At 52.7% G+C, this 67,092-nt stretch overlaps 18 protein-coding genes across 18 annotated transcripts; 4 read left to right on the top strand and 14 right to left on the bottom strand.

Moving 5' to 3' along the window:
• Positions 1 to 809: 809 nt before the first annotated feature.
• Positions 810 to 1,396, bottom strand: LTHEOB_10018 (Secreted protein; the record flags this gene model as incomplete). The annotated part of the gene is made up of 5 exons (XM_035506617.1): positions 810 to 848; positions 902 to 997; positions 1,055 to 1,108; positions 1,164 to 1,199; positions 1,253 to 1,396. The coding sequence occupies 5 exons, from the start codon at positions 1,394 to 1,396 to the stop codon at positions 810 to 812; spliced, it is 369 nt and encodes a 122-aa protein (XP_035368330.1).
• Positions 1,397 to 2,652: 1,256 nt separating this feature from the next.
• Positions 2,653 to 7,604, bottom strand: LTHEOB_10017 (ABC transporter-like protein; the record flags this gene model as incomplete). Its single annotated transcript, XM_035506616.1, has 11 exons — positions 2,653 to 3,067; positions 3,139 to 3,412; positions 3,460 to 3,649; positions 3,698 to 4,065; positions 4,120 to 4,690; positions 4,747 to 5,089; positions 5,150 to 5,745; positions 5,793 to 6,283; positions 6,334 to 6,430; positions 6,482 to 6,933; positions 7,061 to 7,604. 11 exons carry the CDS (start codon positions 7,602 to 7,604, stop codon positions 2,653 to 2,655), a joined length of 4,341 nt encoding a protein of 1,446 aa, XP_035368329.1.
• A 1,098-nt stretch (positions 7,605 to 8,702) lies between these two features.
• Positions 8,703 to 9,929, bottom strand: LTHEOB_10016 (uncharacterized protein; the record flags this gene model as incomplete). The annotated part of the gene is made up of 5 exons (XM_035506615.1): positions 8,703 to 9,039; positions 9,092 to 9,197; positions 9,269 to 9,623; positions 9,674 to 9,865; positions 9,927 to 9,929. 5 exons carry the CDS (start codon positions 9,927 to 9,929, stop codon positions 8,703 to 8,705), a joined length of 993 nt encoding a protein of 330 aa, XP_035368328.1.
• A 1,814-nt stretch (positions 9,930 to 11,743) lies between these two features.
• Positions 11,744 to 13,551, top strand: LTHEOB_10015 (Cytochrome P450; the record flags this gene model as incomplete). The annotated part of the gene is made up of 5 exons (XM_035506614.1): positions 11,744 to 11,858; positions 11,910 to 12,953; positions 13,005 to 13,087; positions 13,138 to 13,316; positions 13,371 to 13,551. 5 exons carry the CDS (start codon positions 11,744 to 11,746, stop codon positions 13,549 to 13,551), a joined length of 1,602 nt encoding a protein of 533 aa, XP_035368327.1.
• Positions 13,552 to 14,056: 505 nt separating this feature from the next.
• Positions 14,057 to 14,317, bottom strand: LTHEOB_10014 (Fungal Zn binuclear cluster domain containing protein; the record flags this gene model as incomplete). Its single annotated transcript, XM_035506613.1, has 1 exon — positions 14,057 to 14,317. The coding sequence occupies one exon, from the start codon at positions 14,315 to 14,317 to the stop codon at positions 14,057 to 14,059; it is 261 nt and encodes an 86-aa protein (XP_035368326.1).
• Positions 14,318 to 18,682: 4,365 nt separating this feature from the next.
• LTHEOB_10013 (Lon protease like peroxisomal) lies at positions 18,683 to 20,759 on the top strand (the record flags this gene model as incomplete). The annotated part of the gene is made up of 3 exons (XM_035506612.1): positions 18,683 to 19,093; positions 19,154 to 19,542; positions 20,141 to 20,759. The coding sequence occupies 3 exons, from the start codon at positions 18,683 to 18,685 to the stop codon at positions 20,757 to 20,759; spliced, it is 1,419 nt and encodes a 472-aa protein (XP_035368325.1).
• A 3,730-nt stretch (positions 20,760 to 24,489) lies between these two features.
• Positions 24,490 to 26,227, bottom strand: LTHEOB_10012 (Cytochrome P450; the record flags this gene model as incomplete). The annotated part of the gene is made up of 3 exons (XM_035506611.1): positions 24,490 to 25,248; positions 25,302 to 25,840; positions 25,999 to 26,227. The coding sequence occupies 3 exons, from the start codon at positions 26,225 to 26,227 to the stop codon at positions 24,490 to 24,492; spliced, it is 1,527 nt and encodes a 508-aa protein (XP_035368324.1).
• Positions 26,228 to 27,523: 1,296 nt separating this feature from the next.
• Positions 27,524 to 29,196, bottom strand: LTHEOB_10011 (Sugar transporter; the record flags this gene model as incomplete). The annotated part of the gene is made up of 2 exons (XM_035506610.1): positions 27,524 to 28,903; positions 28,978 to 29,196. 2 exons carry the CDS (start codon positions 29,194 to 29,196, stop codon positions 27,524 to 27,526), a joined length of 1,599 nt encoding a protein of 532 aa, XP_035368323.1.
• A 692-nt stretch (positions 29,197 to 29,888) lies between these two features.
• LTHEOB_10010 (Glycosyl hydrolase family) lies at positions 29,889 to 31,769 on the bottom strand (the record flags this gene model as incomplete). Its single annotated transcript, XM_035506609.1, has 2 exons — positions 29,889 to 30,235; positions 30,305 to 31,769. The coding sequence occupies 2 exons, from the start codon at positions 31,767 to 31,769 to the stop codon at positions 29,889 to 29,891; spliced, it is 1,812 nt and encodes a 603-aa protein (XP_035368322.1).
• Positions 31,770 to 32,220: 451 nt separating this feature from the next.
• Positions 32,221 to 34,265, bottom strand: LTHEOB_10009 (C6 transcription factor; the record flags this gene model as incomplete). The annotated part of the gene is made up of 5 exons (XM_035506607.1): positions 32,221 to 32,472; positions 32,526 to 33,102; positions 33,152 to 34,009; positions 34,059 to 34,150; positions 34,203 to 34,265. 5 exons carry the CDS (start codon positions 34,263 to 34,265, stop codon positions 32,221 to 32,223), a joined length of 1,842 nt encoding a protein of 613 aa, XP_035368321.1.
• Positions 34,266 to 35,284: 1,019 nt separating this feature from the next.
• LTHEOB_10008 (Pantothenate transporter) lies at positions 35,285 to 37,416 on the bottom strand (the record flags this gene model as incomplete). Its single annotated transcript, XM_035506606.1, has 8 exons — positions 35,285 to 35,333; positions 35,384 to 35,911; positions 35,966 to 36,149; positions 36,212 to 36,314; positions 36,742 to 36,848; positions 36,922 to 36,968; positions 37,029 to 37,110; positions 37,164 to 37,416. 8 exons carry the CDS (start codon positions 37,414 to 37,416, stop codon positions 35,285 to 35,287), a joined length of 1,353 nt encoding a protein of 450 aa, XP_035368320.1.
• Positions 37,417 to 40,556: 3,140 nt separating this feature from the next.
• On the bottom strand, positions 40,557 to 42,364 carry LTHEOB_10007 (Glycoside hydrolase protein; the record flags this gene model as incomplete). The annotated part of the gene is made up of 5 exons (XM_035506605.1): positions 40,557 to 41,147; positions 41,225 to 41,392; positions 41,496 to 41,725; positions 41,804 to 42,159; positions 42,210 to 42,364. 5 exons carry the CDS (start codon positions 42,362 to 42,364, stop codon positions 40,557 to 40,559), a joined length of 1,500 nt encoding a protein of 499 aa, XP_035368319.1.
• A 2,770-nt stretch (positions 42,365 to 45,134) lies between these two features.
• On the bottom strand, positions 45,135 to 47,180 carry LTHEOB_10006 (Ankyrin repeat domain protein; the record flags this gene model as incomplete). The annotated part of the gene is made up of 5 exons (XM_035506604.1): positions 45,135 to 45,165; positions 45,224 to 46,098; positions 46,156 to 46,225; positions 46,277 to 46,406; positions 46,712 to 47,180. The coding sequence occupies 5 exons, from the start codon at positions 47,178 to 47,180 to the stop codon at positions 45,135 to 45,137; spliced, it is 1,575 nt and encodes a 524-aa protein (XP_035368318.1).
• Positions 47,181 to 47,746: 566 nt separating this feature from the next.
• Positions 47,747 to 48,689, top strand: LTHEOB_10005 (Protein kinase; the record flags this gene model as incomplete). Its single annotated transcript, XM_035506603.1, has 4 exons — positions 47,747 to 47,857; positions 47,921 to 48,004; positions 48,062 to 48,607; positions 48,681 to 48,689. The coding sequence occupies 4 exons, from the start codon at positions 47,747 to 47,749 to the stop codon at positions 48,687 to 48,689; spliced, it is 750 nt and encodes a 249-aa protein (XP_035368317.1).
• Positions 48,690 to 52,502: 3,813 nt separating this feature from the next.
• LTHEOB_10004 (MFS transporter) lies at positions 52,503 to 53,801 on the bottom strand (the record flags this gene model as incomplete). The annotated part of the gene is made up of 3 exons (XM_035506602.1): positions 52,503 to 52,592; positions 52,640 to 53,518; positions 53,568 to 53,801. 3 exons carry the CDS (start codon positions 53,799 to 53,801, stop codon positions 52,503 to 52,505), a joined length of 1,203 nt encoding a protein of 400 aa, XP_035368316.1.
• Positions 53,802 to 54,718: 917 nt separating this feature from the next.
• Positions 54,719 to 56,404, bottom strand: LTHEOB_10003 (Tetratricopeptide repeat domain protein; the record flags this gene model as incomplete). The annotated part of the gene is made up of 1 exon (XM_035506601.1): positions 54,719 to 56,404. One exon carries the CDS (start codon positions 56,402 to 56,404, stop codon positions 54,719 to 54,721), a length of 1,686 nt encoding a protein of 561 aa, XP_035368315.1.
• Positions 56,405 to 61,293: 4,889 nt separating this feature from the next.
• On the bottom strand, positions 61,294 to 62,247 carry LTHEOB_10002 (uncharacterized protein; the record flags this gene model as incomplete). Its single annotated transcript, XM_035506600.1, has 1 exon — positions 61,294 to 62,247. The coding sequence occupies one exon, from the start codon at positions 62,245 to 62,247 to the stop codon at positions 61,294 to 61,296; it is 954 nt and encodes a 317-aa protein (XP_035368314.1).
• A 1,299-nt stretch (positions 62,248 to 63,546) lies between these two features.
• Positions 63,547 to 66,631, top strand: LTHEOB_10001 (Glucan endo-1,3-alpha-glucosidase agn1; the record flags this gene model as incomplete). Its single annotated transcript, XM_035506599.1, has 10 exons — positions 63,547 to 64,225; positions 64,278 to 64,306; positions 64,361 to 64,465; positions 64,520 to 65,169; positions 65,218 to 65,351; positions 65,405 to 65,505; positions 65,553 to 65,775; positions 65,825 to 65,941; positions 66,136 to 66,190; positions 66,337 to 66,631. The coding sequence occupies 10 exons, from the start codon at positions 63,547 to 63,549 to the stop codon at positions 66,629 to 66,631; spliced, it is 2,388 nt and encodes a 795-aa protein (XP_035368313.1).
• Between the last annotated feature and the right edge of the window lie 461 nt (positions 66,632 to 67,092).

The raw sequence follows: 67,092 nt of genomic DNA, 5'->3' as shown, positions 1-67,092 counted from the left end.
GCAGCCTTGCAATTCTGCCTGTCTTTCTGTATCCTTGCTTGCTACCCCATCAGCTCTGTACCACCGACGGGGGAATTACCCAATCATGCATGCGTCCTTCCAACGGAAATAGCCAAGGGTGAGAGTCGGGCCCTCCACATCACCAGCCATCGTCAAAAATCGCTTCATTTGTTAACGTCCAGCTTCATGACGGCAGACATCGATCAAAGCGGACTGTTTGAAAGGGTCGCACGAACGGCCAGCCCACCAAAGCACCCCAATCTACCCCTCCATAGATCTTTGAATCGAATTTTGACTACAAAACAATCCCTGTAAAGATGCCGGCCGTACTCTCAAAATTCTTAGAATGCGCAACTTACCTCGAACTTCTGCATTCCATCTGCTTCCTGCGTGCGGATGCTTCCTGCGTGGGGATGCTTTCTACGTTATATGTCCGTTTACACGGATAATCAGCGGACGGAGGTTACACTTTTAAGATTTGAGGCCCCAACGTCGGGATCTTTATCCTCACCTCGTTGTGTTAAGGGTTTGAGAGTGCATGCACATCTGAGCCTGTTTAGATATTAGGTAATATGTTTGATATCAAATGTAGCAGAATCACCATAGTAATCAGATACGGAAACAGTAGTGTTGCACAATGTGGAAGAAGGGTCTGATTGCGGATGCACTGAATGAGTGGTATGAAGACAGAGAGTGGCTAACCGGGAGGCGGCTAAAAACCCTGCTCAGCTGGCTTGACTATCTACATATTTCTACAGTACATATTGCAACAAGTAGAGGTAGTACTAGACATTAGAGGCACTTCCTATCTACAAAGGGGGCTTGCAGCCGCCGTTCTTGGCCCACTCCTGTATTTTTGTTAGTTTCCAGGCAGACCTTGGGAAAGGAATCGGAATCTTACATTGACCTTGTCAGAGGTGCAAGCAAGCGCAGCACTGGCAGTGCCCTTATCCGTGCACTGCTTGTCGGCAAGTTGGCGGGCGATAATGGACCAGGACTTCAACCACTGTTAGTATAGCCGAGCCAAAATGTGCAAATTAATTCCCATGCTTACCAGGATCCTAGTCGCAGTGCAGGCGTGAGCCTCGTCAGCTCCAGCGGAGGCGCACTAAGCAATGGTCAGTTGGAGAGCTTCCGGCGAAGGTTCGAAACAAGATCCTTACGCTCTCGGCCGCGATATCGTAGCAAGTTTTGCACACCTGAAAATATTAGTGATCGGAATTGATACTGTCCTCTGCAGATAATAGCTTACGTTGGAGAAGTCACTCGTCTGCGAAGGGAACTGGTAGGCCGCCATGGCGCTGCAGTTCGCATTGGGCTCCTGGCGGGAAACAAGGGGCGAGGCCAGGATGGGAGTGGCCACGGCGAGGGTGGCAGCAATGAGAGAGAAGCGCATTTTGGCTGGTAACGAATGTTGGAATTGGACTGGAAGTTGGAGTTTGAAGTGTTTGATGATAGCAGTGAGAGACACTTCTAGGCACTTTATACTGTCAACAGAGTAATCGGATGGCTTTTCATTGGCAGCTAAATTTAGCGATACGAGCTGTGCCAAGGCTGTTACAGTGGCTCGAGTGTCATAGTCTGCAACTTGACACGGGCTACTAGCTTTGTATATGATTGAGCACGGAGCATCTCTCGTATTAAAACCGGAAAGCGTGACTTGTACACCACACCATCGGCCCAAAGCCTCTTAAATGTCCTTTATGATCCCTTGCTAAGGCAGAATAGTGGAGGCGAGTTGTCTAGACCGACGCGCTGCTACCCATATGAAGTCCGCTTTACTCCCCACAAAGAGGTCGGTCCACTCGTATTCGTTAATCCACACTTCTCGATCGTTCTCTACTGTTACATCCGTAGTTGATGACGTCTGTGTAGTGGTGGTCCTTTTTTGAGGCAGAATGACTTTCGCGATGAATTTGCTCTGTTCATTCTAACCGTTATGCTCGTGATTCCTTACACAGTTCCTCGTAGGTCACTTGAATACTATTCTTTAAGACGCATCCGTACACCTTCTCCATTCTGTTCAGAGTTAAGTCTCATACTAAACGACTTACCGCGACGAATCAGCTGGATAAGCTTGCGGACTTTGCACAAAAGAAAATTTCCTTGATACACCACACCACCACGACGGGCTTAACATCAGCACATATCCTTTGCATCTGGTGCTTTTACGAAGGTAGGTCAGGGATGCCCCGCTCGCCGTGTTCGGATAGATCCCCAGGGGCTCGGCCGAGGCGGCAATATCTTTAGCCATCCCACAAGTTTTCGATTGCACCTTATGTGACATCTCCTTGACAGATATACGACTGCTGGTGGATCGAAGACTAAAGACCGATTGCCTATAGCCGATAACCGAGGACTCGGGACTGATAGAAGTCGTGAATGAGGACTAATATGCATGGTGAACTAGGTTTTCCTCGGCCTTTCTCGCCGCCGCAGTACACTTTCCCCACCGTACCTACCTCGTCATCGCCCTTGGTCCATAGCGGGCGCAAAGCCGGCTGAGACGACCTATGAATCCATCATCATCATCTTCATCGCTCTTTCAGCATCAGACTCACATGCCCAGCACCTATCCCTTCTCACATTTCAGGCTCATGGCTTAGCTTGTAAAGGAATTCAGCAGTCTACGACACGACAGATCTCTCGCCCCTACTCCTTCGTCCTCCCCCTCTTCGGCACCCGCATCACCCAGTACAGCGCCATCGCCCCAACAACATTAAACCCGACATACACCCACATCAACCCGAAATTCCACCACGCCTCGCCGTACGGCGCATCGACGTTCGCCAGGTACGCATCCGTGCTGCCCAGCCGACAGAAGCGGCACGCGTCGGTCGCGGCCGGGTCCAGCAGGTAGCCGCCGCTGCGAGCGATGTACGGCGCCATGTACGTGCCGCACGTCTGGCCCGCGGGCGGCGCGAAGCTGACGTACTCGTTGGCCGCGCACGATACGTCGGCGCGGGCGATGCCAGTCGATAGGATGCCGCTGACGAGGTAGGTGAAGGGGTTGACGCGGTAGAGGAAGTGCCAGAAGCCTGGCATGGCGTCTTTGCGGACCAGGACGCTGGTTGGGCGTGTGTCAGGTGGGTTGTGTTGAGGCTGGAGGGTAGGGGTAGGGGTGGTGGTGGTACTTACCCGCAGAAGATGAGGAGGAGGTTGAAGATCATGGAGGTGATGCTGCCGGCGGTGTCGACGGACTCGAGACCGGCGGTGATGAAGTAGGTGAAGGTGGTGGTGAAGAGGAGGTAGATCCAGATGAAGAGGAACATCTTGAAGCCGCGCAGCGTCGTGTCGTCGGATAGTTCGGCGTTGCGGTACAGGCCGATGGGATAGTACCAGCAGAAAAAGAAGAGGACAGCCATCAGGGAATTCCAGCAGACCTCGATGCCAATGTTGCTCAGTATGAAGACTGCTTGAAGGTTAGACTGATCTCATTTGCATCGAGGTGCGACTTACCTTTCCATCCGTACATCTTCGAGGGCCTTTCTCTGCTCTCAAAAATGGATCGATGCATGACGAATACCGGAGCAATCTGCTCGCTGAGCTGTATGAACAACAGCATACTCATAAGAACAGAGTACATCTGGTTTTGAAGCCCTTGGATGGTGTTTTCAGCCATGTAGAAACTGAAGCCAACAAAGAGACCCTTGGAAACCCATTAGCTTCTTCCTCTTGCAGGACGAGGGTGGCTTACACTCAAAACGACAAGACTCAGTTTCGAGTAGATGTAGACAGGACTTCTCCAGTACTGCTGAGCCACGCGCTTCTGAACCTGCCAGTACTGTGCCCAGAAGGACACTGCGTACTCCGAGTGCTGGTTGTCATCCACCTGCGCTGGAATTGAAACTGCAGCCAAGTCCTTGAGGCTCTGGAGTTCCTGTTTCACATGAAGGTATTCGTTTGAAGACCGCCAGACGCTCGGCCAGTCGACGGTTGTGTGCGCTCCGGGCGCCGCTCCAATGACATGCAGCATCCACTCGGCTGGATTTTCGCCCGGCGGGCACGGCGACGCGCCATTGCGCTCGAGATACTCGATCAGCGTAGATGCACCCTTGCCGACCTCTGCAGCATGAGCAGTTAGCACGAGTCGGGCCACACTGCAGCAGGACAACTCACCTCCGAAATACACCGTCCTGCCACCACGAGCCAGGAGCAGCAGCCGGTCGAATCTCTGGAAAAGCATGGCCGATGGCTGGTGGATGGTGCAAAGGATCGCTTGGCCGTTGTTGGTCAGCTTTTGCATCAGGTCGCAGATAGCCCAGGACGTCTGTGAATCCAGGCCAGAAGTCGGTTCGTCTAGGAATAGCAGCAATTGCGGTCGCGCGGCCAGCTCGATGCCGATCGTCAGCCTCTTCCGTTGCTCGATGTTCAAACCCTCGCCTGGCACGCCGATAATAGCGTCAGCGTATTCTTCCATATCCAGTAACTTGAGGACTTCGTCGACGTAGGCCAGCTTTTCCGCGCGCGGGATATGTTGCCCTTGTCTCAGCAATGCACTGAACTCCAACGCCTCGCGGATCGTCGACGAAGCCAAGTGAATGTCTTGCTGCTGTACGTATCCAGTCTTCCGCTGGAAAGATGCGTCTCTGGGTTGTCCATTCACGAGCATGTCACCAGTGACGACACCCATGGTCACCCTAGTTGCAAGAACGTCCAGGAGCGTTGTTTTGCCCGCGCCGGATGCGCCCTTGTTCACTCATTAGCCAGACTACTCGGGAAGGACGGCGCCATCGTAGCACTCACCATCAAGGCAGTAAGCGTGCCCGGTTTGACCCAGCCGTCAACATGGTCCAGTATCCTGCGCTCTTCGTTCTTGATCTTGATATCGTAGCAGACGTCCTCCCAATGGAAAACGTCCTGGTGCTTCTCGATCGACGGAGGCGCGTCCGACGGACGTACGGCAGCGGCTAAGGGCTTCTCCGCCGCACCAGCGCCCTCGACGTCGCGACCGCTCGACCGTGCCGGGACCTTGGAACGCAGGAAGAGGAGCACTTCGCCTTTGCCTTTCTTCTCCGAGACCAGCTCCGCGGCGATGAGGTAGAGTATCGTCAGCCCGACCAAGAAGCCGAACATGATGCCGACGTTCCTGTGGCAAAGATTTTAGCCGCTTGCCCGCCATCGACAGAAAGGGGCGGTTGGGACTTACCTCCATTTGTGACCGTTCTGGTACTGGAAACTGGATACGGTGTATGCATCTCCGTTCACCGTCTGAGACATCGGCACGCTCCCGATGGCGGAGCAGACTTGTTGGTCTGGCGCTAGGCCCGAGTAACCCGGTCCGGACGGTACGAATGCCGCACAGCTGAAGTTCCTGCCGTGGAACTCGTTGACCATGAGTGCTTCGAACGAATAGGCGATGGGGTTGACGTAGTTGATCCATCGGGACCAGCCGCGCATGTAGGAGATAGGGATGCTGAACCCTGTGTACATGACGAGACCGTAGATCAAGACCGCGGTGGGCACCATTGCCTGGGGCAGAGTGCGCGAGAGGGATGCGATAAGCCGGAAGATGCTCGACATGGCGAGGGTGCTGACGAATGAGACAAAGAGGAAGAAGAAGAACGCCCCAGGTTCTCTCCGCAGGTTTGGGAGGAAGTAGATGATGAGGTTGAAAAGGATGCTGTTGACCACTTTGTACGGTAGGTCCATCAACATACTTGAGATGGCTTCGGCTGAGGGATGGTAGTATGCGTATCGGGCATGCTTCTCAACGATGGGTCGTTGCTCGTAAAGAGTGAGAATCTGTCGCTTGTCAGTCTCTGTAGCTGTGGCCATCATATTATGCTTACCTCAAGAGCACTTCCAAATGCGTTCAGGAGGAGAGCAAAGAAAATGACACCGCCTCTGCCATAGAAGCTGTTGGTGTCAGCCTTCATGTTGTAAAAAACCGATCCCAAACAGAGTGCAAGAGAGATGTTAGACACCAGCTGCGTCAGACTAAGTGACGGGTCACCCAAAAGCCTCCTGTAACCTCTCCAGAGACAAAGTCTGACTTGCTGCGAATACGAAAGTACGTAGGGAGAGTGCGATCGCTGGCCACGAGATTGCTGTGCCCGGAATGACTCCGAGAATTTCGCGCTGTCCTCACCGCCAATGGGGTACCTCTGATTGTAGTTCTCGATATCTTCGAGGAGATCCATGCGAGCCTGGCTGGCCTTCCATCGCCGCGCGAACTCATCCGCGGTACGAGGGGCCAAATTCTCATAGCCCGGCCTGATGATCCTCTCAGCTGGACTGGTCATCGACGTCAGGAAGTCGGGCGTAGTCTGGCGGTCAGGACCTAGGAAGTGTCAGTTGCGGCGGGTGGGTACCAGGGGGGGCAAGCCTTACACTCAAATCCAAGGTCTTGGAAATATTGCTTCGCTTCGTCTATTCTCCCGAAATAGATCTGCCTGCCCTCGTACAGAACCGTGACTTTGTCGAATAGCTGAATCAACGTGAGTTTGGCTCCTCATGAGAATTGGTAGAGGCTTCTTACATCGTAAGCTTTTTGCGGCGCTTGATAAATGGCGACCATAGCTGTAGACTCTGCTAGTTCTGTTGATTGCTTCAAGTTCTTACAGAACTCAATAGCATTGGCACTGTCCAAGCCGCGAGTGCTGTTGTCCCAGCACTGTAGTGGTGAGCGGCCCAGAGTCGCCTCGGCGATGCTCACTCTCTTCCGCTCTCCGCCGCTCACTCCACGTATGAAGTCATTACCTACGCGCGTGTTGACGGTATGAAGAATACCATACATGGCCATTGTTGCGTCGCGGATGTTTTGGGTGTAGACCGATGACGATATTCCACCTGGAAGTTTCGAGGGAGCACGAGCTCGGGCGGCAAACGACAATGTCTCGCCGACGGTGAGCATTGGAAAGTGGATGTCATTTTCGGCGGTGTATATGGCCTCGCCTCTGTACTGGTGATGCATGGCCTTGGCACTTATGCCTGTTGCTCGTTAGTGATAGCGCTTGTGTCTGATTCGGGCCATGCTTGCCTTGGTAGTTGAATTCTGACTGTTCGTCGACAGTGATGCCTTCAGTTTCTCCTGCAATGGTCTTCAATAATGTCGTACAGCCTGATCCCGGGGGACCCAGCACAACAAGCATTTCCCCGGCTTCGACAACGCCTTCAAAGTCGCGTAGAATGCTGACTCGTTCGCCAGTCTGGCCAAGGATTCTTCGTCCCGCTTGCAAGATCGAGAGTGCCACGTTGGCAACGGTCTTCTGATAGTCGGCCCCTTCTGCGTAGCCGTGAACGTTAAGATTCTTGAACGCGACCCCCACCTTGCGTCGGGGCCCGACGTTGGGGTCCAAGTCCTCTACCCTCAGAAGAGTTTTTACCCATTTGCGCGGACTAAAGGACGGCGAGTTGGGGTCCAAATCAGACCCGGACTCTGGATGGAAAAGACCGGCCGGCTCATGGGTAAGAAACATGGAATGTCTGCTCATCTCCCTAGCAAGGGATCTGATGTCTTCCGCTGTTCGGAACTCGGTGTCGTCAGACGATTCATCCGGTGACTCCGGAAATATCGCCCTGTGGTCAGTAGAGTCTCTACTCTGCCTCAAAGTCATTTCGTCTGCCGGCACATCCGTGTTCCTGATATCCGTGTCAAGCATGGTTGCGCAAGTCGGGATTGGCGTTGATCCTTTCGAATAGGAGAGATCCCGGGTACAGGTGAAAGAGGTGCATTTAGAAGAGCCACAGTCGTTCTTATATTCCGGCTGAAGAATACGCCAATATAACCTGGAAACTTGGCTCTGTATGGACGCAGGCACCTGCGGGCGCCATGATCGGGATTTACCGTCTTTGGAAAAGAGGAGTAGTCTCTACACCAAGCGCTGTAGTGACTAGGCCCGGGGGCTCATTACAAACAATGCAGGCAGTTCCCGTGAGATTAGGGCTTTTCCGAGAGATATAGTAGTAGAGACCAATCGGAGTTGACCCTGCCGACCACCTGAACTTGGAGAAGACCCGAGCTTGAACCCCCGAGCTTCCGAACCCCCGAACCCATGCACCAAATCCGATTCGTCTTCCAAGACAAGCTGTATTGAAACATCTCTGACTAACAATTTGTGGAGACAATCTACGGCTCCATTTGACCATCAATACCAGCAGCTAAATTTGTAAGCACTTTGCAAATCAGGAGAAAGGAATCAATTGAATTTTCAAAGTAGCCCCACTCGTTTCCCTTTCACGGGTCGACACTCCGACCTAGAGCACTCTGGCTGATATCTTGTTTACCCTCTCTATTTCCTTGACCGTGATTGGAGCTTCCAGCTTGATACATCCGAGTGATTGGAATCTGTTGGACCAGCCCTCTGTCTGTCATATTATTACTGCTCGAGTAGATCCGCCCCGCTCGGTTATTCCGCCGTCAGAAATTTTTTATGATTGTAATATAAGGTAGGTAGTTGAAGCTCTCGTCCGGACGAAAATAGAGAATCTTTAATTCTACATACACACCCGGACGATAGCTTCAGCTACCTACGTAACAGTTTCAAGCACAAGCGCTCTCATCTAAGGTATCAAGGGCGCAGCAGTAGTAAACGGACCAAATAAACCCATTAGGTCCAACCCCGAGCCCAGATTATCAATACCAATAAAACCTGCGCCCAAAAAAGACTGATCGGGCATTGCCACTTGGTCAATTCCATTAGGGCCGTGTTGCTGCTTCGTTGACTTCAGTACATTGGCCTGGCGTCGATTGGAAGCGGCTAGAGTAGACATACCTCAAGCGCCCTTGGGTCATTCATTCCAAGAGGCGGTCTCCAATCACCCCAATGCGCAGGGGACATGTCGGTGTTTGGAGTGCTCACTTGGGCTTGCGGTTTTTCAGACTGCGCAGAGTGAACGTGTTGTCGGGCGATGTGGGTGAACTCGGCAAGCATCCCGCATGGAAACGCTCCGCCGCTTGCAAGGTCCAGCCGGCTGAAGTAACCAGAGGCGATGTCCAAGAGCTTGAGGTTCAGACTTGTGTCCGGATGAGTGGGATTGTGTACGGTGAAGTCGAAGAGGATGAATAGTGCTGCGAGAGGCATGCTGCTCAGCATCCTGACCGTGTGTCAGCTCGCGAGAGAATGTAAAGGAGAAGATGTGGCTGTACCAGGTTGGCATGTAAGATTCCTGGTTTATGTGAATGGACAGATCCACGATAGACCGTGCCGTGCTGACCAATGTATCCAAGCTCTTCGCCTGACGTTCTCCACTACCTGATACATATGTATTAGCGCCTTGACCCCCTGTTTGGCTCGCCCACTGAGAGTGGATTCCGTTCCCTTACCCACGTGAATGGTCAGCCGAGACAACACTGCGACAAGGTTGTAGTACGAGAGCCGGATTCTGAGGGCGATCTGCAAAGAACCAAGCGTGGACTTGTGGGATGCTGGTATGGGGTGTTCAGGCTGAAATTCTTGTGGGAGGGAAGCTTTCCATTGCTCCAGCTCGGCACGCCTAGAATCGATTGCCTGGTAATACTCCTCACGCGACTGAAGTGTAGCACTCACGGAAAAGAGTGACGCGTACGTCTTCGTGAGGATCCGGGCAAGGCGAGCATATGTTACAAGCCAGTCAAAGTGGCCAAAATGAGGCTCCGGACTTTTTGGAACGGCGCATCCGATATCCTCATCGGCAATAGTCTAAAAAGTCAGCTTTCCGTACGACTTTCGTGTACTGAGTCACTGCTTACAGAGGGCCTCCCATCGGTGAAGCAAATCTCTTTCTCTAGGCAGTAAACAACCCAGAAAGTTCTCGATACAGTTTCCGCGCCCGCCTTTGAAAGGCTCACATGGTAAAAGACGAGCTCTCGAGCTGCACGGGCTGTCTCGTTTATGAGCCAATCGTCGATCGGCATACCAAGATAGTTGCGGGAGAAGATCGTCTACGGAATGGTCAGCTTACAAGTCAGATAGGCCCTACCATCAAATCGATGGGAAGCTCACCATTGCTGTCATAGCCTGTGACCGTTAGTTACTGCCACCAAATCACAGTCATGGGAGAACCAAACCTGAGTATGAAACAGAGTTGCTTTCTGGAAGGTGAACTTTGGAATGAGGGAGATGGCGGCCTTGAAAAAGTTCCATGCCTTCCCCTTGCCTGGCGTAAATGTCCCCTCGCCATGATACTGACAGCCAATAGCGAGCACGGCATAGTAAAGGGCGGCCCAGGCGGGGTCTTGCGCCAGCAGTGGTCCAGCTTGAGGGCCGAAAGCCCGCTGCACAAAAACGTCCTGATCAAGAAAAGGGTACAGTGGATGTAAATACTCGAAGTACGCTGGATCTGTTAGTAGGTGATAAGATGCGGTGAGAGCAAGGACATGTCACATTCGACGTAGGCCTTCCGGGAAGAGTCTGACTCTTGCTTGCATGATTCCAAGGTAGGCTTTGCGTTGAAGCAAGAAGCGACAAAGTCCATCGCCTCTATTTTCTCTCCTACAGTTGATTCAATTTTCTCGAGAAGGTCCTTCACTTTGTCGTGGCCCAAGCGCTGGTTCAGAGCCAATAGCCGTCTCTCAGAAAAGAAGGCAATATTGGAACTCACGACTGGTAGTTTCTTATCAATTAAGCGAAGACCACCACCGGATCTTTCGACTTACTGTGATGGTTACTTGCACGGAAAATGCCTTCAGATACCTTCCGATCGGTGACTGTGCGGTCCTCGAGCAAATGGTCAATGTACAACGTCATTCCTTTTGCCTGGACCCGATAACTTGGTGGCGTATATTTTGGCCATAGTGTTTCTTGAACGGAAGAAGCGCCTTCTGGTGACTCCTGTACCTCCAGTGACGAACTTTGAGCTAAGAACAAACGTAAGTCGGCCGCGGATGACAGGGGAAAGGTGTTCGTACAGGCTCTGGACGAACTTTCCAACCTTCGTGCACGTCTCTTGTGAGCACTGAAGTGACATGCAGTGTTGCGTCTCTGATCAATTTGTCAGCGAAAGCACGAAGAATGCGCATCAGGGGTCGGCTTCCCTGGCAGTGGATGCAGATCGAGTCTGTCTCGTTCCGCTCTGGAGTGCCATACGGTGAGTAATACTCCGACCGTGACACTCATGGTTCTTACTGGTACATCGGACCTTCCTGTCTTTGCAGGCGTCGCAACTTTTGCCGATTTTCACTGGATTCATGCTTGCTCGGACGATAGGTTCGGTAGGACGAAGGAGGAGAGTGTGGGGCGGAGAGGCTTCCCTCGGGATCTGACAAATTAAGTACGAAGTGCCTCCAATTCCAAACTTCGGCTCTTGGAGTAGGCCAAGAAGCCGAAACGCAGGTGTCAACGTAGTGACGATCGTACGAGAATCCAACTCAGAATCCCAATCGGGTATAAAACGCGCGAAGAATATTCTAAATGTGGCAGTGCCTCGTGTGCTTACTCATGCAGGCAGCTTAATTCCTCTACCGCGATTCGTTGCACTGCTGTTCGACTGCGTGTAATTGGATGGCGGGAATGCGGGCCCGGCACCGGAGTCCGCGGGTCGCGGCGGCCGAGTTCGGTTAAGCTCGGATGACCAAAGTCGTCTGCCTACAACATCGTGAGAGCCGACCGGCCGAATCTTGTCTTAGCGTTCATGGTACACCTTGCAGACCGGAAGATAGCAATGATGCTGCGAAGTATGTGGCAGTGCCCGCGAGGCTTTTACTGGATATGGATGACCTACAGGATGAGTCTCTCCGCGTTGAATGTGCAAGACGATACATATAAGCTCGAAGCCCTCGAAGAGGGAAAAGTATACTCATTGCAAATTGACACCACGAAACATGGACTACAATCTCGATCCTTCCAACTCACTGCGCGAAATCTCATCTTTCGCTGATGCACCGGCACAGTCTCCTTTGTCGATGTGGACGCTCTTAGCTTTCATACCTTTGGCCAGTGAGTAACCGCCAAAGATTCCAGGAGAGAATGTTCTAACACAATCTTGAGTTCTCATTGGACTCGTAACCAAAGGGCTGTACAACGTTTACCTCCACCCGCTGTCAAAGATCCCCGGTCCGTTCCTTTCGACATTCACCGAAGTCGTTTACCTGTGGTATTGGGTCAAGGGTGATCTGGTCAGCTACATCTATGACCTACACCGACAATATGGCAAAACAGTTCGCCTTGCGCCGAACAGGCTGAGCTTTCTCGATGGAGAGGTCTGGAAGGATCTCCACGGCTACAAGACTTCAGCCCACAAGGGGGTGACCGTCATGAAGGACCCGGAGCAGTACGGACCGGAGAGCAATGGACGCTTCTCGTTGCTCGCTACATTTGACGACGCCCATCACAAGGCTCTCAGGAAGGTTTTCCAGCCCGGATTTTCCGACCGCGCCCTCAAGGCCCAGGAGCACATCATCCGCGCTCACGTCAACAAGCTTGTTCGCAACGTCTCCCGATCCGTCGTCGCGGACCCCGAGCAACCGATCGATTTCGTCCGATGGTTCAACTGCACTACATTCGATATCATTGGCGAGCTTGCATTCGGAGAGAGCCTTGGGCTGCTTGACGACGGTAAAATGTACGGATGGGTTGAAAGTCTCAACGAGAGCCTCATCCTTGCGCCGTTCATTACGCTTGCGGATAGGTTCCCCTTGGTCACAAAATTGGTTACGATGATGCTGCCGGAGCGTGTTAAGAGCAGTCAACAACAGAGCACGCAGTACGCAACTGAAATGGTGGAGAAGCGGCTGGCAAAGGGGAAAGTCACGGAGAAGCCTGATTTCTGGAGCCTGGTCCTCAACAACGAGGACAGCAAAATTCTTGACGCTGAGGACATGAAGGCCAACGCGAACCTCTTCATGGCTGCTGGCTCCGAGACGACTGCAACCACGCTGTCCGGACTGATGTACAACCTCCTCTCCAATCCGGATAAACTGGAGAAACTTTTGCAGGAAATCCGCTCCAGCTTCACAACCGAAGAAGACCTTACCATTGAGAATATTCAGAAGCTCAAGTATCTGGGAGCTTGTTTCGATGAGTCTATGCGAAGTAAGTTCTTGACATCCCTTCTGAGACTATGACTGACAAATCGCGCCTCAGTGTACCCTGCGACTCCTCTGGGACCTCCACGCATCGTCCTCAATGGCGGCGGACAGGTGAACGGGCAATTCGTACCTGAGAAGGTAGGAGAGAGACCCCGTTTCATACGAATATACCTCTAACATTCTTGCAGACTACAGTTTCCATCTCGATCTACTCTACCTACCACTCGTCACACCACTTCAAGGATCACGACACCTTTGTCCCGGAGCGCTGGATGCCGTCCGACCCGTTGTACGAAAAGTACGCTGACGATCGCCGGGAAGTTTTCCAGCCATTCTCTTACGGGCCCAGGAACTGCATTGGCAAGAAGTAAGTTTAGACACTGGACTCCCTGGAAGCGCATCGGACTGATGATTTGAATAGCCTGGCTCTGCACGAGATGCGTTTGATTGCGGCTAGTCTGTTGTGGCACTTTGATTTCGAGCTTTGCGAGGCCAGCCGTGGCACTTGGACTAACCAGAAATGCTACTGGGGTCTGTGGTATAAAGATCCGCTCTGGCTTAAGGCGAAACCTATCGGAAAGAACGCAATCGCCTCGGCCTAGTTGCTCGACATTGGCACTACTTAACTATAAGCTTTTTCCTTTTATTGCAGCATGAGGGGCAAATTGTAAGAATATCATGCTTTGAGAGTGTTGTAGGAAGGCACAATGTATATTCACAAATTAGAGACTATAGTACTTCTTCAGCACAGCTCCATACATTTACATCGCCACGCAAGTTTCGACTTGTGTTCATTCCGAAGGATTCTAACGCCGTTTTCTACGGAAGTTTCCTAAAACGCCAAAGTTTACTTCCTTCAACAAACATAGCTTCTTCTTTTTCTGTAGCATATAATAGATCACCAGTACACCACTCACTCAATTCAGTAGCTCTCACCACCACCGCCAAACCTGTGACCGGGTTGCGCTTTCAACACTTTCTCATGCTGTGACAGAACAGGTTTCGTAACCAGATTCCTACCGAAGGGTGTATATGGTAGTCCTCCCTCGGGATTATGCTTGTTCGAAAGGGTGATGGTGAAGCGCATGTTGCAAGTCTTGCACTCCTCTAGCCCACCTGAGCGGAGGCTGAGTCATTTCTCATATTGGCGGGGCTGACCGCCTCAAAGAGTGTGCCAAGGACATCATGGCCGCTCAAGGCGTCTTTGAGCTGCGAGATGGCAGTTGTCTCATCGTTGACCCGTTGCTGGTCGCCGTGAGAGGACTGCTGACTTGAGTTGGGGCGCTGCAACGGCTGGAAACTGTCGAGTTGCGGGTTGCTGACCCTTCGCACAGACACGCTGCTGTCGTCATTACTGTTTGAGTCCATTTGTTTCGGCGACGGGTAGAATTGCTTCTTGTCTTTCAAGCAGGTTTTCGTGTGTTGTCTGCAGAGAGGTGCATCGGCTGGCGACGCCGGATCAGGCTGGTCCGTGAACTTTCAAGAGGTAGTACTGCGGAAATCATTGGCCAGCGTCGGGGCCGCTACTGTTATGTGCATTGTCGTAGTCGGTAGCGCTAGCATCTGCGAAAAGTGGCTTCATAGAGTCTTCCTCCGATTCGAAGTAATCAAGCAGTGCGTTCTTCGGGGAAATCGTCCTGGGATCGGACGTGCCTGACTGCCGCTGCATTTTCCCGCCATTGTCGAAGCTGCTTTGGTCGGATATCGATGGCCTCTGCGTGGTCGCGGACGGCGCGCCGTGGACCTCTTCGTAGTGTTGCAGCAGCTCGTGCAGACTATCCAGGGTGAGACCGCAGCAGTTGAAGTCTTTCATGAAATTTGCCTCCATCTTTGGCAGATACGGCTCGCGCGATTGCTCCGCGGTAGCTTGATGCATCTGAGTCGAGGAGAAGGTGTCACTTGGGCCACTCGGCGGTGCGAGCGGCGACCCCTGTTTGAAGGGACTGATTCCGCGTGAAGAATACTCTGGCAACTTCGAACGAGCCTGATGAGCGGCCTGTAATCTGTCTGTTAGGAGGTTCTGGAAAGAAGGCGGTATTGTAGCATTGGAGGACTGCGCTGACTGCGCTGACTGCGCTGACTGCGCTGACTGTTTAGCAACCCAGGCCATGGCGGTCAGGTTGCGTAATTCATCTGCGTACCGATGCAGAGGTGAAGGATTATCGTAATGCTGATCCATCAGGGCCTGTTTCATAGCCATAGGCACTGCTATTTCTCCGCCATTGAGCCTGAGCTCCAGATTACAGGGCGGAGAGTGTGCCCGGTGGTACTTCAGGCCGTTCAGGTTCTTGTATCGCTTGCCGCACGTCTCACAACGGTGCGGCTTTTCCTTCTCCATGCCGATGGTGCCAGGATATGGCACGGAAGTCTCCGGATCGATAACAGAAAAGGTGCCGTCCGCATTTTCCATAAGCTGTTGGTTTTGGTGTCCGTGCTGCACAGAAATCCAAGAGTTAGTGATAGAGATCATCCAATTCTTTTGTTATCGGGAGCCCTTTACTCACCTGCTTGTGGTACTTCAGACCGTTCTGGTTCTTGTATGCCTTTTCACACCCAATCACCGGGCACTTGAATGGTTTAAAAGGGATCTGCTCCTCGGGCTCGATGTCGACGCCGACAGCGTCGGACCAGTCCTCGTTCTCATCCTCGTCGACCTCGGCGAGGCTCTGATTGCGTGACATGGAGCCCCGAGGCTCGGCGGCGGGGATCTTGATCTCAACGTTCAACTTTTCTGAATTGCTCGTGCGCTGATTGGGCTGCGAGAGACTCTCATGACTCTCGTCAGAGACAGTCGTCACGATACTTGCGATACCGACCAACTTCGGGGATGTGGGGTCGTAGTTAGCTGCAGCATGGTCAGCAAAGGCTCATTTTCTGTGCGGCCAGCTTCGGCAGCTTGTGCGGGACAGACCATAGACCTGGGGGCTGCCGCGGACAGACTGGGGTGGCAGGCTGTCGTCATCATGATGATTGGTCATCTCATTTGGCAACGAATGCTTATTCAAAGTTTCTTTGACATCCTCATCATCCGCGATGCTCGAGAGCAACTGCTGGTTGATGGCCTCGGACGGATCTGCTTGCTGTATAACACGAAGTATGCAGTCGTCGAGATGCAAGTAAAACTCTCGGGCGTCGGAAAAGGTGACCGAGCAAGTAGAACAGGTGCCTGCTGCGCTAGTGCCATTATATGTCGTCTTCTTACGACTGTTGGGGATGGTCTGCTCAACGCCGTGAACCGAGATTAAGTGGCGCTTGAAGACGTCGACGCGGTTGAACGACTTCTCGGCCGCAGAGCCGGAGCCGGAACAGAAGCCGCACACCATTGTTCCTTTATAATGGGTCAAGGTGTGCCTGTTCATGTCATACTTCCTAGCGAAACCCTTAATGTGATATTCCTGCGAGGAGAGTCAGTACTGACCGATCACATGAGACGTGGTAGAGGGTCTAAGCTTACACAAGTCGTGATAGGACACTTCTCCGGGCGCTCGCCAATGTGAGTAAGCATGTGAGCGTTGAGGTCCCTGAATACGCGGCCACATCCCTCGACGGGACACATCCCCTTCTCCCTTGACTCTTCGTCAAGCTCGAAGCTGTTGCTTCGACCGTTCTCAGACGACGCCATAGTAGATGATTCATCAGAGCCCGCATCGGACTCTGCAGTTCGTGGAATGGCACCAAGGGCAACTTCTTCCATATGTCTGGCAAAGTGCAGTGAGATAGCATTCATGCCATCACCTGTCTCCTCGAGACATAGCGGACATATCGCACTTTTCCATGTGGGAGCAAACCCGTGCTGGTTCCCGAGATGTGCTGTCAAGGCATCCCGATCTTCGAAGAAACACCTCTCGGAAGGGCAGTCATCGAAGATGCAGACATACGCGAGCACGTCAGAGAAGACGTGCTTTCTATTAGAAATTAGCAGGGATGGATATTTACCAAGAAGGGTAACCTACTTCCATGCACCAGTCCGCCTAATACGCACAATACTGTTGCAAATGTCGCACACGAAAGGCCAGCCTCTTCTACCTTCTTCAGATAGGGGCGGAAGCCGCCTGTGACTAGCTTCAGCTCTCTTGGATACCTCTGTTTCTGCATACAAAAAAGATCCTCGAGGGACGCCAAACGCTGACTGCGCAGGCACGGACGTTCCAAGGCCAGAATCGTGGAACTTTGACATATTCTCCGTTTCGCCGATAGGACTTCCCTCCCTTTGGGCATTCTCCTCTCGGGATTTATGGATACGCATGTAACGTTCCCAATTGCATTTACCAAGGACTTCCACGAGGGAGGCACTTGCGTTGGGAAATCTGATGCTGATCTGGTCTGCGTAGTATTGGTGTGCCGGGCGGTCGTTAAGCTGACTGTGAGCCGCGACTTGTTCGAAGACTGTGCCAGACGGAATGGACTCCTCCAAGATAGGGCCAAGCACGTTGAGCCGAGAAACTTTCGAGTCGAGAATTTCACACAAATCTTGAATGTTCCTTGTTTCCTCGCGACCGGGTGTCTCCGTGTCCATGATTATGCCTCGAGCTTTGTCAACTCGAGCATGGATATTGGATTTCTGTCGTATATCGTCCCGGTAAGTCGTAAGCGGGAGGGTAGCATTCAAGAGGTCTACCAAGAATATTAGTATCACACACGCGAAGAATAGGGTTGCCTTACCATGGCTCAGGAAATCTGCCAATGAGATGAGGGTGGCCAAAGTCAGGTCGCGATTCTCTTCCGAGTGCTCCAGGGCCTTGTCAAGATGACCGCTCAACGCGCCAAACTCATCGTCCCAGAAAATCAATGTGGCCAGGTTGCTCTCTAAAGTCTTGACCAGCAGTTGACTAGCCGCTCCAACAAGAGGCAGTGGTTGCCCAGACTTGGGAAAGGTCTCTGTCCCTTGTCCTGAGGAATTGCTGTTGGGCGCTTCCGGTTTTTGCCGGGTCGATTTTACGATGTAGCCATCGCATATAAACCCGTCGCGTACACATTTATTGCATTTTGGCTTTCCTTCGTCGCACATTTTTTTGCGCTTCCTGCAGGTCACACAGCCCGATTTCGCCATTTTTCTGACTCGTCCCTCCTTTCTGCTCTGAGCGCTACTGGACTCATTGGCTGATTCAGAGCGCTGTGGTCCATCAGGGTGGTAGTTCTTTCTCGAAGCTGCGTCGAGTTCTCGGGCCTTGGTGGACAAAGCTTGGAGTATCTGGACACAGCTTCCAAACAGATTCCCAACAGGGCCAACTTCGTCATCATGTTTGACTGGCTCTTCAAAGTTTTGCACTTTCAGCTTCTCAATATCATCATCCGAGGCCATTCTGCAAGAAAAAAAGGGCGACGCTTTCGCTGGGTGATTTGTAGGCGCGGAATACTGCACAAGGCTGAGATTGCTGGGCACAGCCCAAACTTGTCGCCGGGTAACAGTGGTGGGAGATAGCCGTAGCCAGAGACGCGCGAACGGAGCGAAACTCGAATCCAGCAGGACTTAACAAAGAGGACGCGGCCAGCCTTTCTCTAGGAGAGTTTTTCAGCTGCGGGGCGTTCGCCCCCACTTTTCCAAGCCTGCATGCAGGCGGCGTGGCAACGCAGTGATTGGCTCCGGCGTGGTGTGGAGGCGCTTAGCCGCTGCAACAGGCTGCATGATAGCCTTGCTGCGCCTTGCTGCGCCTTACTGATAAACCGTCGCAGATTTCCTCAACATTTTAACACAACACAGGTGGCTCTCGCCATCAACAAGGCTGGCCCACCATGTCCGGCATTGAGGTTGCCGGCTTAGTTTTCGGCGTGGTGCCAATCTTTTTCGAGATCCTCAAATCCTATGGATGGGCAGGTAAGAAATTGGACACGTTCAAGAGACACCACGATGTCGTTCGCGAGATCCAGCTGGACTTTCGCCTCGAAGAGCGCGCATTCCGCACTGAATGTCACCTTTTGCTGGCCTCGGTGGTGGATGACAAGGAGGAACTGCTGAGTGTGCTGCAACACCCGGACGACGGACCATGGGACAGAGACGATGTTAAGCGGGTGAACGATGGTCTTCAGCGATTGATGGGAGACGATTTCGCGATTTGCGAGGAGATTGTGGTCAAGATCCGGGACTTGCTTCGCAGTACGACGGCAGATCTGGCCCGTCTTGACAGGCTTTCGAACAGCGGCGGGGTGCGTTCTTTTCTCTCCGAAAGTAGTTGCCGCCGTTGCTTACCACCCTTGCATTTCTAGACTAATGAATCATCATCGACGGCCATCCAAGATTTGCGCCACGCCTTCAAGGTGTCCACCAAGGAAAGCGGATACAGGAAAACTCTCCAGAGCCTCAACCTTTGGAATGCCAAATTCCGAAGCCTTCGCAAGCAAAAGTGTGCAGTACAGAACCCGCGCCACTTTTCGTCAACGACCATCACGGCGAGGCGAATCCCGTCAGCCTATTCAAAAATTCGTGAAGCTTCGAACATGCTCCATTCGTCCCTTGAGGATGCCTGGTCGTGCTCGAATGCCTCTCATGAAGCTCATCAAGCCAAGCTTCTCCTTAACGCAGAGGCTGACTACGAAAGAGTTCGCCTCGATATGGCCATCTCCTGCCGGCAGAAGGGCCCGAAAATCAGCTCACCGTACGTAACTTAATTTCTTGGTGCTAGTGAGCCCTCTCATCTTCACGTGATATCATTACTCCCAAGTAGAATTTTAATTCATCATCTGACGTAATAACAGGGCCCCTGAGCCACCGATATGGCTTTATGTACAGTCTGTTACCGCCAGAAGTGACAGTTTGACCTCTCCACCGTTAGCTACAACACTTACTACTGAGCTTACTTCCTCATTACAGCTGCGGGTGGATGATCAGCCCTCATCCTGTGATCCACCTTCGAAAGCTGCTTCCCTTCTTTCAGGAATCAAAAAGGCCAAGAAGAGGGTAAGGTTCGGCGGCGAATGGGATAAAGAGGATGGTTTGGAGTCATCAGCCCCGAAAGTGCTCAAAGATGCTGCTCCCCAGGCTGGTCCCAATGACCAATGCTATTCCATGATGAATCTTCGAGATACCAAGAGTTTCTGCTGTCATTTGAATCAGACATGCAATTCGACAACTGGTTGCCTTGGATTTTTGGAGAGCCGAAAAACTTTCAGGTTCGTCTTTTACGACGCTGGCAGAAGGGCCTCAGCCGGACAAAATCTGGAGACAAATGGAAAAGACTCGCTACCCCTGAATAGCAAAATCGCCGTTCTTCCCCAGCTCGAGCGCCTCGTTCTCGCTCATAAACTGGCCTCCACCATACTACAATACTACCTGACTCCATGGCTTTCCGAGGATTGGAAGCTTCGGGACATCTCCTTCTTCGGCAATGTTAACGAGCCCTCCCCAGACGACTTGGTGCAAGATCTGCAAACTCTCCATCTCACCACTCAATTCCCACAGAAGAATCCTGACCCAAGCGATCCCCAGCCTGTTCAAAGCACGAATTCAGCCCAGCATTTGGACTCCATTGTCACCAAACCAACGTACCGCTACAACTACGGCATCCGCAACATGACGCTGGCCAAGCTCGGCCTCGCGCTCCTGGAGATCGGTCACAAGAAAGACATCAGCAGCTTCAAGCAACTCGGCCCGCAGCAGCACGACGTGATAAGCGCACGCATCCTCGCCGATGGCTCCTATACGGACCTTGGCCCGCGTTATCATAGAATCGCGCGGAAGTGCATTGATTGCAACTTCTCCGCTGAGGACGACCTGGACGCCGAGGGCCTACGAAATGCTGTTTATACCAACGTTGTCTGCGAGCTCGAACAGATGATCGGAGCGCATAGAAAACTTCTCGAGTCGATTCGGTGATGGGTCATGACGTCGAGGAGGCGGTGGATATGCAGCATAGACTGATTTGGCGAACGGGGCACCTTTTCCCTAGGAATGACTGAATGAAGGTAAGGAAGATCGTCCATATAGGGCGCGAAAAGAACTCATATTCATCGCGGATGGTGAGAGCATAGAACTATCTGTGTTGACAGTATCGCAAAGAGATATATCAGTGATTTCGGGCAAGGGGCGTGTAGAGACAATGAAACTCATTAGCAAGTTTATTCCACATTCCAGAATGAAACGCATTCCTTCACACAGCGCGTCTGCACCTTTCCATTAGGAAACCGATCTGGCGCATTCCATTAAACGTCTTCTGCGTGAAGATCCATTCCAATACTGACCGTGGTCTCGATAATATGGTCCATATTACGGTTAATGTCTTAAAATGGCGTTGAAAGTCGTTGCACACCGTTACAGACGGAACTCAAAGACTTCAACGTACCATCATAGATCTATGCATCCCGCTTCTTATCCTCATTTTCTACACCTGTATGTAGTAAAGTAATAGAGTACTTATTAGTGTCTTTCTTTTCTAACTCTATCTTACCGACAGTTATAAATGCAGGCGCTAGTACCTAACTAGTCGGGTATTTTCCTCCGAAGTCCGTCTGCGCGTACAGCGCTCAACCAATAGTAAGCAACGAGACTCGATACCTCACTTAGGGAACTATGTCATAAATCCTTGATAAACTATTCTAGCCCACCGATTCCCTGGAACTCCTCCCCGCACTTCCTATCACTTTCCCATCTTATATCACCTCCATTAAGCCAGAATAGCACATGTTGCCCGAACTTTCTCCTAAAAATCGAGGCCTTCCTACTTCTTGCCATTAATTCAGCTCAGGACAGAAAGCCATTCGCGCCATGACTACCCTTCCAGTTTACATCAATCGACGTCCACACCCTGCTGTACGACTCTTCTCCCATGCATTGCAAAAAGCCCGCCTGTATCCATCATTTTAACAGGTCCACCAGTGTGACTTCTGCTATGCTCGTAAAGTAAAATGCGACCGCAACGAGCCATGTGGCAATTGTGTCGATTCGAACGCGAGCTGTGTAAGGACACGTCCCAAGCGTGGTGCAAGGCCCCAACAAGGTCCTCAGATTGGAGGGTGCGTTAGCTTTCCGTGCCGGGAAGATATCGGTCGGTTTCGTTAATCCCCCATACCCTTAGTGGAATGGAGTTTCTATTCAATCGGCTCTCTCGCCTTGAGAGCTCCGTAACACGACTTGTTGCCTTTCTTCCCATGAGCGAGGCCATTCAAAATGGCGATCTCGACGATTCGCCCGCCGAGCAACAAAACGCCACTGTTGCTAAGAGCACGTCGGCATTTCGGTTTCGGGACAGCCCCAGCCCCACTGGCGAGGATATGTCGTTCGAGAAGGAGTGCGATAGTCAGCCTGCAAAACGGGCGCGGTTCATAGGCCCAGAGTCATCGGCGTCGAACGATCGACCAAAGCAGGAAACAAATGATCCACCAGCAGAAGATGGACTCCCTGCCGTCTCTAACATTTCAACTCCTGACCTCGCAGCGACAGAATGTGAAGCGCAAGAATTCATCCAGGGCACCCTCGACGAAAGGTCTCAAAACATCAGCGTCGACAGGCGATCCGTCCTGGAGGCCGCCCTCGATTTCATTGGCCAAATGGAAAATCCTGCCGAGCGGACGAATACTGAAGAAAGCAATCTTTCCTTGAGTATAGCGGAATGCTTAATTCCACCAGACCCGGATTTCTTCCAGATGATTCTATCAGGTAGCTCGAAATCTTCACTCTTATTTTCCCTACTTGCTGACACAAGATTGCTATACAGAGACCTATCGTACACATCCTCGTGTCTTTGATCTGGAGTATTCAACTTACACCTTACAAGAAACTTTAGAGCGCATGGCGGTAACCATGTACAAAAATGATGGGGACGAGCAAACCCTCCTCCAGTACTCAATCTGCGTGAACTCATATGCAAGCACATTCCTCTGGAGCTCTCAGCAAGGAAAAGAGGACACAGCGTTGCAGGAAGCTTCGGAGCGGTCAAGAAAAAACTATTCGAGGAGATGTTTCGCAGCGCTGAGCCGGATACACATGTTAGAGAAACCGTCCTTATCTCTCGTGCAGGCGCTCCTCTCTGGCGTAAGTAAGGTGACACCTTCTAGTGAATCGATGGTTGACCGATGACAGGCTTTTCTGGCGCAAAGACTTGGCGACACGTCGAAATGCTGGATGCTTGCTTCCATTGCTTGTCGTATATGCGTAGCACTTGGACTTCCCCGGAGCCGGATATTCCGTTTACCTCATGACCAACTGTCTAACGAGCAGAAAGAAATAAAAGCCTGCTTCATGTGGTGCTATGTGTTTGATAAGGGTCTGGCAATGAATCTCGGCCGGCCTGTGTGCATGCCTGTCTGGAATTTCACAGCAGACGTCATCGCCCCCATCGAACCGAAACGGCCTATCACTGCATTCATGCATGTCCTTTTCAGATGGGCGCAGGTTCAGGCCAGAGTCGTCTGCGACCTATGTTATCAATCAACTGAAATGGCGGACGAGGCGCAGCAGAAAGAATCTACCGTCGTTTCCCTAAAGCGACAAATGGGAGACATTAGGAAGGATATCATCGAAGTGTGTGCGACACATCCTTTTGGAAGCTGAACGCAAGCACTGACCTAAAGCAGATCAGGGCTTCTCCACCGCATGCTTCGGATCCAGTACTGATCAGCCAATGGATCGCTCTCGACTTCGTCCATCATTCCATAATGACGGTGATCCTTCGGTTCGATACTAGCAGTGCTCTGGATACAGGAAAGCGGCAAGAGTGCCTTGGCCATGCAAGAGCAGCCTTCATTGCTCTTAGAGACCTTAAATGTCACATTCACAGTCGCGTACAAAACAAAACTCTCGCGCCTTTCTTGCCATGGTAGGCCGCTCCCTTACAATCTCAAGCTATCACAGGTGCCTCATAATATCATTAGGACGGTCCTCTACTACCCCCTTCGCCCTTACTTCGTTCTATTCTGCAACGTTGTTGCCACTTCGGACGCTGGCGACTTCGAGCTTATGGAGGAGTTCGTCAAAACCCTCGTCCAAGCCCCCAATCCGACACCGTCAGCAAAACGCCTTCAAAGGCTGTGTAGTGCTCTTGTTAGACTCTGTAGGCCACTAGTGCATCGAGCGACTGGGCTGCAAGTACCAGACACTGCCACGAGAAACGAGACCACAGTGAACAGGATAACCAACCAAAAAACATCAGAGGAACCGCAGAGACATGGGGGGATGTTCCGGGATGGCGATATTGGCGAAGGAGGGACGGGAGCTTCCTCGCCTAACAGGACCGGGACTTGGTTGCAACAAATTCTGCATGATGACATCGCAACAGCCGCCGCAAACAGAGCCAGCATCACGTTTGGTGATATCAATGACACAGGAACGAACTTGGAAGACGACATGTTCAACGCACTGTTTGATGTGCAACCGAGTCTAGATTGGTTGGGAAGTGATTTATTTGACGAAGGATCGGGCTCGTGGGGGTTTGGTGGAAGCTTCGATATGCCTTAGTTCGTACTATACATAACATCTATTATCCCTTTTTCATTGTAATAGCCGAACGTGCACGACGGTTCATTGGAGAACTGGATGAGTGTATGCCATATGTACTACCGTTCTGCATAGTTTCTGGCTAACCCTTTTGCGCACATCACTGTCTGACACTTCAGTTGATAATGACCCTAACACCCTTCGAATCAAGCTTTGCGCAAGGATTGAAAAAATCGTGCTTTAAATCTACGTCGCTTCGATCCGTTTCGAACAGCTCCATCTCGAAGCGCTGTCCAAAAACAGCTGCCAAAGCCAAAGGAATCTCAGTTTTAGCAAGGTTAATCCCGACACAAGAGCGGCTGCCTTTGCTGAAGTTGACCAAATACTTCTCCAACCGCTGGGAAGCACCCGGCTCCAACCAACGGTCCGGGCGGAATTCCATCGGATCCGGGAAGAGCGCCTCGTTTTGGTGAATGAGCACCGACGTCATTGACACGGGCGTGCCAGCTGGTATGACCTGGTCTTTGTAGAGGAGCGGCGCGTCGGGATAGACCCTAGTGAGGCGCCCTGTGACACCGTAGGATAGTCGGAAACCCTCGTTGATGACGGCCTTCAGGAACGGCAGCTGTTCTAGCTGATTCAGTGGTGGGATTCGGGTCGGATTTGGCATCACCGGTTCGAGCTCCTGTCTCAATCTCTGGAGTATGGGAGGATTGGCCAGAATGTGGTAGGAGGTGACGGCAAGGAAATGCGCTGTTGTTAGAGCACCAGCTGCGATGATGGTTTGTACTTCGTCCATGAGCCGTTGCAGCGTTTTCTCGGATTCGGGAAGGCTGCTGTCCATGAGCGCGTGGAAGATGGTCGGTTGCTTCGTGCTCGTCTGATTCCCGGTTTGTCGCCCCTCTACGATTGGAAGAACCCGTTCCTTTAAACCCTAGTAACGCCAGTTAACATTATCTATTTGAAATATATGAGGGGACTAGTTACCTGCTGGAAATCGATCAAGGCCTCCATTCCGGGATTGATCTTCCCAATCAACCAGTTGGGAGCCCTCCTCAAGAGCGGCAGAAAGAACGGAAATTGCTTGTGCAGCAAACTAAACTCAGAGGATTTCAAGGTCATCTCTTCCCATTCACGTGCAAAGCCAGGCTTCAACATCATGTTCATACTATTTCCAAACGTGTATTCCGAAATGATGTCCGACGTAAGCGCCGAGAAAGCCGCATTGAGAGCTACCGGTTCCTTCGACTCTTTGTAGTCTTCGAATCGGCTGCAGAGTGTGGATATGGCTTGACGAATCAGAGGCTCTAGATTGTTGATGGATTGTTTCGAGAAGAAAGGATTCAGGAGTGAGCGCCGCGCACGATGATGCTCGTGGGTTACGGTGGCGAGGATGCTCGATTCGTTGCCGAACATGGCCGCTGACCATGGAAATTTCTCGGTTCTCCTGGAGCGGCTGTAAACCTCATCGTAGAAATCCGGATCGTCGAAATGAAGCTCCCAAGGGTTAATTCGGATGATTGGTCCTGACTATAATCAGCGCGCTGACCACCTCGGATGGAGATGAGTAAAAGTTGAAAAGGAGTGAAACATTAGTGGGCGCTTGTGATAGACTAAACCCGCATGAGGACAGATGGATGAGAGGGCGTGGTACCCGCGTAAACAAAAAAGAAGATTTTCGTACCGTATTCCTTGTGTAATTGTTGGATCTTGAACGTGAATTGTCCACGAAGGATAACATCGAAGTAGAATTCGTACCACAGAGTCAGAGCTGCCAATTTTGGCCCTGGAAACCGGGCCAGCGGGCTGAAATACAAACGATAGATGCCGCCTGCAAGAATGTATAGAATGAGAAGCCCGATCCCTGCTTCAAGAAGCCGAATAGGCGTTGAATCCTGTGACATCAACCCCATTGGTCTTTCTGGAGTTTGGGGCCTTGGACGTAGAGAAAGATGGATTGGGCACTGTGCAGAGCAAAGCTATGAACGCAAGACGCTGGACATGAGAGCCTTTACGTCGATATTTATCCACAGTGAAGTGGCGATGCGCAGACACGTGGACCATGCTCACTGCATCTTGGTTTCAATCTACACTGTGGTCGGTTGGTCAGAATTGACCTGTGAGGCCGCAAAGACCATGCTGACAATAGATGACTTCCCCGCACATTGCAGATCCAACCGAATTTAGAGAGCTAAGCCAACAATATGCACGTCAGGGAACGGTGACCCACTTTGAAACGAATCTCCAGTTCGGCCCCGGGCGGGCCGCGGGTCCGATCGGCGCCGGCCGCATTCGGCTAGCTCATGCAGTTGTAGAAGTTCCCGATTCGACGTCGGCTGTGAGTTTCCGTGGACGTCGTCACCCGAAGTGCTTTGTATTACTTCTAGATCCTGTACATGCAGCCGTGGAGCCTTCTGCACTCCTGGTGCATGCATATAATCCAATCAAATGCCACCAATCACGCCACGAGTGGAAACCACAACATCTTATCAGCAACCATGTAATTGTCAGCCATGAAACCCCACATAATCGCCACCGCCGCGAATCTGGGCGGTTCTAAACGAGCAACACCAATTCCGTCCCCTTATCGCCCAGCGCCTTGGCATGCGCTTCACAGGTGGCAGGACCATCTACAATCCCCTCTCGCAGCCGTTTTTTTGCTCATGTCATGGGTAGTTGAAGCTATCGTCCGGACGTGTATGTAGAATTTTAAATTCGACATTATTATTCGGACGATAGCTTCAGCTACCCACATATGTTAAATTTTCTAAGGCAGAGCTGGGGCATAGTTACGCTATGTTCTAGAGGCCTACTATTCTTCACGCTAGCAATCGGCTGCAGCACTCCTCTGTATGGGACAGGGTGGGGCTCGTGGGAAGCGAGTGCGGGGTTGATACTAATCTTGTAGATGAGTGTGCTTGTTCTGGTAAGTGTGCTGCAACAACAGGTTAGAATAAGTTCTAAGTTAAATAGTAGGAGAAAAGGGAAAAACAGTTGACTATCACATTTGGTATCTTGTTAAGACGTCGTCACAGATCAGAAACCAAGTACTTCTTCAACATATCATCGTAATTATCCGCGCCCTCTGCGCCCGTATGTATGTATAGATGTATACCCAATCCAGGCCCCGCTTCTCCCAAACAGGAATTTTTTTACACGAGAGAAAAAAAAGATTAATACACTATGCCCCCCCACATCTACCTCTCCCTTTACTCCTCCAAAACCTTCCCCTCAGGCACAACCAAATCCTTCGCCTGCTTCGCCTCCGTCGTAGTCTGATACTCAGCCCACCTCCACATCGGCACGCCCGCATCATAAATCTCATCAATCTCGGCAAACGTCCTATTCTTCGTCTCGGGCATGAGGAAGAACACAAACGCAATAATGCCGACCATGCACCCGGCGAAAATCAGATACGTCTTCGCGCCGAGGTTAGCGCCGTCGGCGGCCGTCAGCTGCGGGACGGCGATGGTCGTGATGACGGCGGTGGTCTGCGCCCACGCGATCGTGTACGACATGGTGTACGAGCGCAGCTTGATGGTGGCGATCTCGGTGGGCATGACGTTGGACAGCGAGTAGAAGGACGACGCCCAGAAGAAGTTGAAGATGAAGGACAAAGCCGCGATGCCGAGCACCTTCTGCTTGTCGCCCATGTCGAAGGCCAGGCCGCCCGCCGCGATGTCGACGGCCAACAAGACAGCCATACCGGCGAGCGCGAGGGGACGACGGCCGAGGCGGTCGATGAGGAGCGGCGCGACGATGGTGCCGGCGAGGGTGCAGCAGGACGCGATGATGGTGAGGGCGAAGGGCGACGCGACGCCGATGTCGACCAAGAAAACCGTAGCGTAGGTGGTGCTGAGGAAGACGCCGGAGCACTGGTTGAACGAGAAGAAGGAGCCGGCGGTGATGGTGCGCTTGAGGTTCTTGCGGTCGAAGATGGCCCAGAACGAGACTTCCATGGATTGGTTGCGCTCGTTCTCCTCGCACAGCTTCATCATGCGCAGCTCGTCGGCGACCTCGGCGTCAGAGTAGCCGCGCAGCTTGCGCAGGGAGGCAAACGCCTCGTCCATGCGCCCCTGGCCGATCAGCCACTGCGGGCTCTCGGGCAGGATGGCCGTCACCGGGATGAGGATGACGGGCAGGCAGCACTGGACGGCGAGGGGCACCATGTACGAGAGCTTGTCGAGGCGCGTGTGGGTTCCGAAGACGACGAGCGTCGCGACGACGCCGGCGAGCAGGTTCATGATGTTGATACTAGCGACGACACGGCCACGGATGGAAACCGGCACCGTCTCGCCGAGGTACAGGGGTGCGGTCGAGTTGGCGATGCCCATGACGAAGGCGTTCCAGAAGCGGCCCGCGATGAAGGCGGCGAGGTTGGGGGCGAAGAGCTGCAGGAAGCAGCCACCGATCGAAATGAAGTAGGCGCCGACCAACGGCCACTTGCGGCCGAACTTGTTGTTGAGCGGGTACGCTGCCAGCGCGCCCAGGATGGAGCCGACCAGCGGCACCGCGAAGAGCAGGTTCTGGTTGCGCGCCGTGAAGACGAGCTTGCCGGTGGTAGGGTTGGGGCCCTGGTACTTGTCGACCTGTATTCAGGGGGCGGCGTGGTCAGCAATTGCGCGGCAGTGATGATGCGAATGTGGGGGAGCGGGAAACTCACGAAAGGCTCGAGCGCGACGATGGGCGAGATGACCTTGTCATCGAAACCGAACAGGAACGAAGCGGCGGCGAAGATGGTACAGGTGGCGACCAGGAAGGTATTGACGGCGTTGCCCTGCGGCTTGATGTCGACGTGTTCGTGGTACTGGACTTCCTTGCCGTCCGAATCCATTTTGGTCTTCTCCGCCATAACGGTCTGATCGACGACTTCCTGCGACATGGGTGTGTGGGGTCGGGAGGGATGCGCGGCTCACACGGCTGGCGGGCGGGCGCGGCGGGGGAGACGGGGCGGGATTGGAGGGATGGGGGGTGGTGCGCTTAATTAGTAGTTGACACCGGGCCAGAGGGAGATGACGCAGTGGTGAGGCTGATGATCCGGGGCGCGGCTCTTGCGACAGTTATATACGCCGGCCCACGTCAAGCAGTCGCATGGCTGTCTCCAGATCTGCGGGACATGCGAAGAAACGGCGTCTCGGGACGCCAAGCGGGGGTACCGGGCTGGGGTTGGAGGCGTGGTGGGACGATTGCGGGAGCTGAGAGCCCGGGGAATCTGGGGTCAGAATTGCTGGAAGGAGAAATTTCGGAGAGGTGGCCGAAGGTCTATTACGCCGTGGAACGCAGGTACGGCGAAACAGGGGCCAAAGAAAGCTGGGCATCTCAGCCTTAACCGCGGCCGTGGCGCTTGGCTCTGCTGACGCATGTCTGATCGGATGCCGCTGCGCCTCGACGTAATACGAAAGTACTGTACAAGTAGGACTCAAGGGCACAGCGCGGCCAGAGCTCGGAAATTGATCGAGGCGGTTGGTATCAATTGGAGAAATTAACCTCGCTAGCGTGTCCATGCGGCGGCCGATGCCGTCTATGCCTCTACAATACAATACAGCTGATACACTTTGTTTCCAAAATAAGCATCTACGCCTGCGACAATCCATCCCAAACCGAGCACTTGGTAACCTGGGCATCGCCCTCGGCAAACAACGCGAGCCCAACGCACCGGGCGTCGCTTGTGTACACCCTTGTGGTGATGGCGGTGCGCTCGTTGACAAACACCTCCAGCACGCTGCCGTCAAAGAAAGCCTGAACCCGCAGCCTTTCCTCCGACTCCTCCCCTGTGGCCACGTCCTGCGTCGTGAACAGGGTGTGAGGAGCGTGCTCCGTCTGCATCTTGACGGAAGACTCCGCCAGCACGAGATCGGGACGCTCCACGGCGAAATCCTCGTCCGCGGGGCTCCAGTACAGCTCGGTACGGCACTCCACATCTGTGTTCCCGTTAGCTTCTCGAACGATCGTGTGTGGGGCAGCCGTGTGGGCGGAGGAATGTGACCAACCTTCGGAATGAAAAACGGCGATACCCACACGTGTGCAGGTCTGTGCCACGGCAAACTCGCCGTCCAGTTCCCACCTCGTACTTGAGAGGGGCACCTGAATTCTTCCGTTGAGCGGAGCCAGCGACGCGGCGGGCACTGTCGTCTGCTGCGCGGAGCGGCGTAACTTCTGCAGCCTCCGGTCGGGAGATATTCTCATTGTCCGCACCGTCGACGTTCCCTTGGCATCGGCTTCGACTTGGATCGAGCTGATCGACTTCAGGCTCGATTTCCGGGCCTTGCGGACGTTGCGGAGGGTCATGAGACCAGCGTTTCTGGGCAATGACAGGCAGCCGCTCCACTGCTGCTTGATCTGGAGATCGACTGGAAGATCATCCTCGGTGACCCAGCCAATTACAACTTGCTGCTGTGTCTCCGGGTCCCAGAAGCCATTGGCAGCGTAGAACAAGCCGTGGTCGAAAACACCGCCGTACGAGTAACCCATCAGTGCATCGGCAGTCGTCCGCCCCTCCTTGGACTGGATCTCTCCAGCAACCCAGAGCTGGGCCCGCGGAACACGCTTGCTTCCCTGCTGCTGCCGGTAGATGGACTTGCAGCCTTCGGCACCGAGGATCAGGAATTCTTGCGATGCACCCTCGCCGTCCGCCAACGTCATGAAGTTGGTCACCTCCCAGTTTACGCCCAGATCTCCAGACCAGTGCGACGGGCACTTGTTCAGTCCGACATCCATCAACGGACCGAGATACTCCCACTTGGACAAATCAGAGGAATCGACAGCGTAGACGAAAACGGTGGGTGTTCTTCCGACAAGACCGCCAGAGATGGTCGCGAACAGCTTCCCCTCTGCATATTCACCGCCCAGCGCTTGAGCCATGTTTGCCCATGGGGCAACGTAGGGGTCTCTCCAGCCAGTCACGGGAACATCTTTCGGGGGGCCGTTCAGAATCGGGTTTCCTGAGGGCTTGTTCCACGTCTTGCCGCCGTCTCTGGAAGTTGCGATTGCGAGCTTCTCGCTGCCGATGTTGTAGGGAAGCGTGTAGTGGATGGGCAGTTTGCTGACAGCCGTGTAGATGTAGGTAAGAGTGCCGTCCTGAGCGCCATTTGGTGCAGTTGGTCGGAAGCAGCCAGTGAAGACGCCGGCATGGTCGTATGCAGTATCGCGACTGACGGTGGGCTTGGGGGCGACTTTCCAGGAAACCAGGTCACGGGACGTGGAGTTACCCCAGACAATATCTCCCCATTCGGCGCCGTTCGGATTCCACTGAAAACCGACGTGGTACTGGCGGGTGGTTGGATCGTAGCCGGGAGCGCAAGGGTCGTTCATCCAGCCGGTGGGCGCGATGTTGTGGTAAAATGGCCTCCACCGCGAAAAGTCATCCTGTGCGGGTGCGAGGGGAAGGCGGGGTTCGTCCTCGGTCTCTGGGGTGCGGAAGTCGGTGATGCGCTCGACGAGTACGGCGCCAGACATTTTCGGAGACGATCGTGTGGCGAGGAACGCGAGAGAGGCACTGAATCAAGGGCTTGATGCAGACGGGCGGGGTTTGGAAGAGTTGCGGAAAGTCGAGCTGCTGGGTGACGTAGGTATTTTAGCCAAACGCGCGCCCGACGCGCTGCTCACGGCGCGCCTGGCCGAGTGGCCAACACTGACTTCACGATGGGCAGGGGCCGAGGCTGAGAGCGGAAATGCCGAACGGGGAAATGCGCCGGGGAAACTTTGGCCAAGTCTCCCCGACGATTCTCCTCCTCCCTCTACTACTCCTCCGCCCAAGCCCAAGCCTCCGCCCGCATCGACAAGTCTCCGCATCTCGCAACATGTCGAACCATGTCAGCCGACCCCACACGGAGCGCGGATCTGGGGGCCTGGAGCCGCGGCGTTTCCTCATTGCCGGGACTGGCACAGGCCTCCAGCGCCAAGGGCCTCAGATGCTGTCAACTCCCAGCTCCTGCCCCACCAGCGCCGAAAGCTTGCCGAGAAACGGATGTTGGCCCGCTCGGATCTTCTTGAAGAAGTCGAGGAAGCCGTGGATGAGCGGGTCTGACGGAGATAATGATGCGCTGGTGTTGTTGAAAGCGTGTGGCGACAGCGCCGCCACCTGGGCCCCGTAGCTGATGCTCTCACTATATCGCTTCGCCGCCACCGCACTCTCGACGATGCAGTACAACTTCTCGATCTGTATCCCGTCAGCCACGCAACCTTTGCATCCATCAATTCACGGGCACTCACAGTGCCAACTCCGTGGACTTCCAGAGACGAGAGCGACAGGCCCGAGCAGACGCGCAGCGTGTTCTCGGCGATGGTCACGGCCTGGAAGACCTGCAGGGCGGGGTGCTCGGCCTGCGGCGACAGGATCCGGTGCGAGAGACAGAGGTTCCAGAAGCGATTCTGCAGCCACTGCTCGTTGACCATGAGATCGGCCACCTGCGTGTCCTTGAGCGTGGCGTTCATGAACCAGGGCGGGGCGTTGGTGAACATGGAGGAAACGCCCGTCGAGTTTGCCATGCTGTGTCGGGTGAGGTTCTCGTAGATGGTGATGGCCATCTGCTCGTCGAGGAAGCGGCACCGGCCGCCCGTCTTGTCGCACTGGCCGTTCCAGCAGCGCACGAAGTTCTCGTCGATGGGGTCGAACAGCGTCATGAGCTTCAGCAGGCCGAGCATGCCGTTGGACTCGGCCTCGTCGTGGATGACGATGCCAAGGTCGTCGCCCTCGGAAGGAGCCGAGACGGATTCGAGTAGCGAGCGCGTTTCCAGGCTCGGGTGGCCCAGGAAGGTGATTGGGTGCTTCTTCTCCAACGCATAGGCCCTGGATGGTGTTAGCGTAACGTGCGCGCATCTGCCGGGGCTGGACCAACCTCTCGGTGACAGCAAGTAGATAGTAGATCCTCAGGCGCTGCTGCTTCTGCTCGGCCTCGCAGTTGGCGTAGCACTCGGACCGGCCTAGGCCAAAGACAGACCCAAGCTCCACAGCCTCCTTCAACCGGAACCAGGCGGCATTGTGCTGGTTGCGCTGGAACAGGCAGGCGAACAGGAAAACGCTCGTCAGGATGGCGTCGAGCGAGGGGTTCTCGCCGAACTCGACCGAGGCCCGCATCTTAACCGACTCGGAGAGCATGAAGTTGACCATGTTCTCACGTGACGAGGCTGAGGACCACTCAGAAATGCGGACGGGCTGAATGAGCGAAAAGGCGCTCAGGGCGAGCAGCATAGCGCCGAAGTCGGGATTGGTGCGGTGCTCCTGGCTCAGCAGGCGGGCGAAGATGGAGGAGCGCTTGAGGATGGGCAGGGTCGGGTAGAGGCGCTCGAAGTAGACGTCGATCCAGCGGATGAGGTTCTCGTCGGTGATTCCCAAGGGCCAGATGCTGGTGGGGTCGGGCAGGCTGGGCGGGCGCGGGTGCAGGCTGCCCGACGACGGGGCCTGGGGGCGGGCGAGCAGCGAAAACATGGAGTCGTCGAAGGCATTCTGCGACGTCTGCGACGTCTGGCCGGCCGACGAGGGCATCAGGTACTCATCCTCGCTCTGGGGCCAGGCGTCGGGCTGCGGCTGCTGCGGCTGCGGCAGGCAGCCCAGCATGTCCCACGAGGCGGTCATGGGCTGGTCGATGGCATCTCCGTCCTGGAGATGGGGTTGGTCGCGGCCAGGCGAGATGGTGGGCGTCTGCAGCTGCTCGGCGCTCCGCCAACCCTGCTGCTGTCGGATTTCGGCTAGCCGTCTGCGGATCGGGTCAGCACTCGACCACTGTGGAGGTTGCAGCGCTGTACCTTCCAGCCGGCCCTCTCTTGCGGTGCGGGGTCTGATATGTGCATTCAAAGTTGCGGGCAGTGCAGCTGGCACAGGGCTGGGTCAGGTCGCACTAGCCCACGTCAGTGGGAGCTCGGCTCAGCGCAGCCACGGGTGCGGGTCACCTTGATCTTGCGCAGCCGGCACTTGTCGCACGCCTTTTTGGCGGCGGGCTGCGTGGGGTTCATGACGATGGAGGTGGAGAGGAAAGGCAGCGCAGCGCTGTCCGCTCCAGGATTTCTTGGCCCCGGGCTGCAAACGACTAGCTCGCCCCGGCCTCCACACGCCCGCCGACATCACGAGAGTCCGCCCATCGGCCCAGGAACTGACCGAAAGCTCTCAGGGGCTGTCGCGCCAAGTGTCTCATATCAGAGCGATTAAATCACGCCCGCCCGCAATGGCTCTGTTCCAGCCCCGCGGCGGCGCACCACGGTCACGTGCCAATAGCGCGGACGTGTCGCGTCATTACCGCATCGCGACGCGTCCCTCGACCAGACACGCCCCTCGATCACACACACACGCGCCGTCTTCCCCGCAGCCCACGGATCCACCCCTGCCGGTGCGCGGCACTGCGCTCGACCGAGTCGCTCCCTTCGATCCCTCCACGCCCGATTCCATACACCACACTGTGAGCGGGCGCAAAGCCGGGCGCTGGGGCGGCAGCTGCAGGGCGCCGCGACCGTTGCACGAGTCTGCCGTGTCTCAGGCCAATATTGTCTCGCCCGCAACCGCCTGCGTGAGGCTCTGCGCTAGACCCGGTCCCATCCGCCGCTGTCCCAAATGTGCAGTCTGATTTAGCAGTGTTGCAGATCCGCACGACGCTCAGGGGCAACGATTTACAGCCCATTGTCTCGGCACCCTCGGCACTTCTTGTCTCTACTGCCTCCATAGCTCCTTTCAGACGTTCATTACTACTGAGCGACAGGCGCCCTCCGTCCGCAACGTGTCCTCCACGATCACATCAGGCCTCTCGACATCATCTGCAGCGCAAGCACATGGTCTGTGCTGCGCCTGAAGATCAAAATAGGAAGCGCGCTCATCTCTGCCGCTGCTCGGCGCCTTTTCGATCCTCTAGCATGACTCTAACTCACAACGGCCCACCAAATGAACGACCACATCCTCATCAAACCGCCTTGAACCTATCCCATCGGCGTGATCACCACTGAACCCCACAAAGTATTGGTCCACGTGCACCTTGCTCGACACGCTACGCATCTCCCACCATTGTCGCACCTCGTTCTTTCCCCTCCATTTCACTATGCACCATGAGTCAGCCAAACACGAGACTCTCGCTGGGGCAACTTACCCGTCTCTCCTCTGCAGCCACACCGCCAGCGTCAGCGTCGCCGCTGCGCACACGATCAATCCCACCGTCACCGAGTTTCCGACCAGGAAGCGCGGCGCGTAGTTGGTGTTGTACGTGATGAGCGGGATCCACGCGTTGAAGGCGTAGGCGACCGAATTCGTCGTGCCGAGGATGAACTTGCGCTCGAGGCTGTCGCCCGCGCAGTGCTCGTTGACCATGGTCAGGAAGACGGGGCCGGAGCCCTGCGCGAAGCCCGTCAGGTAGAACGACGCCCACTTCAGCCCGAACGGCACGCCGTCCCACACGGCCAGGTTACAAGCCGCAAAGAAGCACACGCCCAGCGAGAAGTAGACGATGGGCGCCCGCACCTGCAGCCCGTCGCTGACCCACCCGTAGCACAGCGTCGTGACGATGGTGACGGCGTTGATGACGGTCGGGTACGTGTTGATCTGCGACACCGAGTACCGGTCCAGGCTCTTCAGCCAGAGATTCATGTAGGTCCCGATGTTCTCGCTGCAGATGAAGAAGCTGCGGGGTGTCAGTTACCGTTGTCCGAGTGGAGATGCGCGGGGGAGAGCTCACGTATAGTACGCCGTGTACACCCAGAAGTGCCACTTCTTCAGGATGCGTTTGAGGCCATGAATCGTAAACGGCTCTTCTAGATGCTTGCCCGCCTTTCTCATGCGCTCGAGCGCAAGCTCCTTTTCCTCAGCCTTCAGCCAATGGACGCGAGTGTTGCTGGGGAGGTCCGGAAGAGCGTAGTAACCTGATGCATTTAGCATTTTTTTTCTTCCATCAATACATCTTTCAGCCAAATAGACAACATACCCCACACCGCCATGGGCAGAGTGATGACGCCGTCAAAGACAAACAGCCAACGCCACCCCGCGAGCCCGTGCACGCCGTTCATCCCCGTGTACAGCGCCGCTTGCTGTGTCACCCCCCGCGTCAGCGCCGTAAGCACCACGAAAGACAGTTACGTGTCACACGCGCGCTTACCAGATACCCACTAAACATGGACCCAATGAAAGCCGACGCGAAGAAAATGCACGCCCTTTTCGCGAGTTCTGTTTACTCCCTCCGGATCGTCCCGTCAGCGCGGCCCGGGCCCCGGATCGGGACGGAAGAGCAAGGGGTGGGGGTTGGCGGCGGAAAACAGACCTTGTTTGGTGTACCAGCCGCCCAGCACCGTGTGCACTGCCGGGTAGAACGTACCTTCTGCCAGGCCGACCTGTTGTCCGCACGCACATACACGCGTGCCCGCGAGTCAGCCGAGCCGTGCCGAGCCAAGCCCAATCAACCACGACCTACTCCCAGACGAAACGAAATGAATGAAGGAACGAACGGAGGACACTTACCAGGAACCGGCAGGCGTACAGCTGGTACGGCGTCTTCACGGCCGAGCTGGCGAACGTCACGATGACCCAGAAGAGCTCCCAGCTAGGGCACCAGAGGGACAGACGGACTGGATGGAAGAGTTAGTTAGTGGAGGGAGGACGAGGAAGGGTAGGTGGGGATGCGGATGCGGATGGAATTACCTCGCGTGCAGACCAGCTGCGATGGGATTTGGGAGATGACGTAGCCGCTGCACAGCACCTGGTGTCAGTTGGTGCATCGTGCTGCGGCCCGGGCCGCTCCAACTCACATCGTCCACATGGTGGTGAAGGTCTGGTACTGGTTCCCCACGACGTTCAGTTCCTCCTTCATGCCCGAGACATAGGCGTTTGCTACCGGACCGATCAGTTCATGCAACAAGCGTGTGTATGTATACCAGACTTACATAGATTATTCGAGTTCAAGTTCTTCGAGAAATACGAAAAACCCGCCCAGGTCAGGATGAAAAAGTCGATCTTGGCGATGAACCGGCGCTCCGCGGGGCTGCGGTCGAAGCTGTCCCACAGCAGTTCGCGGACGCGGCGACGCAGCGGCTTCCGCTTTTCCCCCCACTGCTGCTCGTCGTCGTCGATCGGCGAGGGCGGCGAGGGCGAGACGGCCGTTGCGGCAACGTCTTTGGTGGCGAGAGGCGTTGCCATGACTCTTGGATGCCGGGGAAAGGGCTGGGGTTGAGAACTACTATTTGTTTTGAGGCGCCGGCGGAAGCTTATTCAAGGACCAAGCTTCGGCAAGTCGTTGGCGTTGCCGTGAGGTGTGGCGAAGCACGCCATATGCAGCCGGATGGTGTTTTGGAGATAATCATGGCCGGTGCGGCGCTGTGATTGGGCGGTGCGGGGGAAGACGTCTCAGATAATCGGCTGCGGATGTTTGTGCACCACGTGAGGCTGGTGGAGATCTTATCGGATGGGCGTTTATGTGGGGATGCTGGTGCAGGAATTGTGGTTTGGCATTTGTGGCTGCTTCAGCAATTACCGTTTTCTGCATTCAGATATCCCCAATGCCCTAAGAAATAAAAGATACCCTCAATAGCTTAAGTATGAAAATACAAAGCCTTTCCTCATCATCAGTCTTGCTATTAATCTCAATGACACTTTCTTAGTTCGCAATGAAAGCTTAGGTACGAGGTCCCCGGATGTATCTGCCTCTATTAATTCCTTTTACTTTATACGAACGATAATATGTAACACTTGGATTCTCCATTTTTCGACGAGATACTCTATATTATAGCAGGATTAAAGTTCAGAAAAGCGCTACCAATTTAATAGATGTAATGAATATCAATCTGCGACCAATAGCAAATCGTCAAAAAGAAAACTCGCGTAAAACATTGAAGGTATTCGGATAGAACCGGCTGTAGGAGCCATCTGTAATCGTCTGCATCCGATTTTCAAAGCGACTCGTCGAGCGATAAATAGGTGGAGTATACGTGTCAGATAGAGGTCTTGGATTTGGTTTGATAGGAAGGTGAGATTGAGATGAAGACGGAGATGAACCTGCATTGGAAAAAGTCGTTGACGTAGATTCGGCAGGGCTCTGAGAGCTCTGCAGGAAAGACTTCGTCCGAGAGCTTTCCCAATAAGCCGTGATCCAGGGTGAAACGAGAGCACCGAGTAAAGTGATGAGCAGTACAGGTGCAGCACTGACTACGTACCACTTCGGCTGCAAATGTGCTTCTGTCATCCCGAAGATGGCCTTCATTTGTCAGCGTCCCACTCTAAAGCGGCTAGAGTCACATTGACTTACAGCAACAAATGATAAGGGGATGAAAATGAAGGCGAGTGCACTCAACCTTGCCATAGACCTTCCTTGCTCAACTGTCTCGGTATTGAAGACCTTCTCATCAGTTAGTACTGGGGCATTTACTAGTCTGGGGCACTCTACCAAGCAAAGAAGGTTGTGAAGGTGTTCCATATTTGTCTCCGCAAGACGCTCGTAGTGATCCAGAGCGCGTAGAAGCAGGTCGAGGCGTGCCATGAACATTGACATTTGAGGGCTGTGACGAGAGCGTGGTAAAGGAGGCGTGATCGAGCTTTTGATGTAGCGAACAATATCTTTATGAAGGCGAAGGTGCTCGCGAAGTTCCAGAAGGCATCCAGTGTCCATGTGAAGCGCCCGGGTGATGGAAATAGCCTGGAGCATCTTTTGATATGCCATAGCTTCCTGTGAACCGGTTAGCAAGCTAGCGGAAGCAGTTAATGCCAGGGACCGCACCATGAAAGCTGAGTTGTCTCCTACAGCCTCAATAATTCGAGCCCAACTCGTGAACTGGAAATATAGATCTAGGAAGCTCCATTGACTATGGTCACAGAGACGTTTCCAGCGTCGACAATCTTCTGACATGTAGAAGTTTATGATTTCTTTGGCGAAATCACGCCCTTGCTCCCCAATCATGACAATTACTGGACGATCTGGATCTGAAGTCAATGCGCCTTCGTAACAGATCCACGTGAAAACACGGAAGAATACAGCGGACTCTACAGCAAAACCGTAATTATGTCAGCCAAGCTCGCGTCCACGAACCGGCGATCCACTTACGCCGCTGATTTAGCTGCAGATCTCTGGAAGTGTTCAAGATCTGCGCATCAGACGAGATGGAAATGTGATCCATAACAAATGCTAGATCTGAAAGTACAATCAGTGCTGCGGGTACTATCTGGTTTGAAATTGAGCATATCCTCACCTTTTTCACTAAGTAGCGGAAACGAAGTCATACCGCTAGTATGGCCGGAATGGATCTGGTGGTAGGAAGCCGGGGGCAATCCTGGGAAGCTTCCACGAAGCATACCGTCAATCCATTGCTGCTGGCCCTCTACAGCGCTATAGTATATGAGTATTTGAAAACTCTGGGTGATTTTGAAAAACACTCACACAAGTACAAGACCGGTAGACTCTTGCAATTGCTTCTGCAGAACATTCTGAAACTCTGAGCAGTGTGCTTCATCGGTTTCGCCCTTTGCAAAGTGCAGCATGTTTGAGTTTGACCGTGTTGTACCTATGGTAATGACAGCATTGCTTTCTTCTTTGGCTGTTGAAGATTGGCTCGCGGGTGAGCACTTGTCATCACGAGATTTTGACTCCCAAACTTTACGGCGAAGGCTCCGGTGGGAGTAGGGCGGAAGGTTCGACGCGAGGAACGAGCGTGGTCCACCCATCTCTTCAGTGGTATCCACAGTAAACCTCGTGACTGAATGGTGTTGGCGTCCTTTGTCCGTGTGTCCACTGCCAGGCTGGGCGAGGCAAATATTGCGAAGACAAAAATTGGAATTGAAAACGGTTGCTTCAAAGGGTTCGCACGTTCCTTTTAACTATCCAAGAATCTTAGTTGATAGCCCTCCCGGCTCGCGATGGCTGTGCTCTAGGCTCCCGCGAGGCTGAGCCTTTTGGTGTAACTGAAGCACAGCCCTCAGCGTACAGAATAGGCGGTTGAATCCTTCAGCCTCGTTACTGTTACACAGAGCAAGGGGTGAAAAGGATATCGGCCGGGGCATGGCTACCAGCGACATGTTTAAACCGGCGCGATGTGACGCAGGTGGTGGCTGCTGCGGTCGGTTGCCATCGCTGCGAATTCAATTTCGGGCTGCAGCGGGATGTGATATCTTTGACGTTACCTAAACCAATACGCTTGTCATCCGTAGCGCCAACGTGCATGCATAGTCTACAGGGGGGTTATTGCAGCTGACTGATAGCGTGAATCATTTCGCTCATGCGATGGGTAATAATTCCACATTTGCATCCGGACGATAGATTCAACTACCCATGTAAATGCACCAGACTTTACTCAATCCAGACTAGAAATAATCACCGCCTCACTGTCCTCAACCCAGACTCTCTCACCAGTCACCCCCTCCACCACTTCATCCCCGACCAGCTTCCCCTGCGCATCCACCGTCTTCCCTGCCCAAGTGATACCATCCGCAACATCCGCGCCACGCCCCTTCAACCTCCTCACTCCCATCCGCCGTCCAACCATCTGACTCGGCAACGCCACCTCCATCTCCCCCCGCGGCGTCGTCTCCGTCGCGTTGTGCATCCGTAAATTCACAACCACAACTCTCTCGAGCTCCGCCTCACCACCGCCATCAGCACCACCAAAAACACCATAGGCCGAAAAGAACTCCTCACTGACAAGACTCACCACGCTCTTCCCCGCACCCGCCAGCGCCGTCGCCGCGAACAAGTTCCCGTAATACACCGGCTTCGCTCGCGCCACCGTGTCGTTGATGTCGACGGGCTGCCAGGCAGAGTAGCGGTACGGCGTGCCCATGTGGAAGTGCAGGCGGGAGATGTTGGTCGAGGCGGCGTGCAGAGTGTAGTCGGCGGCCCAAAGAGCGGCGCCGAAGACGTCGGAGGCGCCGGCGAGGCCTTGGCACTTGGGTGGTGTTAGTAGATGTGTCTCTGGCGGAGGAGAAGTAGGCGGGGTGGAGGAGGAAGAGGGGGGGGATTTACGGCAATGGAGTTTGTCTCGCCGATGACGTAGGGCACGCCGTGTGCAGCACAATAGTCTGCTTGTTCCTCGTGCGTCTTCATCCTCTCGAGCATGTTTGTGCGGTTGAGGACTGTGCCTTCCAGGGTTGGTGTCTCCTGGCCGGGAAGTCCGCAGATTGCGCCCATGTACTGCGCATAATGTGTTAACGACATACCAGACTGGCCGGTTCATATACAGATATAGGAGCTGTGGTTTACAAGGTAAAATGGCGTAGCTCAGTGGGGATCGTACCGTATGATCAGACCAAGATTTCACCAGTCCGGTTTCAGCAATACCATGTTCGAGCGCGGCCTCCGCGGTCCACGGCGTGTCTCCCTGCATCGGTAAATCGGAATCAGCAGCAAATACGCCAGCCTGAAAAAGAGGTCTCTCGGTCTCATCTTGAGCAGCTGTAATGTTGTCCTCTATGGCAGTGGCATGGCCCAACCATTCGTCTACGTAGAGCTCAAGAGACCAGTTATCTGATCTGTTGATCGGAAATGCTTTCAAAGGGCGTAAGTGAGCATTTAAACTAAATCTCAGACAGCTTAAGGACTCACCATCGAACTCATTGCCAATTTCAAACGCATAGAGACTTTCACCCAAGGCCTCAGCGACGTTACTCGCCTGCAGCACGTCCTGCTCAACACCGGCGTCACCTTCAATGAAGTTGAGTCCATAGATGTATCGCGTGCCATTAGGAAACGTCTGGAAGGACTCCAGCCAGCTCGGTCCCACTGACAACGAAGTCGGTTGATCATCCCCAGGAGACTCGAAGATTTCGATAAGTGCTTCAGTCTGATTCTGGATCCATATGTTCTTGTTCTGAGTGGTTCCTCCTACACGTATGAGAGGATAGGACCCGGACGCCTCAAAGAGGCTCTGCAGCAGCTGGCTCGACAGGGTGTTTGGGTGTCTTGTTGACTGTCAACCTCTTGCAGTCCATTGGAAGGGTAAGCCACGTACGAGAGATTGCCCGCGTAATCCTTCATGTACGAGAACTCGACCGAATACGAGATAAACCTCCCATCCACCTTGTTGCCCCGCGTAAGTCCGTGCGGGATGTGGAGCTGGTAGGTTTTCCCGTTTTGGTGGGGATGGCCGAGCGAGAGCCCCAACATCAAAAAGAGAGCCAAGCGGATGCAACGGGCAGGACACATCTTGGTATTGCAGAAATTTGTATTGACGCCTCTTCCCTCACATAGAACCTATTAATATTGCCACAGGTGCAAGAGCAGCTGCGGCGGATAAAGATCCGACATTTGCCAGAATGCGGGGTTCGCCTTGATCAATAGATGACCAGGTTGCCGATATCACATCCGGTGCGGAGAGGTAAATGAGATTGCGGGGAATGGCACCGAGGTCCAAAATGCTGTCATGCAGGAACTTTGCTGTATCATTTGCGATTGGTGAATGTGTCGGAGGCTTTGCCTATATCATTCAACTCCACGAATTACCATCGGTTGTTCATGAATGTCGGACGGCTTCTTGTGTTCATCAGCCGCGAAAGTCGACCAATTTGACATCATGAAATATTCTTTTTACCGTCGGCAAGGGTCGTCCGCATGCATGGGTCTACTGATCCACGAGATGCCGCAGTCGGTACCGTCGGCTTCGGCAGATTTAGGGTAGTGTCGATCACGACTACCGCGGCAAGCGGCAACGGACTTACCATCATCTTGTCTGAGCGTCTAGATCTTCCAATCAGTCGGAGATGGCGCTGCACTATTCTAAGGAAAATTGTACTATTAAGCTCAAGAGTATGCTTATTAATTAATAAACCATATCGCGAACGCATGGTTACGACGGTATAAGAGATAAGAATAATACAAAACTCCTATCGACTAGATAGTGAAAACCTCAACCGAGAAGCGTATTAACCCTTCCGAAACAAATGCAGTAAGCTCTTTTTAGAAGACGGGTTTCTTCCCCGAAGAGCTCCTTTCGAAGACGACCCTTTTTTGTCAAACAACGTCTTTCTGTCATATCTAGTTGGACTCCTATTGGACTCTTGAAACCATCTATTTCTCGAAGAATTTGTCTGAAACCACGCTTCAATAGCTGTCAGGCTCGGCACATCTGGATCGTCATCCCGCAATGCGAAGACAGGGTGCAAGGTATCAACCGGTACTAGTCGTGTCTGCACTAGTCGTCGGCAGAGCTCAGCGTCCATGGACTTCATTGCCACGTCGATTAGGATGCTCCCGACGTCCTTTCCCTTCTTGTCTTGCAGATTTCGGCAAGCGTCTAGACCGCCGTTGGCAATAAGGAAGCAGAAGATTCCGCTATTATGGCTGGCATACCAGCCATTTCCCCTGCCTGCAATATCCCAGGGAAGCTCACCAGCGTTGTTGACAGCTGTGAGATCGACAACACCGACAGCAGTGATAGCGGAAAGCGTGTCCAGGCAGTCGTTTATGCGAGATATATTGGTATTCCTAAGACGTCGCATGGCGAAGTGGAAAGTCGTGTTGCCATCGCGGTCACACGCACTGGCTAAGTCACGCATTTCCTTGGAGCTGTTGTTGTAAACCAACAATAAGCTGCACAGCTCATGCTGCCACTGTTCCGCGGCAAGATGTAGCGGCGTCTGACCCCTGTAATTGTGCAGCGAGCTTAAGCTGACTTCATGACCCGCCTTCTCCAACAATCGCTTTGCAATTTGCAAGCGCCCATGGCGCGCTGCAACATGGAGGGCTGTGTTTCCTTCACCGTCCAGGGGCAAATTTGGCGGGGGAGGATGCTTGCCAGTAGGGCCAGCGAGGCACTCGAAGACAGCAAAGTAGCCGTAGCGGATGCTGATAGAGAGTGGCGTTTCTTGATGGTTGTTTATGGAGTCTAAGTCTGCGCCATGGTCAAGTAGGAACTTGACTACCGCACTTGAGCCCTCGCGAGCAGCAAGGTGGAGAGCTGTATTTCCTTCTCTGTTTTTGGCATTGACGAAACTCTTACTAGCATTAGCTTTGAGGAGAATCATGCTGATTTCTTTGTCTTTCTTCATAGCGGCGCAATGCAAAGGCGTGCCGAACTCGTTTTGTATGATATCGATACGTGCGCGCTCACTGCAAAAACGCTGTACCACTGCCGTATGACCATTGAACACTGCTTGATGGATTGCGGTGAACCCCTTCAAGTCCAATCGGTCAATTTTAGCTCCTCGAGAGATCAGCATCTCACACACTGTGTCTGAGCTGCAATAAAAGAGGGGTGACCGGCCAGAATGGTCTACCATATCGAGAAGGCTCGGCAGACTCTCCAGGAGAAATAATGAGGCGCGTTTTGAAGAGCCAGTCACAGCCATGTGTAGCGCCGTTCTTCCCTCGCTATCGCGATGTGCCAAAACTGTGTTCGATATGCCATACAAAAGCATCATGATTTCCGTGCTGTCGACACTATCTCGTCGGGCGGCAATCTGGGCTGCAAACACAAAAGGGTATGTATAAGTTGTAGGATCGCCAGGTTCGCTGAAGCGCTGTACGTGGAGGAAGGGAGCAATATCGAGAATTGCACGCGCCACTACGGCATCGTGGAAGTCTATGGCTTGCATTAATGGTGACATTCCTTGTTCCGTCGATGAAAGCAGAGCTTCTGCGCCTCCAAGCAGCTGGATGGTTCTCATGAGTTGTTCTTTCTGCCAAGGACCATGCAGCGCAGTCCGTTCGAAGGGGCTTGAGAAGCACAAAGCGTAAGCAATTCCGCTCGGTAGTTTCGAAGTATCTGCAATCAACTCTTTGATGATATCCGCATCGTGGTTCTTGATGGCTAAGTGGACAGCACTCCATTCAGCCTGGTGATGGCGGTCTGCTCCAAACTGCTCTGGATCAAATGCTTGCGCCCAAGGATCGGCCCCGATTCTCAAGAGTATCCGCACCGAGTTCAAATCTCCAACGCTCACTGCAATTGCAAGCGGAGTTCCTGCAAGCTGCAAGGGCCATTGTCGTTCAGGGACATAGACTTTGGAGCGAATCATGTCTACACACCACGAGCGTGTGGGTATTTCAGGCGAGTCTCCGATGTGCTTGAAGTCATCGTCGCCTTCCGATCGTTCTGGGGAGCACTCCGTACGGCGGTCTCTGTCAAGTGTATCCCCTTCTTCTTCTTCTTCTTCTTCTTCTTCTTCTTCTTCTTCTTCTTCTTCATCATCCTCCTCCTCGTGCATATCATTGTCTGCAAACACGACTTCTCCGCTCTCGCCATCATTCATTGAGAACGAGAAGAGATATGAATTTGGAAGAATAGAGGGAGTGGGAGACGATGAACGACGGGGTTTCAGGATGGGCGATAGAGAAAAAGTCGTAGAAGGATCCGGATATAGGACATCTTGTGCGATGGCATCTTGAGTCTCTGAGTCCAACATAAACAACCAATGGAGCCATGTGCCTTCGTCCGCCGGCCACCTGAATGGCTTCATATTTTTCTTCCAATCCTTCAACAACACACTTTTCACATAGGAAGATTCCCCTAGACAGCACGCCTCGAACAGCCGGTAGGCTTGGTCCTGATCGCTCGGAAAGTCTCGTCCCTTCTCTAAGCTTTGCCGCAGGCTCTGCCTGATGAAGGTTAAGTAATTTGCCCGAAACTTCTCACGCAGAATTGAGGTCCGCTTCTGGGGAATGCCGGCCATGAACTTGGCTGACCGCTGACCACACGACGCGGCAGTTTCAGTCCAGCGCATAGCATCAATGGAATCTTTATCGACGCCGAAGCCGATAGTGTAGCAGATGGCCATCTGCCATGCCGACTTTGCTCCCATTTCAACGTCCTTGGTTGAAGCGCGCTGGCAACGTTCGAAATCTTGGAACATGTGCTGCTGGTGGTGCCAAAGTATTTCGCGTCCTTGGTCCATGCGGAATGTCTGTGCTGCGTTAGAAAACGAGAAAGGATAGGTGTTGAAGATCCGTGAGAAGCATACATTGAAATTCCAATCGGAAGAGCCGGAATGAAGGGCAAGAGTCGCTTCGAGCGCAATTTGAGGACAGGAGCTGGAAAGGATACTCAGCATTTACAAGACTAGACTTGAGAGGCTTTCTTACTGCCACCTCGCCACAATAGGGAGCTTGGTAAGATCTGAGAAGCGAGCATCCGGATCATCCTGAAGTGTAAGATTGAGAACACCCATGACAATTGCTCGCTGTAGTGTATCCCCCGAGAGCTTTACCGAAGCTTTTGCAAATTTTAAAAGTTGGTTTGGAGACTCCTTGCACGGGGCAAGCTTGGGAACGTTTTGAAGATGATAGTAGCATATCCCGTCGAGAAGAACCTCCCAGGCCAACAGTCCGAACGACCATACGTCACATTTGTGTAGTCTTTCAAGTTCAATTGGTTTGTCTGATTGACTTAAGATCTCTGGAGCGTTGTATCTGGAAACATTTATGTCAGAAACGGCATATGTTTAGTTGATAAATTCATGAAAAGAAAATAGAAGAAAATATTGCACCTTAAGGTTCCGCGGTAGGGCAGACTAGTACCATTCTCACAGCTTTTCAGAATCAGGGAGTGACCGAAATCACAGAGTTTTGCAATGGCAGCGGCCGGACGTTCGAGGGAGGGAAACACTAATACGTTCTCGAGCTTCACATCGCCGTGGACAATGCCGGAGAGATGAAGTGCGTGCAAGCCAGCCGCAACATCACCGATGAAAATCTCCTTGGAACTGAGTGGTAGTGCCTTCTGGTCATGCAGATACATGCGAAGTGTACCGAAAGGGCTGTGCTCGACCACTATGTACGGAAGAATCTGATTGCGTTGCGTATTCCAACCGTAGCCTATGAGCTTTAGGACGTTGGGATGGTTGCGCAATGGGGGATGATGCATGATCTGCAGCTCGAGAATAACGGAGCGCAGCCGTCGTTCGAAATCTCGCGTGTCGTTGTTGGAAGACGTTGCTTGGTTGAGCTTGAGGTGCTTTACAGCAACCGCTTCCTTGTCGTTCGCCATAGCGCATTTTTCGACGTAAAACGTTTCTCCTTCGCCTACAAACTCACGGCCGGTGAGAGTGCCTTGTGGGCATAGCTTCAGCCGGACGGCTCGCAGCACGCTGTGGACATCCTGAAGTCCTTGGAGTCTGACATCAACGGGTGCACTGAAGCTAGCTGAGTCGAGTGAGGATGTAAATGTTCGAGAATGAGATGTGTTCCAGCTCAGAGACGTCAAAGGCACCTTTCGCACGTCAGCCTTGCACCGTTTTCGCGGGACGGGGGAACAATAACGCACGGAACCCAGAGAAGCAGATTCAGCGCTCACGTCCATACCGGTGAGACGAACTCCTACGCTCTGCTTGCTTCAAGGAAGGTACTGGAATATGGAAAATGTGTAAGAGGGAAGAAGATGGATGTCAGCTCGGGGCGAGCGTCGTGCGGCTGAGTGTTCGGGGGGAGGCTAGGATTACGTAACCACTGGGGTGATCCAGAGCCAATCACTTGCCCTGTAGTGATGTATGAATCTGCATGACCCCGCTCACTCTTACTCCCTCAGCCTCGCACACTTCACACAAGCCATACATAATGGGCGACCCTATCAGCATCATCGGACTCGCCATCGCAGTGGTCGACGGGCTTTGGAAAATTGGAAATGGGACTGCAGAACTCATTGCAGACTTCCGCAGCGCTGGAAATGTAAAGATTATGTGCCTGAATGCGGCTGTTGAGACATGGGGGTTACTGACAATATCGTGACAGGACACGAGGTCGTTGGGGAACAAGGTTAGCAACGAGAACAACCGTACTCTCGCTCTTCGATGTCTCCTATTCCAGCCATTGCCGGTACGTATCTAGAAAAAGTAGTTGAAAGCCCACGCTTACTGCTACCGTTGGCACCAGATCTATGGGAATCAAACTCTCTTTGAGAAGTTCGACAAAGAGGTCCAGAACGAGATCCAAATCTTTTTCGAGGATCTTCGCGCTACTATAGACCAAGCATACCAACTGCTTCTGCACCGGAGCGGCAGAATCGGCGACAACGAAGCCACCAGCAGTATCCATAAGCTTACTCGCCAAAATAACTCCAGTAGCTCGCTGCTGTCTCTACAACATTGGCAATGGACTCTCAAAGACAAGAAGCGCGTGGAAGCTATCATAGATCGGTACGGGGAGCTCAACAGGCGCATCACTGAGAACATCAAACTTTGGTGCTTGGCCACATCCATAGGGGTGAACTTGCAGCATCTCCACAGGCTTCGAGACGATGAGAATGCACAAGCCCTCGGGTTCAACGTCGACGCTACATTACAGCTCGCAACCACAGATCCTGGACCTCCTATAGAGACGCTCGAGCTTGGCAGCGTTGTATTAACACAAGCACTGCATGAAGCACGCGTTGTGGAAGAAAGGTTCGGCATTCTCACCTACAACGGGGAGACGCTTCTCGTCGAGTACCGATCCTACGCTCCAGATGTGCCCACCATGGTTGATCTTGAACCACGTACTCGAGATCTAATAGATCGGCTAGCTAGGCTACTGCACCAGCCGAAAGAGATTGGCTTCTGCACCCTCTCTTGCACTGGATGGACCAACGACATGCTGAAAAATCAAGCGGGCTTCCTCTTCTCTATCCCAACTGATGGTGCAAATCAGATGCCAATGAGTCTTTTGCGCATCCTCTCGCATCCAGATATCGGAAAACCCTCCCTGAGTGACAGAGTTCGTCTAGCATTCCACCTCAGTCGCTGTATCTCCCAGCTCCAGCTGGTCAAGTGGGTATGTACAAAGGATGGACCCGATTGTGTTAGATCCATCCGAAAGTCAGTGGTTAATACTTCTGTGAAACAGGTCCACGAAAGCTTCCGAAGCGAGAATATCTTGTTTTTTCCATCTACATCTGCAGAAGGTATCCAGGATGGCAGAAAGCCGCGACCACTGATCCATATCGACTGGTCTCAACCCTGGGTCCATGGCTTCGAGTTCAGCCGGCCGGAGACTTTCTTCTCGCGCGGTGTCGGTGATGACTGCCCAGAACGAGAGATATATCGGCACCCCGACAGGCAGGGGAATCCATCTCAACCGTTCAATAAGCTGCACGACATATACGCTCTGGGTGTTGTTCTTCTAGAAATAGGCAAGTGGCAACACTTTTCGTACTCTTTCCCTTGATTCCCTCCCTGGACCCCTCTCCCGCTCCAAAAGTACAAAGGCGATCATGTTTCATGTTGCGTGTTGCATGCATTCATTTATTCTTCTTTGTAACCTCACAACCCGGGTCACCCATTCCAATCAGCGAGCTGACGCAGTAGAAACTGTGAGCTACAACCAGGCCTCTGGGAATCCGCTATAACGCTTGATAAGGACCGTTTTCGCAAGGCATGCGGCAATCCCCAGACAATCAAGCGGCATCTCATGCGATGCGCAGAGAAAGCCCTAGGGTATCGTGCAGGCAACAAATACAAAGCTGCAGTGCTGAAGTGTTTGAGCGGTGAATTTGGTGTGGAAGATGATACGAGGGAAGATCTCAGGTTGCAACAGGCATTTCGCACGCAGGTTGTTGACATGCTCGAGCGGGCGGCCGAATCTGTTTGAAAATTTTCGGCTAACGTATGTGAGCAGTCATTTCTTTCTTTTTCATGAAAATTTTCGTCAGTGTGCTGGGAATTTTTGCTATTTCTCTAATGAAATGATGATCAATATATTTAATTGTAACACGATGTGCTTCATAAATGAATCACTGGTTTATTTAAGTATGAGGGTTCGTCAATACATAAATCGATGGATGCTACGTCTGGGTTGGGTTTCGTTGGCTCCGAGTCCCGATTGAGTGACAGTGAGGTGTAGTGATCCAGTTCCTGACAATTTTCCACCAGGTAATGCAAATGTATTCTAGTCCAAGATGAAGTAAGTAAAACAAATCCCAAGTTTCCACCCGGCAGAGCACACTCATCGGAATGCAGCTTTCTGGCGTCCAGTGTTTGTTCCTTCGATTTTTCCAAGGTAAGGTAATATATAAGGTAGTATTGGAGCCGCATATCTCTTCTACCTACCGTCGCCTTTCTCTCCCCTGCATGGCGCATTTCAATAGAGACCAGGCAGCTGAAGCGTCCATTCGGATACAGATGCACGATACGAACATGCACAAGTGCATCCGGGCAAAAGCTTCAACTATCGAGTTTTCCTTAAGTGAATAGAATTTATGTAAGGAACATCGGCAGATGAGCGGTCGAATGACGCATGGTGTACCGGTCGCTGGAAGGCCGCTAAACTGTTATGGTCGAAGTGTTGGGCCGTGGGCGGAGAGCCGGTGGAACACCGGAAGTCCGCCTCCGATGTCATCAAAGAGAGGTGACGTACCACAGGAAATCCTCATCCATTGAAAATTTGCTTATTCGAGATGCTTACATTATTGCTAATCATCGGGAAATGGGTATGTGTTCGGTCGATCCTTCGAGCAGTCAGAGCGATGCTCGGACGCGAGCTCGGGTCGTGCAAGTGTGTCAGTCTTTCTGGTTTCTCAGGCCTATTTCGCTCTTCATGATCAAGACCAGCTTCCAAAATATTTGAAGGAGCGGTGTTGCGGTGGTGTTATACTTAACTAATGTAATGTGCATCAGTTGCTCTTGCACTGGTTACATTTCCGGTTCTGGTGGGACAATCCCGCTCATGGCCTTTTAGATACAGAACACCATTTGGTGCTGACCTGAGCGGCAGTGCCGGATGTCGGAAGTTGGCCGAAGCGGGTCCATTCAGCGGTAGGGACCATGGCAATGGAAGGATGCCATCGGCTTTATATGCAGCCAGCCGCATGACGAAGCCGCAGGCATCCGAGTCTGCTATATTTGTTCTACCTCGACCACCCTACACCCCGGATAATCACTCGATCAGCATGGATCAACTCCCAAATGGACTCGTTGCATTCGGCCCAGATGCTAACTGCACGCTGGAACTCTGTCCTTTGGAAGCTAGCATCCTTCAGTACCAACCTTCGCTGCCGGCAAATGGAGCTTTCATCGGAATTTTTGCTGTGGCCATGATCGCACATACCTTCCAAGGGATCTACACAAATAGATGGGGCGTTATGCTAAGCATAATAAGCGGGTGTGCCTTGGAGATCATAGGTTACGTTGGGCGAATCATCATTCACAATAACCCATTCGACTTTAGTGGATTCCTCATGCAAATTGGTACGTTTGACATACTCTGCTGAGGGAGACTGGCTGACTTTTGGGAAGTTTGCATAACTGTCGCCCCAGTCTTCTTTTGCGCGGCAATATATGTATTGCTTTCACAAGTGTACGTGTTCCATCTTAAGCTCATATGAAACACGACTAATGGCATGCCTTTAGCATAAACCGTGTTGATAGGTCCATCTCACGCTTCGACCCCCGTCTTTTCTACTGGATATTTATTCCATGTGACCTTGTCTCCCTAATTTTGCAAGCTGTCGGAGGTAGCCTCTCTTGCGTGGCGGAAACAAACGCTGCCATTCAAGTCGGGGTGGACATCTCGTTGGCCGGTTTGGTCTTCCAGGTTGTCACGCTGGCTCTGTTCTGCGGTTTTTTTGCCGATTATCTGATCACCTGCAGCCGCACACCTACTGCCCGAAAGAGATTAACAAGACGCATGTCGGTATTCCTTACCTTTATGTTCTTGTCGGTGCTTCTCATTCTCGTCAGGTGTGCTTATCGCATTGAGGAGCTGCACGAAGGGTATTTCAGTCCACTTTTTCGGAACCAGCCGCTGTTCATTGGGCTGGAATCTGCGTTAGTATTTTCCTATGCTTATACATCTCGGTGCAGTGGCTGACAGAGAATTTAGTGTAATCTGCGCAGCTGTGTTCTGCCTTAATTTGGGCCATCCGGGACTGGGTTTCCATCAACCAAAGGGGACTTCCCACTTCGGCCTTGGTATGTCTCACAAGGATACAGAAATTTCCCGGTAGCGTCTTTCGATTCTTTGGTAGAAACCTTGGAAAGAGTGGCGGCTTTTACAACGTTCTAGACAGGGGAAAACATAACAATGTCTAAGAGATGGAAATGATACTGAGTTGCGCTCCACGCAATGGTGTGAAAGAAAGCAGTGGCAACGTCTCTATCTTTTTCTTTTCAGAAGTGTGTTCAATAGTGTAGTAGTAATGATAAACAACTAAATGCTTTATCTAGTACATAGGTTGAACTATGTTTCATATGTCTAGGATTACCCGTTACAGAAATAGCTATCCTACTTATGGATCTTTGATACTAGGGTAGATCTAAAAGATGGAAGAAGAAAGACCAGACAGAGAGCAGCGACAAAATACATACAGCAGATAAATATCTGGACGGAAAAGTAAGGCCTCTCAGCAACCACCTTCTTCGCCAGTACCAGCGCGATAGCCTCGGAGATCAGAGTCGGGGCCATTATCGAGAGCCAGACAAATGTCGATAAACTAGGCATGCTGGACAGTGAGACCAATTCAGCTGCAATAGGCACTACCGTTGCCCAGAACGAGCCTCCAGTGGCGCCGGCGAGGAACGAAAGGCCGCAGACAACGGAGAACCGGCGGGCTACGGCCCCCATGATGATGCATAGTGCTGAGCAGGCAAGCGTGGCGACGGACGCAACGGCGACTCGTCCGCACTTGTCGCTGATGAGACCGACGGTTGGCCTACCTAGTCCTTGGCCGAGATTGAAGATGGCGCCGGCGAGCGCGCCCTGTGATGCCGTACCTCCGACAGCTTTGGCGTAGCTGGGAATGCTAAACATCAGGGCGACGTAGCCGAGCATGCTGAACACGGACCATCCAAGCAAAAGCAGGACATCTGGCCTCTTGAGCAACGTGAACTCCAGTTTGGAAAGATTGGACGCCGATTCCTTGTTGCGGTCCCGAACTAGTAGGGCGCTGACAGTGTTGACAACGGTCGTCACACCACATAAGATCCAGAACGTCTTTTGCAGAGACAGTGATGCGAGCATCCGTTGTGCAGCCAGAGCGTATATGAAGCCTCCGATTCCAGCCCCACCCACGGTTATCGAGTTGGCGAAGCTGCGCCGCTTTTTGAACCACTGTGGAATGATGCCCGCGACGATGATGAACTGGAATCCGATTCCGAGCCCCAGACATATCCCCTGGGTGAGGATCATGTGCCATTGCTGCTTTGCATAAGATGCACCAAGCAGGGCGACACATTCGAGAATCGTACCGAGTAGGATGACGGGTCGGCTGGCGCCGATAGCATGAGAGAGGTAGTTGGCGAGCGGGGCCACGCCTACGCAGCAGGAGATGGTTAAGCCACCGACGAAGGCATACCCGATACTGGAAGCATTGGGAAAAACATCATTTGCTTTGTAATAGGCGAGAAAAACGCCGTATGTCTAGCACAAAATTAGCGGATGTTCGGAGAGTTTGGCTAAGGAAACTCACACTTGCAATTCCCCAGGAGTGGGCATATATGAGGAAGGCACAGGCCACGCAGACCCATCCGTAGCCGCCTTCTGAGAGTTGCTGATCTACTTGGGCGTTGAGACTATCAATGGATTGCTCTTGGGGAAGGTATGGGTCCTCTTCTGTCCGGAATGGTGGCTCTGCATCATGTTTTTCCGACGAGCTGGCATTTGCCTCATCGGCGTAAGGCGAATCGGGTTGCTGATTCATCATGCTCGTTCGGAGTTTCCAGCGTCTTGTGGTGAGAGGTACGTGTTAGAAAAAGTATAGATGATAAGAAACATAAGATGTTATAGGAAGCTGCCCAAGTTCAAATGATTCCTGGATGTTGTTCGTCGAGAAACGCTCTATCCGGTCTTCCGGAACGGAGAGACGAACCTTCGGCTTTCGCACTCAAGTGCGGTATTTGACAAATAGGATGGAGCTTTTGCGCTCATTGGTCATGGCTCGAATCTCACATCGCTGTTTTCGCATTGTTAGATCTAGATCAAATCCTCGCTAATGAGAACTGGGTAAAAAGAATGAAAGTAATCATGTTTCATCGTCCTCGCCATTCGCAAATCTTGAGATGCTCAAAGCTATAGACTATTTGGCAGAGAGCCAACAACTTGGATGTGGTGATCCGATCGGAAGGCCGCAAATTGTGTGGTGCCGATATCATGCATGTGGCATTCACTGCTACAAGTTGGTGGGTTGCCGATCCCCACAGCTAGATGCATACGTGTACATGGAGGCTTGTGGGTTGCCGATGCCAATGCATGAGTCGGTCATCTGGTTAAGTAATCCTGCTGACCAATCGCCCATGATTCTTCCAACTCTGACGTCACCCCATCACATTCCAAAATCAGAAACGAGACGATAATTCATGAACAAAGACGTTTTATCTTGTTGCAAAATGCGATGAAGATCAATGGTATTGGATAAACCGTAAGGAGTGGCATGAGGACTGAGAGGGTGGTTAGCCGGGAGGCGGCTTTATTACCCTGCACAGCTGTCTAAGCTAACGATGAAGTTGCTAAGATACACAGTGTAAAATGAAAATACATGAATATTTGACTTTTCCCACCCAAAGACAGGTCCCGGTCAGAGGTTGAGCTCCGCCGTAAAGTACATCGACTAACGCCCTTCAATCAACAATGGCAAGCATCACGGATCCTCGTGGGGTCTCGGCAGAAGCAAGAAGACTTGACTGGAACATCTGCGCAAGCTACCGCCAAGTCCAACTGTTGCCGAATGATACGAGCTTCCGTACTGCGCCCCAGTCGTGTGAGGCACTCGTGGTAGCCGTGCAACGCCCAAACATTATTCGGATGTTGACGAGCGCGGGGTAGAGTATCGTCAAACCCGAGGTCCGCTGCATACGCCGCCGCCGCCGTCTCAACGTGGCCCTGTTCGAGGAGAAGCGCAGCGTAAGCATGGCGGGTAGGCTGCATCCAGCCCCACGGCTCACTGTAGACGAGCGAGTCGTCGAGCGCAATCGACCTGCGCAGATGCTCGAATGCCACGTCGTAGTTACGTTTGCGGTACTCCAATTCGCCGTCGAGCATGGCTTTACCGACTTCCAGAAGATCGAGACATTTGTTGGTGTAAGACATGCGTGTTTGCACAACACGCTTTGCTGCAGCGTGCAAAAGGGCGCGCTCTTGTTCCGCTTCCTTCACGTACCCAGTGGCCGCCAGAGCAACACCCTTGGCGTAATGCAACATCGCAGTTGTTACGCAATAGAGCTTCTGATCCTTAGGGAGCTTCTGTGCAAGAATATCGTCCCAACTCCCGAATCGAATGAGGACGTGCACCCGCGTAGACAGGAAGCTCTCCAGCCAGTCGGCCATTGGTGGGGACTCCATCTCAAGAAGCTCCTGTGGAATTGAGGCTTCCATGCGTTCGCAGAATTGCAAGGCAACTTCCGATTGTCCGGCGAACATGGCGGCGTAGATCAGAGAATGGTAATCGTGGACTCTGTAGAAGGTGTAAAAGTTCATCCCTCCCTCGCGAGCGAGATACTTGTCATCCGCAGCGATCGCCTCTGCATTAGACGCTATGGCACGCCTGTAGTCGCCGATGAGAATGTCGAGATGTGAAGGCATGTGGCGCAAATGCCCGGCATCTGGACACATCGCACGCAGGCGGTCGGCTGCGCTCACCGCACGTTCGGGAGTGCCAGACATTTCCCAGAGGTGGATGTACATGTGTAGGAGACCGGGATGGTCACGGCCTCCTTCCTGAGCCAAGGCGCGGTCAAGGACTTCTACTGCCTCCATGGTACGTGCTCCAGGTGCAGGCTCTCCGGTGCGGAGGTCCCATAGTTGCCATGGCGTCAAATTCATCAAGGCGTCGGCGTAGAGTGTGGCAACATCAAGATCGTCGGGGTGATTGCGGTAAGCCAATTGCATGGCGATGGCGTATGCTTGATTGTAGGCTTCGAAATTCCTGTCCGAAGGATCGACCGGATTCCGAACTTGTACTGCCTCGACAAGCGCTCGCTCAAGCGGAGTAGCCTGCGCAGCGTGTTCCCTTGCTTGTTCAGCCGCTTGGTGAGTCCGCTCCAAAGTGATCCTCAGATCTTGCTGATCGAAGAGCTCCCACGGTTTGTTGTAATTGGGACCCAGAGAATAAGCCAGTCCCCAGTGCGCCATCGCGCAAGTAGGGTCGTGCACAAGAGCCTGCTCAAAACATTTGGCTGCTTCTTTGTGATTGAATGCATATGTCCAGAGGAGGCCGCGGTCGAACCAGAGCTGTGCATCACTCGTCGTGGTTGTGACGGAACGGTGGAATGGCCCGAGGTCGTAGTAATCGTCGCTTCCGGTGGTGTTCATCTTGTGTACGATGTAGGAAGTCCGACGAGTTGCCGAGAGCCGTGCGTCTCGTTGGTCTTTTTATCCTGAAGTTGATGCTTTGTGATATCGGCATCAACAAAAATCTATTCATAATCATTACCCGACTTCCCTGAAGCCATCTGGCGGCTTGCCGATGAGATTATGGAGTTATTTCGGCTAATGGTTGCGGGGAATGGCTAGTGGTGTGATGATGTTCAATTAATAATCGCCAATTACACACTGAAACACTATAGTGGGCACCGAATTTTCTCGGATCGGGAATCTATCCGATGCATATTACTAGCTTACGACAACACCTTGTCAGCACTGCCGCTAGCTTTTAACTTGCTTCCTAATTGTTTATCATGCTCTGTGTGTATTATTAAGGGCTTTCTTTAACTCTCTTTCCGCAACTTCATAGCTCGTTGAGTAATCAGCGGCGAGTCACCAATGGGATTGGTGATTTTAGCCGCCGCCGATGGGCTTCCGATTCAATTGGGAGAGAAGTTCGGCGACCATGATGTCGGTGAATGCCTCCCCTGAGGCGTTAGTATATTTTCAGCGGCATATATAACTATCTGTTGTCAAGCAACTGGAGTATCTAAGCTACACCGGTCTCTTCAAGTGCATGGTTAAGCTATTAGAATGACTCTTATTATCGATTACCTCCAGCAAGACTCTGGCATCATCGTTGCCGAGACGGATGCAATTATCGACTACATTCTAGCCAACACGGGAATGTCAGGCTCTTGGTCCAATTCCACATGTCTAGCTTCGCTCACCTCATCTTCTGATACTACTGGGCCATCGGCTCCCTCCAGCTGGTTACGAAGATGCCGATTTCTTGAGAAAGACGAGTCTTCCGTGGGACTCCCCCTAGATGCACAACTCCATGAGCGGTATTAATTCTGTGCTGCAGTTGATGGATCCTCAGTCACGATCACCCGCCTCTGCAACTCCGTCACCGCATTTCGCGCCCACTTCTCCCCGCTCACCCACAGCCCCACCACCACAACCATCTATACCAACAGTGGCATCTCCTTCGAACATGATAATAAAAATTTAAATTAGAATGCTATTTTAGAGGATTGATAACACATTTACCGCTACATATGGTATCACAGTACGGGAACGCATGCGGTGCCGCTTGATGAGTGGCTACATGCCGGATCAGGCATTCTGCCCCAGAAAGTTCCCACGAGACTTCCAAAGAAACACAAATTTTGCGTTAGAGTCTCACTAATTTACGCGTTAGGAACATCGGAGACCCTTATTATAATCCTGGATGTTGTAAAATTTCCGCGATTAGACTCTGGGCTATTACGTATGCTCTTCCGTCCCTCAAACACGGAATGATAAGAACAAGTGCTCTGGAAAATATCTAAAATGTCAGAAGATCTATCATCATTGATACCAAAGAGCTAAGCGAAATCCAAGTTTTGTTCTATCCTCGTTTCCATCTCAGTTCCGACATTTGTTCCCTAGCAAGGGGAGAGACTCATTGTCAACCTGAGTGAGTCCTTCTACGTTATACTCTTGAATCCCGTATCACCCTCCAAGCCTCTTCCAATCCACCTACATCACTTTCCAGGCTGCGCTTCAATCCTTATATCTTGCCTTAGCATTGTGGTAGTAGGTTGAGGCGTGAAGCTGAGGAGGCTAACTGGTCATGTATTGAACTGCCCGGAAGAAAGCACTAAATACATGCTCGGTTGATTGTTCTTGCTGACAGCGTAATTGCCTTCATTCCAAACGTCCCGCCTAAGCTTCCACTCCAAGCTTCGACCCATTTGAGGTATATCATTTTCAAACCACTCGAAATCAACCAAGAACCAAATCAATCCACTCCCAATCGAGAGCTTCCCATGCATCCCGTCGAATACATCCAACTCCATGTCGATAAGCAATCCCGCCTATCCAATCCACGCAAAGAACGTTATAATTGTCAGGCTGCCTGTTTGTAAAGCCTCCTGCAGATATAACAACGATGTGATGTTTCCTGGTTCGCTCGGATTGTCCTTCAAGAGCATCCATCTTCAACTTACCTCTACCGTTAAAGGTACGAGACCACCTTTCACGCCCTGGGACTGCTGCGCATTCCTGATACGTTTCTACAAGCACTTGTTGCGTGCGGGCACATAGATACCTGCCACGTGTCCCAGAATCCGAACGGCTGGAGTGATCCTCGGAAATGTTTGGCTTGAGACCAGTAAATAGCGGACTCTCCTGAGAAGATACATCGGGATACAAGCTGTCCCAGGATAATCTCTCACCAGGGAACCACTCATTCTGGTGAGTGATTGGGCGCGGGAGATCATCATGTCGACCCTTCCACTCGCACCAGTTCAACAACGGGATTGTCTTATCTAAGCATTCTAGCTTAGGCCGAACCGATATGTTGCCAGCCCAGCCAGCCCATGTCCAACTAGGAGGAACTATTTTGTCCGAACCAGCGTTGGCACCGCGGTTGTTCCGTCTCCGTCTCAGCCAGGATGTTTCATCCCGTTCCCAAGCGAGAGCTGCGTCGAGAGCGGCGATTGGGAGACCGAAGATAAAACCCGGTTTGAAAAAGGGCTCCAGTGCGGACAAAACACCTTGAAATGCTGGGAGGCTGTCTGTGTCGAATGTCAAGTTCCTGGGGCTGTAGGCTTCGACTGAAACGGCAAATTGGCGGGAATCGGGAACATATGAGTTGCGCAAAAGTTTAGCTGCAACTAGTGTTGGATGTTGATTTGGCGGGTGGAGAATGTCTGCTATGCGTATCGATGAATCGTCGTTGTCATACTGTTCTTCGGACTTTCCCTTGACTAGGTCGATTTCCGGGAATATTTCCTCGCGCCATCTAGCCTCGCCGCATTCCCAACGCACTGTTCCATCGATGAAAATGAGGCGCCGACGAGAGAAGATGTATTCTTGAAACGTCCATCCACGGGAATTCCATTGGCTCTCGGAGAGCGTGCCTTGCGGCTTTAACAGAAAACGGCTCCGTCCAGGCCCATGCACATGATGAATCTGACGAGGCTGAGAAATATTCGCAAGCCCCCGCAAGCCCCAAGTAGCATCAGGACCATCAGCTGCTATGATGGTCATGCATGCATTGTGATAAATGGACGACATGTTCTGAATGAGACGGTCACGATGCTTTTCATCATCTTGAACGATGCATAAGTTGTCAATCCATAGGTAACTCTGCTGAAGACTCTCAGCCAATCCAATGGCATCGCGGATGGTTTGCGGGAGGTCGCTAGCGAGTCCGTCTGCAAATGCGCCTTCTTTCTGGAACAAAGGGAGACGAGCCTTTGTCGTCGAGACTCTATTTCCCACTCCCCATACGTAACTCAGGGCAACATAGCGCGCTCCGGGGAATCCAGGAACAAGACACCGATTTGTCGTATCGATCAGCCACGGCAACTCTAACGCTGGTAGGTTGAATGCCTGGCTAGAGCATTGTTCGCCATGCTCGCACGTGCAGCGGTTGTACCAATGTCGGATGGTGCCTAGATCGATCCAGTGCTGGTTCAACTCTCGGCCAATCGCAGACTCCGCCTCCTGACAGGATCCCCGGATAGGGATGAGATTATTAATGCTTGGAGTCTCTAGCATGTGCCCCACGGCATTGTGAAAGGCTGCGTAATCGACGTAAATACCGTTGAAACCTGTGCGAATTGACCATGCTGGGTGTTCGTCTAGCCCATTCGGTACGACTGCCTCATTGAGCAACTCTGGTTTGATTGCATTCTCGATGAATTCCTTGTGATCTTTGCAATGCGCATAATCCTTCAGTTCGGAAGTTGTGCCGAAGTAGTATTCTTGCTTATCTACGTGTGCAATGCAGCGTGCAATATTTCTGCAAATTTTGCAAGGGTATTTTTCCACTTCACTGCTCGACCACTATTGATGAAGGTAGTCAGCAGGTGTACGGATGAGATATTGCAGCTTTAATTCTCTTCTACGTACAGAAGCCTCGTCTGGAGGAAATGGTTTGGTAAAAATCGCCATTTGTCAAAGCAGATCGTGAAGTCGGTATGCGTAGTAGGATCAAACGGATATTGTCCTGACACAGGAAATTCTGTGTAGAGCTCACACAACCACCTTAAGTAGGCACTTCCGGGAGAACCTCTGAAGGACGCGTGTCAGCGCCTGCAGGTGTACCTTGGCAGACAACCTCTGCCCCGCTTCATTATTTGCCATGAGAGGTCATGTGTGCGCGAAAATAGAAGACGCAAGGGGACGTTAGCGAATTGTCCAATCGGAATCAAAATGTTGCCATGCATTCTTCTCAATTGGGAGGGTTGCCGAGCGGATTCTGACTGCATAATCACAGCGCCACAATCGTTTCGAACTTCCGTTGGCATCTGATATGCCATTTCTGCCCGGACCTTTCTCCAATAATCTTACGGGCTTTGATTGTGGCTTTCTGGGTGCCATCGAAGTGCGTGACCAATCATGTACACACCCAGACATTCCTCTACACTGTTTCTGACCGGTAAATGATGTTGCATAATCATTTCCCCTTCCTCTTGTTGGTAGCCTGTTATGTTTTAGTACTTGGGTGTCCCGGCTGTAGCCTATTTGCCCTTATACAAATTCTTCTTCTTCCCTTCCCTTCAGAGCTCCCCACACTTTTCATAATAGTATTGCAACAGAATGCTTGGAACCCTCGATTTTTACTCGTCCACCGCACGCAGGCAAGGCCCCACTGATGCGGGGATGCTTAAAACCTCTCCTAGCCGCGGGACTTTCAGCCTTCCGACCTATTCCATGATCCTATGGATTTCAAGACAATTACCCCACCATTGTGGTTCTAAGGCTAGTGGGGATTTAGCTAATGGAGTAACCCGAATTGACCAGTCTAATCCAACCTAATCCTACATATCTTAAGAACAACCTCAAAGGAAGTACCCATCCTCATAAGTCTTCCGAAACAACCTATCCCGATCCGGCGCGAGAACCCCCTCCCTCACGTGCTCCTCCATCACAACCTTCCTCCACGCCTCGACGCTCTCAAAGTACTCTCCCTCACACTCCCTGATAACCCTGCACCTCTCCTCCATCGTCCGCGCCGCGGCCACCCTAACAATCCGCCTCTCCTCCTCCCGCCGCTCCCTCCTCCGCGCATGACGGCCCCTCCTCCGCGCCTCATGATCCACAGCATCGCGCCCAAGCTCCTCGTCCTCGCGCCTTCTTTCGTCTCGCCGCCTGAACTTGGCCTCCTCCCTCTGACCCCAGCGTTCGCGATAAACCCAAACGCCGCCGCCGCCGCCTCCTCCCTCCGCCGCCCCACTAATAACAGCAGCCCCCTCCGCCTCAAACCCCACCGCCACAATCCGCACCGTCCGCAACCCGCCCAAGTCCAGCCCGTCAGCATCGAGGCGGTAGCGCCCTCTCAACCTCTCCGCCCTGCGCATCTCCGCCTCGCCCTCCTTCCACCACTGCGCGCCGAGCAAGCGCATGCGCTCGCAGAACGCCTCTTCTTCCTCTTTCTCTCTCCCTTCTTCCAGTGGTGGCGGCGGGATCTCTTCAGCCGGGATAGCAGGCAGGCCGAGGAACTCCAGATCCGCCGGCGCAGGGGTAGTGAGGACGAGCACGCCGCCACTCGGCGGGAAGCCGTAGACGTGCGGTTTTGGAGTGAGGGTGAGGCGCATGGGTGGTGGTGGGCGGGTGAGGGAAGGTCGGGGGAAGAGGGCGAGGAGGTCGTCCACTTCCGAGTCAGCCGAGTCGGAGGACGGCGGGCCGCGGTCCGGGTCGGCGTCGGGTGGGTTGTAGAAGATGCGGGGTTTGGTGTTTTGGGGGCGGGGGGCGGGTTGGGAGGGAAAGGGGAGGAGGCGGGTAAGGAAGGACATTGTGGGATACGATGGATGGTTGATGGAAAAGAACAGAAAGGAGTTGAGATGGGAAAGGAGATGAGAAGTGGTGGTTGGTTGAGTGCCTGATGGTCCTTTTATCGTTCGCTGGTGCCTGGTGGTGGGTGCCTGTGTGTCAGTGGCTGGCTGGGAAGGACGTGAGGAAAAGCGTTGGTCGGTGCTGTGCCGCAGGGCTGGACTGATCTCAATATTGCCACGCGAGAAGGATCCGGATCCGCCCGCGTGCGGCGAGGATCCAATAGAATTTAATGCCCCACAGAAAAACAATCGATCCCTTTGTGATGCCGCGACAGAGGATGCAACTCATTTTCGAAAAGAAAGATGATGAAAATGTATGAATCAGAGCATCGCAAGTAATTTGACTTCTTGGATAGGGTGCGCAACACTTTGTGGACGTTTTCTTCAATGCTATGTAGTTTGGGGACCGTCCACTGCGCCGCGCCGCAGGCACGCGCACAGGCTGCAACCTCATCACATTTTCGGTAGCGCCGCAGCGCTTGCATGGCCAAGACTTTCTTCATGCAACCCCAAAATGTCACACGTACGTCTCGAGAGCACTCCAGCGCAACTGTCAAGGCAACTGTATGTACATATCCACGAAGAATGTCAACACCCAACCGTGGCCTCGCCAAACGTACAGAGGGGTAGCTATCGTGAACTGATTTTCGCTCACGTCATGGGTAGTTGAAGTTACTGCCCGGACGTAGATGTAGAATTAACACATCCGGACGATGGCTTGCACTGCCCAATATGTTGCTGCTGAGGCAGAGTCATCCCCCTTGTTGTTCTTCGCGTCAGCCTTCGGCTCTGTACCATCGCTTAACTTCACGATGGCAACACCCACGTTCCGCGCCGCAGCCGCTCTCTGTCGGCGGCTTGGCAAGCACACCAAATTATTTTTGCACGCGCCTGACATGAGAGAAACACCACTAGGAATCCTTCTCACGACTGTGCCTCTTGCAGCCGCAAGCCTCGGACTTGACTAGAGCTATCGTGGACTGCCAACTTCGGCAAACGGAGCCAAAGAGGCATAGTCGTGAGGAACTTCTCATTTACTCGAGTTTGTGGTCTCCACTATTGAACTAAATGAGGCCTCATCAATCGAGACAGAGGAGCAGCCCGGTGTTGGTGGTGTTGCTGCCTCAGCGGAACCCGCCGGCCATCACTCGCCAGGTCAGTGGCTATGGGAGGTGTGTGGTAGTACTCGAGGAGTTGTATAAAAGGCTATGCTACATCCGCTCATATTTCCATCAATCAAGCGATCTCTCATTCATCATCATGGCTCTCAATCGCGGCTTCATGGCCACGTTGGTATCCTTTCTTGTCCTCACTATCGCAAACTTGGGAGTGGCCAAGGCCGTAACCAGGGGTGTCTTTGCCCACTACATGGTCGGAAACGTGTATGAAGACCATGCTCACCAAGACATCAAAGATGCTTCGGCCATGGGCCTTGACGGATTCGCCCTGAACATTGGCGACCCCTCTCAATCTTTCGTACGCCAGACGCTGAACTACATGTTCGACTACGCCCGCGACAACTACCCCGACTTCAAACTCTTCATCAGCATGGATCTGTGGGCCGCCGGCTCCGCTAAGAAGGGCTTAGATGACTTCGACGGTCTTCTCAGGGACTATATGGGTCATGGCGCTTACTACAAAGGCCCAAATGGGTATCCCTTTGTTAGCACCTTTGCCGACGGAGGTCTCCATAACACGACATGGATGGATTGGCGGAACAAGTGGGCAAATGAAATTTACTTCGTCCCCGACTTTGACGGCACAGAGGGCTACTACCTATCTGACCCCGCCTGGTGGGAGTACTGGGGAGACGTTGTCGACGGCATCTTCAGCTGGGAATCCACTTGGCCTCTACGAGGCAGCACTCAGACATCTTACTGGAAAAACGAATCATGGGTTAGGGAAGGCGCCTTCTCGCACGAAAAGGCATACATGATGGGTAGGATTTCCATTTATATACGGGTTTCACCGGCTAACATTCGGTTATCCAGGCTTGAGCATGCTGCAATACAAGAACTCGGTGGGTCTCTCGTTTCGATTCGAATTTCAGGGGCTGACCACGTGGTTGATGTAGTACGAGACGAATCTATACCGGGCTGGCGAGGACAACCTCTCCTGGAGACTTTTCAACCTTCAGCAAATGTCCCCGGCGCCGGAGTATATTGAGATCCTTACATGGGTAGGAACTCCCAGCTTCAAGTTAGCGACTGACTGGTGACTGACTTGATTCTAGAATGACGGTCCTGAAAGCCATTACATCGGCAACATCTGGCCCGAGCAGAACAACGAAACTGCCCCCACCAGATATGCCACGCAGGCCAACTTCCCCCACGACGGTATTCGCCCCTTGCTTGCCTCCTTTATCAGCTCTTACAAGGCTGGAAAGGAAGTCATGGAACCTCCGACTGGCTACGATGCGGTTGGTGCGCTATGGTATAAGTCTATCCATTCGAGCACCGTGTGCCCCGATACAGACGATCTTACTAGCAAGAAACCGGATGGCTACTCAGCCGCCTCCGATGTCCTTACATGGGCCGTCATCGTCAGCTCAATCGGAGGTCCCTACAGCATTCGCGGCTTCAGTGGCGGGCAAGAATTGCAGACGTTCTACCTGACGCCTGGCTACAACTTCGGCACCTTTTCGTCGCTGCAAGAAGGCGACCAGCGCATGGAGCTCCTCGACGGCACCGGAAAGGTCATCATGGTGGCATCAGGCGGCCGCTGCGTGACTTCTACCTGCCCGGACGGCATCTACAACCTGAACCCGCAGATCCTCGAGCTCACCATGGACACGTCGGAGAAGACGTGCACCGAGCCTATTACTGACATATATCCTCCAATATCCACGACAGCAAAATACGGAACGAGATTGTTCGGTTTCACGTATGCTCTCCCGCGCTCCGGATCTTCGTGATCACTGACGTCTTGCAGTGATTGTTTACCGGGGTACAAGAAGGATATCGAACGGGCCTACGATGACTTCCATCGGTTGACTTCCCAGAAAGGCGTGGGCGAAAATATTGACTGGACTAGCGCCGCCGCGCTCGAATTTTTGGCACCTCCCCGTATAGACCCAAGCCTTGATGTTCCGAACTGCTTCAGACTGACCATTCCATAGTGGAGAACGAGGATCAGCAAGCGCAGATCCAAGATGTATTTGCCAAAGCCTCCACCATCTACCCAGGGTTCTATTTCAACCCGTGGCAGAATTGGATCAAGGTCTGTTATATTCCCTTCACAATTCCCACCTGTCTAAACAAAAGTAGGTCCGCTGCGATGACCCATTCAATAAATGCCCCATCATCTGTAACCAGAAGGATTATGGCACGTTGAACGCCTATGCGTCAAACAATGACGTCGATGAAATTGACTACCCAATGGTCAATTTCTGTCCGCGATTCTTCACTCTGCCCGGCTTGGACCAGGTCGTGGAATCGGCCTCAGGGTTGACAAAGTACAAGTACAATATGGACAAATATGCGAACCAAGGTGATGCAAAAGTTCCGTCGTTGACTTGGCTGCGCTGACATTTCCAAAGCGCACACCCTACTTCATGAGTTCCTCCACCTCCACCTCGTCGCCGATACAGAAAACAATACACCAAACCCAGACATCTATGACTTGAAAATCAAGTGGCGGGGATACAATAAGGACGGTGAGCTAATAGAGTACTCAGAGGGGGCCTATGGGCCCGAGAGATGCAAGCTAGTGGCGCGGATATCCCCAGATGATGGTCGCCGACCCAGCCGTCCAGCCGGATATTATGTTCAACGAAACGGTAAAAGCTCCCCCAATCACATTTCTCACCGCCACTTCTACGAGATCTAACTTGTGCGCTCGTAATCATAGCCGACAACCTTGCTTTCTTCGCTCTGGCGGAATGGGTTCGTTCTAAGAAAGGATAGTGAGTCCATCTGCATCCTGCTTTATGGACAGTTAAAGCTATTGTCCGGACGTATATGTCGAACCAAAAATGCTACATTCACGTCCAGCCGATAGCTTCAACTACCCAAGTATGAATACTTTTCGCATTTGCTTACACGGTGCCAGCTATCCATACATCCCTGTGATAAGGAAGCAGGAGCTCACTCGGGATCCAACGGTTCCTTCGGGAAGGGTCGCCTACGACACGCAGGACGGCGACCTTGTCATTAGCAGCGATGAGGAGATCAGTCCCTTCGACCAGTGCTCCAGCTATGCAGACCTCGCTGCAGACGGCACTGAAATTACTCGCGAGAGCCTCAACCTGACCGCCTTGATTGATCTTAGCGCCTACCCGACTGCCTACCAGGAGGAGCTTGCTGAGTTTCTAGAGATGTACGACGCTCTGGGGGATGACGAATGAGGCAACAACGAGGGGAAGTATAAGATTCGAAAGTACGCTTATGTACTATTCGAATGTGGACGATCCTTTTACAGTCTTGCGTTTTTATAGTTCTTCCTTCTTCGTTTTCCACATTTGTCCATTTCTTTTCCTACCATAGACAACAATCAAAAACAATTTTGGCCAAACAAGAAGGTAACCTATGCATGTAGTGTCAGTGGCAGATCTACGAGCTGCAAGCGCCCATTACAAGTTATGCTGTATCATTACATAGTGTGACGGAGCGGCTGCCTGCAAACATAGCGCTTTCTTCAACCCTCCCTGTCCAGATCCCGCCAAACTTCACACAGATCCTGACCGAAAATAAAACCAGTTGACGGCTGGATCAAACTGACACCAAGGTTACCTTGTACTCTGAAATAATAATTACCCCATAGCAATATCAATCTTAGCTTTCCGCGCCTTCTCTGCTCGTACTTCTT

The sequence above is a fragment of the Lasiodiplodia theobromae genome, assembly GCF_012971845.1.
Source record: "Lasiodiplodia theobromae strain AM2As chromosome Unknown scaffold_35, whole genome shotgun sequence".
Classification (NCBI taxonomy): domain Eukaryota; kingdom Fungi; phylum Ascomycota; class Dothideomycetes; order Botryosphaeriales; family Botryosphaeriaceae; genus Lasiodiplodia; species Lasiodiplodia theobromae.
Note: the sequence above shows the minus strand (reverse complement) of the source record. Positions and strands in the feature narration are given on the sequence as shown.